Source organism: Notolepis coatsorum (assembly GCF_963971535.1).
Source record: "Notolepis coatsorum genome assembly, chromosome: 13".
Classification (NCBI taxonomy): domain Eukaryota; kingdom Metazoa; phylum Chordata; class Actinopteri; order Aulopiformes; family Paralepididae; genus Notolepis; species Notolepis coatsorum.
The window spans coordinates 95,231,435-95,303,523 of record NC_140177.1 but is presented as its reverse complement, the minus strand read 5'-3'; positions in this window follow the sequence as shown (position 1 = coordinate 95,303,523).

The following is a 72,089-nucleotide window of genomic DNA, read 5'->3' as shown; positions in this document are numbered from 1 at the left end:
GTTTTGTTATGAATTCCTTAGAAGAACATCTGAGATTAGAGTGTACTGTCTCCCAGGACAGGAGGGAGAGAGGTTCATCTTAATGAAACGTGAGTTTATTAGTGTTAAAGGTTATGCAGTTGTCATGACAAAACGTCGCATGACAACCAGAAGGCGGGGCCGTCGTTGCGACGACGAACATCTATGAGTCAAATGGTGTTTCCGGGTGGAAGCCAGACTAAAATCTGACTGAGACTAAGAGGGAAGAAACCAGAAGAGACTCTCTCCTCTCGACGAGAGAGAGGGGGGGGGGGGGGGGGGGGAGAATGGCACATCACCAGTAGCTTCGGCTACCACGAGGATGGTTTTAGGCTAACGAACAGGCCTGACCACTATTGGACTGAATAACAAAAGGACGATAGATGAACACACCGAAAGATCATTAGAAATAGACTCTTCAAGGACAATACAATCTGTTAACATCTGAGCTGAGGTTTCTGTTTAGAGGAATAAAACCACGCTTTTCCTTGTAAGGTATTTCACGGTGTCGGAGTGTCGAATTATTATGGTTTATGGATTGCACGAACGGGGGAGATAAGGATCTTATCTACCAGTATCGGAGACGTCAGGACCATTAAAAGTACACAACGCAGAGGAATTGGATGGAGGGCCAAACAGACGAAGACGTGATACTGGCCAGTTTGATCAGAATCTTACAGTTGGTGCCGTTGGGACCCGGATTTGCAAGAGATTAAAACAACGGGAACAGTTGGTTGTTGTTGGTTGTTGATGACAGCCGGATTTGCAAGAGATAAGAACAACGGATAAAGACTTTTTCAATAATGGGGCGACAGTGGACAACAGTCATCAATGTGTGGGAGAATCATGATCGAAGCAAGGCCGGCCAGCCCTGGGAGAGAGCGGCGAGTCGAGCGGTCAGGAGGCAAACCAGCGCTGTAGGGGAAACAGCGCTCCGATCAAAAATGTGAGTTCACTGTGCACACGGTTGTTTTGATTTTAAGCCAAATAAAAACGAACAGATAGTGAATCCGTAAACGTAAACATTTCTAGTTCGACAGAGAGAATGCCAGCTGTAATAATATGAGCAGAGAGCCATGGTGAAAATCGAGGGTGTTATCTACAGAGAATGAAAAGCAAATGAGGCAGGCTGCACAGTTTTGGTTTAAGGAGGGTAAATGCGAGATGAGGAAAGGGGGGGGGGGGGGGGGGCGCTTGAATCAGATCGAAAAATTGTTATGGCGGGACTGTTTTCATAACAGAAGGAAAGTCGAAAGGAGATTGTACCAGTGTGTATTATGTCCGATCAGGCAAGAGTATTAGTCTGAGAAAGCGTCCCCTGATAATGGATAGGAAAGAGAGGAAAACAGCAGTGTTTTTAGGCCTTGGAAGGAGGGGCAGCGTTCGTTTTGTTTGTGAGAGAGTAGCCATTATGAGCGAGTCAAAATGGCCGTGAGCACCACGAGGAGATAACAACAGATAAAGAACCAGGAAGTGACACGTCAACTAAAACACCATGGAGGAGGAGTAGGTCGTCACCTAGTGGCGGAGGGGGGGTAGTGCTGGGGAGTTTTCATTACCCATAGGGGAATATTTAGATAGAGGCCTGTACTACCATCTAGTGGCGGAGTGGGGGAGTGATTCAATAGTGAATCTAATGAGATTAAATAAGAATTGCACAGAAAGATGGTGCAGTTATTTGAATGGGTTAATAATTGAATAAAGAGGGAGTTTGAATTCCAGTGGGGCCTTCTCACACCTAATAAATAGGCAGAGTCTTGAGGGGACACGTCACCAGAAAGAACTGGCGCGCGCTGGGGGTCAACCGTGGGACAAACGTAGAGCGCCGAGTGGGTATCGTTTAGCTGCTGGTGTCACGCCGGAAGACAACAAAACAGGGAACAGCCCTGTAGGATTAGATATGGGTGTTGAGAAGGTGGGGGACTAATAGAGAACAAATAGGGGCTTGCAGAGGAAAAAAATATATAGAGAACGAGCTGCAGGCCCAAAGCCACGGTAGACTAATAGCAAAACAAGGGAAATCGATGTACAGACGACTGCTGGTGTTGTGTTTCTGCTTTCAAAGGGGGAATGACACCGACAGCGATGGAGATGACCAGGAGACAGACTGGAGGAGGAGGAAGCCGCAGGGGCCAGGCACCGCAGCCTGGTACACAGATGATCCACGACGAGAGGGAGGAGACGGCGGCGGTGGAGGAGCAGATGTGGAGAGGACAGCCAGAGACACTGAGCAGTAGCAGACCAGGGGGGAAATTTTTGCCTAGGGGACCGCGCCCTGGAAGGGGGACCAGCTCAGGAAAGGAGCCGTCACTGAAAGGGGCCCTTGCCCTAGAAGATGGGACCGGCCCGAGATGGGAGGTGTACTGTAAGAGAGGGAAGGGAGCGCTCTGATTTGGACGTGGGGTACCGAATAGGGGGGCCGAAGGGTTTAGGTGTGTCGTCTGAAAAGTTGCAATCTGTGTTTTTCTCTGTCTCTCTCTCTCTCTCTCCTCCATGACCGTTGTTTATCCTTTCTGGTTTGGGTGTGATGCGGGTAATGGAAAACAAAAGGAAAACAGCAGACGGCGGGGCCCTAATTGTTATGAGTCTATTTTTGTGTATAATTAATTGAAAAACCAAGTAGTCTTATGATTCTGAGGGGTGATAAGAATCAAGGGGGGATTGAGAGAAAACGGTGCTTTTTCAATGTATGTGATGTATAGATTGGGGAGAGATGACCACAGCTAAAATGGTAGATCGAAATGTGCATGGAAGCAGGAGACGGTGATAGAACGGTGGTGGAACCAGTGGTTTCACAGGCAGAGGCCGCGTCAGCGAGGGTTTTGTTATGAATTCCTTAGAAGAACATCTGAGATTAGAGTGTACTGTCTCCCAGGACAGGAGGGAGAGAGGTTCATCTTAATGAAACGTGAGTTTATTAGTGTTAAAGGTTATGCAGTTGTCATGACAACACGTCGCATGACAACCAGAAGGCGGGGCCTTCGTTGCGACGACGAACATCTATGAGTCAAATGGTGTTTCCGGGTGGAAGCCAGACTAAAATCTGACTGAGACTAAGAGGGAAGAAACCAGAAGAGACTCTCTCCTCTCGACGAGAGAGAGGGGGGGGGGGGGGGGGGGGAGAATGGCACATCACCAGTAGCTTCGGCTACCACGAGGATGGTTTTAGGCTAACGAACAGGCCTGACCACTATTGGACTGAATAACAAAAGGACGATAGATGAACACACCGAAAGATCATTAGAAATAGACTCTTCAAGGACAATACAATCTGTTAACATCTGAGCTGAGGTTTCTGTTTAGAGGAATAAAACCACGCTTTTCCTTGTAAGGTATTTCACGGTGTCGGAGTGTCGAATTATTATGGTTTATGGATTGCACGAACGGGGGAGATAAGGATCTTATCTACCAGTATCGGAGACGTCAGGACCATTAAAAGTACACAACGCAGAGGAATTGGATGGAGGGCCAAACAGACGAAGACGTGATACTGGCCAGTTTGATCAGAATCTTACACTATGCTTGAGTAAATTGTAATGAACCAAAGGATAATATAAATTATTATCACTTAAAAAAAATTACGGTGAGTAACACCATGCTAACATTAACCAAAAGTGTCAAACGGAGCTCATTCAGGACCTTCTTGAGATCAAGTGTACAGAAAATCTAAGCAAATGAACAAAGGGCAGATGATTTACAGGGATTTTTGTAGATACAGTACTGAATGTTGCCATCCGGACATATAGAATATAGAATATCAGGCCTATAAATTACCATATTATTATTATTATCTATGGATCAGCCCAAATCTCCTCTTTCCAATGGCAGAATTTAATCTGGATGACTGACTTGTCAAGAGCCAATCGCGCATTCGTTCAGTATTGACATTACTAAATGAGATGTCATGCTAATATGTCATGTTCTACAGTAGGACTTACTACAATAAGTAAGGGATAATGTATAGCTATACTTGGTCATTGTCGCAAAATAATTGACCGAGACTGCGTTCTAAACGCAGTTAAGGTAAATTATTTTGCGACAATAACCGAGTATAGCTATACAATATCCCGCTTATTACAGGGCTAACTTACTAACAATATACGTAATTCATTTTACACCATCGACAAGACGAGATCAAATGCAGACGCAGTTGTTCTGTTGCTCCTCTGTCATCGGCAGGTGTGTGGACTTGATTGCACCTGATGTAGTGCAGCTGTATGGTATGGTAAAGCTTAGCTTTCATGACTGCGATCAAAATGCTTGATTGTGATTGGTCAATAGTGCTCTGTTGCCCCTAGCAGTGGTTATTATTGAGTGTTGCCCCTAGCAGCGGTGAATTATCGAGAAATAATTGACCGCTGCTAGGGCCAATGGAGCGATATTGACCAATCACAATCAAGCATTTTGGCGAATGTTAAAACTCCATGTAATAATACCTAATAAAACAAGTCATTAGAATAATAGAAGCCTACTTTGCTGGAACGATTAATTCCGCACGTATACAGTATGTGCGCTGAGGCTGCCTCACTAAGCCGTTTCTCCACACATTTATTTAGTTTAGCAATAGGAATACATCAAACCAACAATATATAATATCATAGAGAAGAAGACAGTATATGGCATATTAATACAGTATATTCCACTAGACAGTAGCTATATCCGCAGCGATCGGTTTAGTTCTTATTTATTTAGTTTGCAGTGTGTGTGTCTAATGTCCATGATGCCTCATTGAGTCAGGACTATAAATGCAAAACATAATTATTAATGATACAAATATTGTTGTATTAATTATAGGGATGTTCGATATTGGCTTTTTTACCGATACCGATATACCGATATTGTCCAAATCTTAATTTCCGATACCGATATCAACCGATATATGCAGGGTTCCCCCCCCCCCCAAAAACGGAATAATTTCAGGTAATTAACATTACATATCAAATCAAATCAAATTTATTTGTAAGGCCCGACAACACACGTTAATGTCCCCATGGGCCGGACACATCTTCTTTAAACAGGTCAAGAAGAAACATAACAATAAGTCAAGAACAAAACAAGAACACCATAAGGTCCAACAAATTTAAAATAAATGCAAAATAAATGAATGAATGCAAACACTCCCAGACATACCAAGGAAAAACTAACTAAAACCTAAAAATGGGAAAAAAATGCACCACAGGCAGTGTGGAGGAGAGAAACCTTAGAAGGGCCATTCATTCATTCATTCATTCAATCTTTATTTATACTCTATAATACACTGAGTAATTAAACTCATTTACAGTGCCGTCGAGATGTTACATACACAAGTGTCACAGTGTGTTCATAAATATAAAGACATCAGACAATCAGAATAATTGAGAGCACATTTTAAAATACATTAAAAAAAATTAATAAAAAATCTTTTAAAAAGAATAAAATAGCTCAAAATTAAAACAGAGGTAATAATTTAAAAACAATTACATATTGTGGTGACCTGATTGGTCATTAAGGTTCTAAACCGACCCATAGACACTAGAGTGTCTAGTTTCAGTGTTTCCTGCAGGGTATTCCATGATGTAGGGGCAAAAAAGCCAAAAGCAGATCTACCAAGTTCAGTACAAACTCTAGGCACTCTAAGTGTAAGCCAAAAACTGGATCGTGTACGACAGGGTCCAGTGGTCCATTCCAATAAAGAACTAATATAATTTGGACAATCTCTAATTATGGCTTTATAGATAAAAAGATTGCAATGCAACTTACGTCTCTCTGCCAGAGAGGCCCACCCGACCTTATTATATCAAGGGGGGATCTCCCTTCTTAGATGTCGGTGATAGTAGTGTTGCAGACGGACAGTTGGTAAGCATGCACTCATGTGTGTAGTGAAACACAGATGAGTGCATGCAATAGCAACTGAACATTTTGAAAAATTAAAGATGGAGCTGATAGCGGATCTATTTGAGGCACAGGGGCGGCGCAAAGAGGGTTGCGTCCTCCCCGTCTTAACCGTTTCGGGGCCAATCACGGATAAATCCGTGTTTCGAATCCAACGGTTGAGGACCGGCAACGTTGTTTTGGCTTTTATTCCATTGTAATAACCTACTTGATGTCACCGAGCTGCACTGCAGATCTACCCTCCTCTTCGAATTCTGAAAAGTGCATTACCGTCCAGATCCTCTTAGGGGCGCTGTCTCGATAATGCAGTGTGCCCTGTGGCAGAACGGTGCACTTTTTTTTTTTTTATACTTTCAATGTAATTTCCAGTTAGCTGGATTCTGGATGTGCAGCCTAGTAGTTTGGAATACGTTTTGGGACGCGGATTTCAGTGTGCAGTAAAGGAATATATCATCAGCCAATGGACATATGGATTTACCAGGTGGCGATCGATAACTGGGAAATGCTTTGGGGGATCCAACCAGCCCACGGTAAGATCTTTTTCACGTAAATTACATGTTGATCAGGGCTTGTTATGATAGCCATCCACCCGATCAGCGAATGAGGCTAATGAGGCTAACGCGGTTATTGGTAATTCTCGAAGACACTCTGATGTCACGAGACCGCCGTCAACATTGGCAAAGCAGATTGTGTTTTTATCACTTCATTTCCTTTTTATAGCATTTTGAAAACCACTCTGTTTCGAAGAAAAAACAACACATTCCATGATAATCGCCTTTTACTGGAATATTCCAGAACGTTATCATTTGTCGGTCTATTTGTGTCACCTGGCAGCGCTAGTGACCACAACTCGGCCCGCCCCCTTCTCGGCTAGACGTTCTAGAGTTTTTTTTTTTTTTTTTATGTGTATTTTTCTTTTCTTCATATTATTATAAATTGAATGTATAAGTACTTGTTTACTATAAAAACGAACAGTTAGAATATCTAAAATAGTGTCAATCCTGTGTTTAAATTTAGGTTGTTCACGGACTTTATTTCAATGAAACGGGGGCGTAATTACTGTATTTGCATGTGAATCAAGCCCGCAGAGATTTACATTGGGGGAGTGTTTGAAGCGACGCACTGGCTGTTTACACTTTCAATGGGTTATCATCAGGTTGCACTCTGGATCAGAAAGAGATGAATGCATTGGATCTAATGAACGAGTACAGGAACTTTGTTAAACCAGTTGATTCAGTCTCTGCTCACCGGTGAAAACACCGCGCTATTCAACGGAATTAACTATGAGATCGGTCGAGATGCGTCTGCATGGGTAAGTTTAAGAATGTTTGTTTATGTTTACAGTAGCATGTTTACAATTCCGCATCTTTGATAAAACTACACCAAGTTTTTCTGCCGACCACAAGTCTAACCATGTCACGTTTATTGTGTTATTACGACGAGCTCATGCTACATTAACGTTAGCGTTAGCTAGCTAGCTAGCCACACAGCCATGTAAGTTAAAGTTGCTAACGTTATATTGATAGCTATTGTTTCAGATAGCAAGGTGGAGAGCTACATAACATGCACAGTGTGTATGTGTAACTAGGAGGGATATGAGGACAGTGTGTATGTGTAGCTAGGAGTGATATGATAACTGTGTGTATGTGTAGCTAGGAGTGATATGATAACTGTGTGTATGTGTAGCTAGGAGTGATATGATAACTGTGTGTATGTGTAGCTAGGAGTGATATGAGGACAGTGTGTATGTGTAGCTAGGAGTGATATGATAACTGTGTATGTGTAGCTAGGAGTGATATGATAACTGTGTGTATGTGTAGCTAGGAGTGATATGATAACTGTGTGTATGTGTAGCTAGGAGTGATATGATAACTGTGTGTATGTGTAGCTAGGAGGGATATGAGGTCTGTGTGTATGTGTAGCTAGGAGTGATATGATAACTGTGTGTATGTGTAGCTAGGAGTGATATGATAACTGTGTATGTGTAGCTAGGAGTGATATGATAACTGTGTGTATGTGTAGCTAGGAGTGATATGAGGACAGTGTGTATGTGTAGCTAGGAGGGATATGAGGTCTGTGTGTATGTGTAGCTAGGAGTGATATGATAACTGTGTGTATGTGTAGCTAGGAGTGATATGATAACTGTGTATGTGTAGCTAGGAGTGATATGATAACTGTGTGTATGTGTAGCTAGGAGGGATATGAGGACAGTGTATGTGTAGCTAGGAGGGATATGAGGTATGTGTAGCTAGGAGTGATATGATAACTGTGTGTATGTGTAGCTAGGAGTGATATGATAACTGTGTGTATGTGTAGCTAGGAGTGATATGATAACTGTGTGTATGTGTAGCTAGGAGTGATATGAGGACAGTGTGTATGTGTAGCTAGGAGGGATATGAGGTCTGTGTGTATGTGTAGCTAGGAGGGGTGCAGCTTGATGTGTGTATGTGTAACTACCCCCCACCCCACCTCATACAATGTACAGTTTCTTCATCAAATACTCTCTTCTTCTTTTTTAACTCTTAGCATATCAGGTAAGTGTGTGTGTAAGCAGCTTGCAGAGCTACATAACATTAGGCCCATGCCACTGAGTGAGGACTTTGTTGCTTTTTCTCGTTGTGACATAGATTTAACGATAGGTTATGTAGATAACCTAGTTATATTAGTATAGGCTAAGCGTCCCGCTCTGAGCCTTACGAGATACTCATATCTCCTGTGATACCTAATGTATCTCCCACGAACAAAAACACATGCACCCCACCTGTATGGGGCCCCGCCCCTTATGGTGGCCACCGCCCATATAACCATGACCCTGGTCATGAAACACCCTTCCTCGCCAAAACCCGTCCCAGGAAAAGATCCCTCAAGAGGGAACTCAGGGCGCGCAGAGCGGGACGCTTAGCCTATACTAATATAACTAGGTTATCTACATAACCTATCGTTATATATCGTATAGCATCGCGTCCCGCTCTGAGCCTTACGAGATAATGGGGAAGAGCGGGCGCGAGACCCGACAGATGTACCCCCTGAGGACCCGTAAGCCCACATCAAGGGGTGCGGGGAGCCCTGTCACCCCATCCTTCCTAACGAAGGGGGGGCGCAGTCAACTCCACCTGAATGCGAACAAGAGGGAGCCAGAACCCCTTGAACACACCGTACAGGCGGAACCACGTGTGACTCAACACACTGCGGCCCATACCCATACACTCCTGCTACCCGACCAAAGGACGGGAAGCAGGAAAGGCCACAGACCCCAGAACCGCCTGGGAGACAGAACCCCCGGTCATGTCCATGAGGAAAAACCTTACAAAGGAGCCCGGGGAGGACCATGAAGCTGCAGCACAGATGGCCTCCACCGAGGCCCCACCCAGGAGAGCGGCAGAGGCAGCCACCCCACGAGTGGAGTGCGCCCTGACGCCCCCAGGGGGATCCTGCCCAGCCAGCGTGTAGCAGAGGGTAACACCCTCGCACAACCAATGGGACAGGCGCTGCTCCGACAGTGCCTTACCAGCACGAGCCCCACCGTAACAGACAAAAAGCTGGTCGGTAACCCTGAAATCCTGAGTACGGCTGAGGTAAATCCCCAAGCACGGACTGGACATGACAGGTGACGGCCCGCATCTAACTCACCAGTGTGAGGAGGAGGACGAAACGCCTGAACCACAATATCCCGGGAGCGGAAGGAACTCCGGATATTCTCAGGCACGAAAGCAGGATTAGGTCGCAGAGTGACACCGCAATCGGTCCGAAAAGACAGGCACTCTGGATGTACCGAGAGAGCACAGAGCTCACCTACGCGTTTAGCGGAAGTGACAGCCAGAAGGAACGCGGTCCTGAAGGACAGCCGTCCCAACGGCGCCCGCTCGAGCGGCTCAAACGGGGCCAAGGACAACCGACCGAGGACCAATTGAAGATCCCAAGTCGGAGCCAAGGAGCGTTGCACCGGCTTAACGCGTCGAGCGCCAAGCAGGAAACGCTTCACAAGAGGGTGGCTGAACAAGACATCCCCTCAAACCCCTCATGATAGGAGGATATAGCTGCTGCATATACCCTCACCGTCGAAGCCGACAGTCTATCAAGGAGAGACTGGAGGTAACTAAGGACAGCAACCAGGGGGCAGGAGACTGAGTCCAGGCCCCCCGCCTTACACCACACTTGGAACATACGTCATCTGCCCGCGTAAGCGCGACAGTGGAGGGAGCATGTGCAGTCCAGATGGTAACACCATCAGGATCAAGAACCTGCGCCCCTCAACGTACCCGTCCCAACAACTGACCTAACAGATGTATGGGGAAGAATCCCTGGCGGCACGGCATCGGTCCCAGACCTGCCTGGCCATGTCCAGACGCAATCCTCACCCGTCAGGATGAGGGCCGCCCCGCGACAGTACACCTGCACCCACATTCTCCCTGCCGGGGATGTGGGGAGCCCTTAGGCCGCGCAGATGGAGGACGCCCATAGCCAGCCGCCCGCCGCCTGGTGCAGACAGGGGGAGCGTACTCCTCCCTGTCTGTCGATACACGACACTGACGTCGTATCGTCCGTCCTGATCAACACCATTTGTGGACCAGAAGGACCGCTTTCAACACCAACACATTGAACGTAGCGCAGACCGGGCAGCATGGTTTGCCAGCTGCCCCCTACTGCGTTGGCCCGACGCATCACCAGCGAGGGAGGCGTCGGTGAAAACGCGACGTGAGACAGCGCCGTAACCGTCCTAGGACGGAACCTCCCGAGCGTGTTGACAACACGCTCCGAGATGGATGCCCATAGCCCTCCAACCGTTGACTGGGAAGAGGAATACTCTACATCCAGTGTACAGCAACCCCAGGCTGGTAAAGACCTGCCTGGTACGAGACCTGACGATCCACCTTGACCGCGAAGGACCAGAACGTCATCAGGGCAGAACACTCCGTAACCCCGGATGACGCAGAGGCCCCAGTGCGGCCTCCACGCACTTGGTGAAGATGCGGGGAGCCAGAGAAAACCGAACGGCAGCCTCTGGTACTCATACGCTAACCCTGCAAAGGAAGCGTAGGTAAGCCCTAGGATGGAAGATCGGGGATGCGCATACGCATCCTACAGGTCTATGGAGGAGAACCAGACCCCCACCTGACAGTGTTCAACAGGTAGGAGACGATCCAAAAAATGCTGAACCTTCCCATGGGACAGGTCCAGCCTGGGTCTTACACCCCTCCCTCCCGACTTCTCGGGCAGAGAACACCGGGAGGAGAACGCCACGGCGATGGCTTGCTTCGTCCACAGAGATTGGATCTCGTCGACCAGAGCTGTCCCTGCTGGAGACCCCGACAACAGGGTCTGTACCAAACCTGAAAACGGGTGGGGTTGTGTAAACACAAGTCCCCGCCTCACCATTCTCCCCATCTACCTCGACATATGGTACTGCCGTAGTCATATGTGACGACACTCCCAACGCACCCGCCGTCACGTGGCGCAGGTCCGCCAGGAACTGTAGATAGTTGGCCCGGTCCCCCCCGCTGTGCGAAGACAACCCTGGAATCGTGCGAGGAGCGCGTTCCGTGTCGGAACACCTGACCCTGACACCACCCACGAGGCAATCGCACCCAAGGGGGAACCCCGACAGAAAAAGGGCCTGTCTGATACGGGGGGCTTCCGATCAAAAAAGCCCCCCCACTGAACACCCCTCCAGAACATGCTGAAGGAGTCGTTCTGCAGCCGGACATGCAAGGTGTAAGGCCCCCATGGGTTCCTACACACCGTAGCCCTGCAGTGATATCACTACCACCCCAAACCATGTGAGCTGCGACCACTTGCCAATATTCCAGGAGTGGGAGCACCAACATGATACCTGGCCTGGCGAAGGCGAGGCCGGGGAAGCCCGCACTGTGTGCCTCAAAAGGTTTCGAGCCCCCCTGCTGACAACACTTAAGTTGACAGACGTAACACCAGGCTCAACCAACACAGTTCAAGGTGTGGGAGCCGCTTGACAGCACAACATTCTCACGGACAGACCCAGGCTCAGCCATCAACTGGGTGTCAGCCCCTGTCTCCATGAGAAGCGAAGAATGGGGCCGCATACGCTTCAATGAAGGTTCGCGGCCCGCAGCCAAAGGAGAACGCTCAGAGCCCCGCTTCTGGGGATACCAGAGAGAGGATTGAACGGGGAGCGGGCTGCTCGCGGCAAAATGACGACGGAGTGGTTTACCAACACCGAAATCACCCAAAATGGCCGATCCCTCGGCCGCCAATACTGTCGGCCTCGCGATACCCTGTCGATTCTCCAACCAGGGCACCACTGGCGGGGGAAACATGGCCGCCTGTCGAGGGCCCCGTCATCGCCGCTGACGAGGCCGTGCTCTCTCTTCTTCTGGCTGCGCGGTGTGAGGCGGTGTAGGGCCTAGGACAATACCGCCCGCGCTCCAGCAGAAGACCAAAATCCCCTGCGGAGAGGGGAACCCTGAGCGGTTATAGCTTGCGGCTGGGTCAAAGCTAATAACGTCAACATCCTCGACGGAGTGGTTTACCAACACCGTGCGCGATGTGTCGACGTCGGCCGGCCCTCAAGGCCCCTCCACCAGACACCATTTCTGTAATAGAAAAAACACCAATTCGAACACAGTTCTAATCGTTGCCAATTCCATACCGTGGCGGTACAAGCCTTAACAGCCCACCAGCCACTCGCCAGGCCGACCCATGGCGTCGGCCGGGCGGGGCATTGTTTCAATATATCAAAAACAAAGGACTGACGTTAACATGGAGCACCAGTGGTGATTGCAAACAGCACCCTCCACTGTGGTGTGGACCATGAAAAGGTTAAATGAATAAAAGAGCTAAACCACAAAAACTGTAGAATGAGCAAACCCATACACACAAAGTTTAAGGGGAGACGGACCAGACCCGTCTTCATTCAAAATATTCACAACAGAACACCAGCCCTAGTTTAGCCCATTTACCAAAAAAGGTAAACAAAGCCCCCCCCCCGCACTACTCCCCCAGTATACCGATTGACCGTCAGTATGAATGGTTTGAGAGGAGAGAAAGCTGTAGCAAGACAGACCTTCTCATAGCAGAGTGACAAAATGAAACAATAGCCCCCTACACAGGGCCGCCCCAGGAGATGGGGGGCCTCGCGTCTAAAAACGCACAGGGCCTCACATTTCTCCCAAGCGGCCCTGCCCTTATACTACTGCAGCCTAACGCCAGGCAATGTGGAACCCAAGACAACAATTGCCTGTGCACAGACACGCAACATGTTTACCATGTCGGCTGGACCCATAGCCCCACTACCCGACGCCAACCCAGATGGGAACACCGTTCAACAAACCCCGCCGGAACACAAGGTAATACCTGGCTAGAACCTAGCCACGACCTACCCCGTTGTCAACCCATTTACCCGAAAAAGGTAAATAGAACTCAAAACCCCACAACAGCTACCGACTGACCTCCATTGATGAACCGGGCAAGAGGCGGGAGAGTGACAACATCTCACGGCGGAGACATTAAAACAGCATAGCAATTAGCAGTAGTGATAGCATGCGGCAGTAGCGATAGCATGTTAGCATAGCTTTAGATGTTTCAGCAGCACGCCCAAGACAGCTTGGAAACCGTTCCCTGCAGAGAACGTTCACCAAACCATCTTGCCCCTGGCGCCAACACACAACAAGGTTGTGTTAACAACACAAACCAGCATTACTAACACTAATACCCATGCCTGAAGACACAGGGCCTACCTGAGTACAAGCTGGCCCGACAGCCAGCCTTGTACAGCTGAACCTCGATGTGCAGTCATCAAACGAGGAACATCACAGGCCCGTCGTGTCGCCGAAAACATGCGTCGAAGATGCCAGGGGCCAGCAACCTCCGGTAAGCTTCCAACATTATTAATCTTCCTTAATCTTTTCATTCCGCTAGCTCGTATGGTGCACGCATCCAACACGCTGGGACGAAAATAGAGGAAGGGTGTTTCATGACCAGGGTCATGGTTATATGGGCGGTGGCCACCATAAGGGGCGGGGCCCCATACAGGTGGGGTGCATGTGTTTTTGTTCGTGGGAGATACATTAGGTATCACAGGAGATATGAGTATCTCGTAAGGCTCAGAGCGGGACGCGATGCTATACGATATATAACAATAATTCTGCTTGCAGCTTGATGTGTGTATGTGTAACTACCCCCCACCCCACCTCATACAATGTACAGTTTCTTCATCAAATACTCTCTTCTTCTTTTTTAACTCATATCAGGTAAGTGTGTGTGTAAGCAGCTTGCAGAGCTACATAACATTAGGCCCATGCCACTGAGTGAGGACTTTGTTGCTTTTTCTCGTTGTGACATAGATTTAACAATAATTCTGGTGTCAAAGCAGCATGGGGGGGGGGAGTACATAGCTTCACAGTCCTATACAGTCCAGATAGGGGGTCCTGGAGAGACAGGGGTCCTGAGGAGAGAGAACTCTGATTCAGCAGCACTTAATTATGTTAATGTTATTCAGGTGAGGGGCGTTGCTGGAGGGGGTTTTGTTGACGCCCAGTTGAAACGGTCTGAAGTGTGAAAAGTAGCCTTCCTTTGAGAAGCCTTTTCACCCCTTAAGTATTCTAGAACACAGCCAGTTTTAGAAGTTATAATTGAGCACATCGTGTTCAAAACATGCTCAGATTTCAACATATGACACATCATTTGAAAGCTTAGATTCTGTACTTTAGCAATCTGGAATAATCTGAAAAATTTAAATGTAGAGATCTGGCACAAAGCGCTGTGATGTGACACATTTATGAATCGTTTTCAAATAAACGCTAGATGGTCGATAGTATATGTGTGCGCACGCACGCTCGTGCCGTGCGCTGATAATCGCTGCTATTATTTCCTCATGGCTTTTACAGTGAAACAGCCATATCACATATAGTGGAAACGCTTATATCTCCATGAAAACGAGTCTGATTATCCTAACACTGATAACATAGATTCCTTACCTGACATCAGATGGTATCCAAATGGTATATTCCAATTCCTGATCACCATTCGAAAAAATCGATAAGTATATTGATCCAATGTGTGTACAGTATAACCCATGATCTCAGAGGCTCCAGAATGAACTCTGGTAACTCCGGCTGCATGGGTGAGAAGTAAAATGTGGACTGGAATCTTTTTTTTTCCCCATCCATTTTCATTGAGTCCATTCCAAAAGGGTGATTTACCATCTGGGAGACGATAGGGGGCGCTTTTTTCACATCTGATCGCCGGCGGCCCCTGGATCTCCAACCGTAGGCTCGCGTGATGCAATATGATTTCAGATCGCTAATAAATAAAAAACTCTCGAGAAAAGCCGTGACGTGGCATTCAACGGTCGGGTCGTAAACCCGAGAAAAGCTGTGAGTGGCGCTCAAAGTGTTAACAATTGTATGTATTGAGCTGTACTGTACCCATTCTGCAATCTGTTAATACACTTTTCAATCAATCAGGTATTTAGTACTGTTACATTTGTGACATATACGATATTCAAATATACAGTACTGTTACCCATAGATCCTGACAGAGTATATACATATGATGGGGAGGGGACTGTAGAATTTTTTTCATATTTAAGCCAAATAATATATATAATATATTTCTCCCTCCCTTGCTCTCTCTCTCCCTCTCTTTCTGAATATTACACAAACACAACACAAATATATACACACACACACAGTGGTTGCCTGCAGTAGGTCTGGTTTGATTATGAATCAGAGAGAGAGATAGATATAGAGATATGGCCTGATGTCGCCGTCGGAGCGTTTCTCAGCGTCTTGCAAGATATTGCTGACATGGCAGAACATACATGTATACAGTAGGCTGTGGCAGTACAGTATGACTCGCCGCCGATAACACAGTATGATAACACAGTATGATATGACACGGCAGAATATACAGTATGGCTCCCCACACACACACAGCGGCATCACTTATGAAAAGTTATTAGGTACTCAGACAGTCACCATTGTTGCAGCTGACGCTGCAAAGTAAAGTCAAGCAACTTCCACAATCACAAAGTTCTCCAAGACCTGTGGGTATTCGGGTATTCTCCTAAACTCTTCTCCAGCTGAGCGAATTTCAGGTCTCCTCAATGAATTAATCCGAGAGAGGAATCCGAATTTCAATCAATCAAACAATGCTGTTTGTTTAGACATTAACACTATGCCGTCCGTCGAAGTATATATACGTGTTTTGAAAAAGTGCGGTGTGGACCGGACACGTATAAACTCGTGGGAAGATTTTTTTTTTTTTTTTTTTTTGATTTCCCGGGCCTAGACAGTCACGCCCACCGGCCTGAATCACTATGGGACCTTAGAAATGTAATGCCGATCGAATTTCACTAGGTGGCAGTGTCCCCATATTTTGTAACAGAGATATAACACAGATTAGATATGGGCTCTGAGATTTTACCCGAATGGATCTCTGCTACAATTGGTCAATACAAAAGTCGATCAGGTACATAAGCCATCGCCCCTAAGTGATCGGTGCGTGTTTGGTGAGAGTGATTGCAGTTTATTGAGAGAGTTTATTGAGATAGTGTTCTGAGAGTTTGAGAGAGTTTGAGATAGTGTTTGGTGAGTTTGATTGAGTTTATTGAGAGAGTGCTTGTTACGACCCTGGCTCAAGGCCCGCAACCTATGTGCAAAACCGACACCAAAACCTGTGTATTAACTCAAAGTGCTACTATATTAAGGAATTACTAGTGTAAGCTAAAGGATAAGGACTGGAAGAACGTGACTATCTATTTGGTAACCCACACTCTTCTAAACACAGACCCTGCATGTGTGTTTCCCTGGCTAGTTTTAAAGCCTCCCAGCAGGTAACCAATCAGCACTAATTAACTAATTGGCAGCCCTCACCTACATGCTCCGTGACACAGGAGTGATCAGGCCTCTAGTACATAACAGTGCTTGAGAGAGTTTATTGATAGTGTTTGGTGAGTTTGATTGAGTTTATTGAGTGTTTGAGAGAGTTTATTGAGTGTTTGGTGAGTTTGATTGAGTTTATTGAGTGTTTGGTGAGTTTGATTGAGTTTATTGAGAGTTTATTGAGAGAGAGCATTATTGAGAGAGCACATTGTAGTAGTATTTGTAGTTTGTAGTAGTAGTAGTAGTAGTAGTAGTAGTAGTTAGGGGTGGGAATCACCAGTTTCATCATGATACGATACGATATCGATTCTTTGGACAACGATACGATATTTGCCGATATCACAAAGTCTCTCACGATACAATACGATACGATTAGATTCAGGTGCCTGCGATCGATATGAGATGATATCATATGCCCATTTAACACAATCAGTTATGAGACTCGCCACAGGATTTTCAAAATAAGAGTATCGATATGAATCGATCTTATTACATCGCATCGATCCGATTCGATCGTTGATAATTACATCGATGTATCGATCTGGATCGATGTATCGTCCCACCCCTAGTAGTAGTAGTAGTAGTGGTGGTGGTGGTAGTAGTAGCAGCAGCAGTAGTAGTAGTAGTGTTAGTAGTAGCAGTAGCAGTAGTAGTAGTAGTGGTAGTGGTAGTAGTAGTGGTATCAGTACTTTAGAAGTACTGTATTCGTGCTAATTAGTAGTACAGGTAAAGTAGTAGTAGTAGTAAGTTTCTTTAATAGTTGTCATACAGAAGTACAGAATACTTTCATACAAAATGCTTCTTACTGTTACGCTCCAGAGACTGTGCTAAACAAGATAGTATCAAATAACATAGTATAGCATGTAATTTAGAAGAAGAAAATGAGGTCACAGTGTTCGGTATGGACATATGTACAATGTTCTGAGTTACCATATAATATACAATACTATGCAGTGTACTAATGTACAGTACTATATAGTGCAAAGCAGAAATGGGATGAGGTACAATTTAGGTACAATTTACAGTAAGGTGTACGAGTTGTAGTGCAATCCTTCATCAATAAATATAAAGTGTGGGGAGTGGGTGCTACAGTGTGTTTGTTTAAAGTGGGTGTGTGCTATAAAGTGTGTGGAGTGGGTGCTACAGTGTGTTTGTTTAAAGTGAGTGTGTGCGTGTGGATGTGTGTGCTATGTGCGTTTGGTGGTTGTTGTTGTGTAGTGTTCATTGTTCGTTTAGCAGCCTGATGTCCTGGGGATAGAAGCTTCTTCTGAGTCTTTCTGTGCTCGCCTTGAGACTCCGGTATCGCTTGCCTGACCGCAGCAGTTCAAAGAGGCAGTTGTTCGGGTGACTGGAGTCTTTAATGATTCTCTTAGCCTTGCCCTTGCAACGCTTGTTGTAAATGTTCTGGAGGGTGGGGAGCCCCCCTCCAATTGTGCGTTCGGCTGAACGTGTCACTCTTTGTAGTCTGTTTCGGTCTTGTCAGTGCTATTCCCAAACCAGGAGGTGATGTTGCCAGTCAAGATGCTCTCTATTGTACATGAGTAGAAGTTCTTAAGGATCTTCTGACTGACTTGGAACTTCCTTAGGCGCCTGAGGAAGTAGAGGCGTTGTCGTGCCTTCTTCACAACACTGTCAATGTGTGTGGTCCATGTCAAGTCCTCGGATATGTAGGCTCCGAGGTACTTAAAGCTGTTGACTCTCTCAACCGGTGCCCCGTCGATGCTGAGGGGGCTGTAGTCCTTGACCCCCGACCTCCTGAAGTCCACAATCATCTCCTTTGTTTTGCTGACGTTCAGGGAGTAGTAGTAGTAGTGCATCTTCCTTTCTTCATTTGATCATGAAGAGAAGGAAGACTAGCAAGAAGCTAGATAGTAGGTTCCGCCAAACACAGTTGGGTTTCACTCCGGTGGCTGGACCACCACACACACACAAATATCAAAGGGCATGACCCCTATCCAACAGCTTTGAACTTGCAGCACATTGTGGCCTATATATGCATGGATTGTGTAGCATAGCATGTAGCACAATTCCATTGATAGCACACACTGTGTGTGTGTGTGTGCTATCAATGGAATTGGGACTATGCTAAATGAAATAGCATTGATTACAACACACACACACCACATCAAAGGCTTGAACCCTCTCAAACACCTTTGAACTATGGCAAGGCCTGCATATCACACACCACACACACACACACACGGCCATGCAACCTAAAGCTACACACATCAAAGGGCGTGCACCTACACACACACACACAAGGCCATGCAACCTAAAGCTACACACATCAAAGGGCGTGCACCTACACACACACACACACAAGGCCATGCAACCTAACGTGTAGCACATGGTCATCAACTATCGATTTGAACATGCACATAAAACAATATTCACATTGCAACATGACGTACCATTGCCCCCTCGTCGACCACCACCGCGTCCCACGTCTGACTCGTGCGATGAATCAGACCCATAAGTACACCTCCGACCCAAATCGAGATCATCGTCAGATGACTCCGGAGCTATAATATAATAAATGCATATCGGCGTTGGTTTGGCGAACTAACGTTACATATTCACAGTATACAATGAATCAATTAGCGTTAGGTAAATCATCAAATACACGTTTCACACACACACACAATCACATATAATAAATGCATATCGGCGTTGGTTTGGCGAACTAACGTTACATATTCACAGTATACAATGATTCAAATAAGCGTTAGGTAAATCATCAAATACACGTTTCACACACACACACATATATATAAGACCGTGTAATTACCTGGTGGTTCCCAATCGGCGCTCCCATCAGATTCATGGGTGGTCGAATCGCTGTCCGCTGACTCGGATGAAGAAGCTATGACCACAGCGGCCTTCCTCTTCCTCGAACTGCGTCAGGGAGAGCCGGTCCCGGTCCCGGGGCGAGACGCGTTGCTGTTGCCGCTGCTGCAACTGCGGGTCCAAACGCCAACTTCGTTTGAACAAACCGATCCGCTGTCGGTTTGTCGCCTCGCTTACCTACACTACGTCTCCTCATACTGAACTAATAATCTAAATGGAACTACTAACTGATCAAACTACTATTACTACTACTGAAATATACTACCTAGACTACACACTAATCCCTCACAATAGTACTACTACTTAGCACGACTAAGTACTTTCTAAAGCACAGCTGAAACCTTACAATTATTCTGATACTACCACTATACTGTATAACACTATAAATATAGACTATAGGCTGATCTCAATTCAAATATCTCTCTCTCAATCTCTCTCTCTCTATCGCTCTATCTATCTCTCTCTCTCTCCTCCAAAACCTCGTCGATTCTGGGATCGCGCAAACTTTTTATACCTGTGGTCACATTGGCCACTGCATCTGGCCAATCAAATGCCAGATTCATTGTGGGGTACAATATTCACCCTCATGTGATAGTGTTAGAAAATAGGGGGACACTGCCACCTAGTGTAATTTGAGAGGAAATGCAGTTTCCTGTTCAAATTTTCTGCCAAAAGCTCTGCGGTGAAGTTCAGACGGGGAAAATCGAAAAAAGATGTAAACAGATCAAAGACACTGTAAAGCGTCTTCTGCAACTTGAGCATGGCCGCGAATGACGCTTTAAAGCGTTTCCCGGCACCCAAAGTGTTAATGTGTGCACTGGTATCGGATAAGTATCGGTATCGGCCGATACCCAAATCTTAGGTATCGGAATCGGAAAGGAAAAAATGGTATCGGAACATCTCTAGAAGAAATACTAATGTCATCGACCACAATTAAAGGTAAAATCAGTGAATTGTATGACATCTTCTCCAAAGAATGTCACTCATCTTTTTTGCCTCTGTTGAGGATTTGGGAGACAGACCTAAGCATGAAATTTGATAAATACCTGGCTAAATATTTGTGATAGAATACACAAGTAACAAAATCAAAGAAGCACATTTTAAATGTATCCATAAATTGTATCTACTAACTCCAATAAAAATGCATACAATTTCTAGAGATAACTCATTAAACTGTCCTAGATGTAAAACTAACGAAGGAACATTTCTACACGTTTTGGCACTGTGAAAAACTAAAACGATTCTGGAATTGTATTTATTCATTTACAAAATCTGTATTGGAAACGGAATTTAACTTGTCTCCATGTGCCTACTTACTAAATGAATTACCTGAGATCCAGATGGATCCAAAAAAATATAGATTGCTGATTATCATAACATACTTTGCCAAGAAATGTATTCTCCTGTTTTGGAAAAATGACTCTTCGCCCACTTTTGAGATGTTTCAAGATCAGATATCCCAGCTTCTTCCACTGGAGAGATTGACCTTGGAGGAACGTGGCCGGGGGTGGATGTTCCGGGACCTTTGGTCTCAGCTGTTTTCTCGATTGAGCAGGGCTAGTGACGGTATGTGAATATATCCACATGCTGTCGCTGGCCGTATCGATTGGTGGTTTTGCTGTTTGGTTGGGGGAGGGGTGGGGGCCGGGGGTCTTGTGGTGTCTGTCCCCGGTTGTGTTTTTTGGAGGTGGGTTTCCCTAGTGGAAGAAGTTGTACAACAGACGTGTAAGAGGCCCGTCTGTTGTACAACAATGAGGTTTTGTTGGCCGTGGGTTGGGGAAGGGACCAGAGGGTGAGATAATTGCTGTGTGCTGTGGGACATGTATCTGCTGTACACCTGTTATTCAAATAAAAAGAAGTTGAAAAAAAAATTATAAAACATTTAAAATAAACATTTCCCTTTTTTAAATAGCTAAAAGTGATGTTGTAATTTTGCAATCGAGTGCCACACATGGTTAAATACCTGCCCGCTTTGAGACAAGGTTGCAGGCTTATTATGGTTCCACTGATTCAATTGGTCTGACATTTGACGGGAGCAGAGAATGAAATAAAAATGTTTACATTTGACAAAAACAAGTAAAAAGTCATGGGTATATAGTAATATGCCTTCTTCTACTGTGAACAATGTGTGAGGAACAGTAGGCTGCGACGGCTGCCGCAGTGCTAATCCAAGACAAAAGGACATGTGTGGCTTAGAATAACATTTCTTCCTTTACTTACTGCACATTCCCATTTTAAGACAGTGACAAATGCACATCCCAGGTAGGCTATACGTACTTGTATGTGTGGTCATGTGCATTCATACATGTATATTACTAGGATGTATGTAATCACTTTTTAATAGCAGTACCCTTCACAATCGACAGACGCAACTAATGGCTGTTGCCAGGCACTCTCTCTCTCTGTCTCTCTCTTTCTCTCTCTGTATATGTCTTTCTCTCTGTGTCTCCCTGTATCTGTCTCTCTCTGTATCTGTGTTTGTGTTGTCTCTCACCGTATATATCTGTCTCTCTCCATACCATATCTCCATATCTCAACATCTTTATTTCATACTCTATATGTTTGTCTTTATTTCTCCCTGTGTCTCTCTCTATGTATCTGTCTCTCTCTCTGTATCTGTATATCTGCCTCTCTCTATCTCTCTCTGTATCTGTCTCTCTGTATCTTTCTCTCTCTGTATATGTATGTCTCTCTTTATCTTTGTGTATCCTTGTATCTGTCTCTCTCTGTATCTGTGTTGTCTCTCACCGTATCTGTCTCTCCATATCATATCTCCATATTTCAACACCTTTATTTCATACTGCATATGTCTGTCTTTATTTCTCCCTGTGTCTCTCTCTATGTATCTGTCTCTGTATCTGTCTCTCTTCCTCTCTCTCTCTATCTCTCGCTATCTCTCTCTGTATCTTTATCTCCCTCTGTATCTGTCTCTCTTCCCCTCTCTCTCTCTCTCTCTCTCTCTCTCTCTCTCTCTCTCTCTCTCTCTGTGTTGCCTCTATGCTGCTCCTGGCTTGACTTCCCTTCCACTGACAGCTGTAACAGCTTGTGGTGTATAGCAGCTAGCTTCCCGCGCACCCCGAGGCCATGTAGTGAGCTACCTGATTACACATTCTGCACACCAACAATGCCCTCGCTCTCTGGGAGTGGTGTGGAGCTGAAACTAATATATTCGAGAAGCTCCTTGCAGGTGAAACGGATTGTGCTTCACATGTAAAAAGTTGCCGCTGCACACTCATCCTGTATTAGCATTTTGCCACGCTTCGTTATTCAGTCTTAACACAGCATCTCCGTAGCAGCTTCCCCACAACATAGGGCTGTTGTTCTAATTTAATTTAGCAGTGATTGCATCTTCCTTCCCTTACCAATCAGATAATCTCTGCTGTTGTCGAGCAATTTAACATTCTGCTTTGCCCACGTAGGGTTAACCCAACCCGTGGTCACTGAAGATATGCAGAGTGGTCCATTGCCCGCTCAACCATCCGGCCCCTCAGAGGAAAGTGATGCATGATTTGGGAGGGGGATTATGTGTTGTGCAGGTGTGGGTGGTGATATAGATATGCAGAGGGTATTTGTCATTGTGTAGTGCTATCAGGAATGTGGCAGAATCCCAACAAGACTATTATGCCCAATACAATTCCAATGGGAGCCATTGTTGTGCTTGGAATGAGTCAGTATTCTTCTTGAAACTCTGGCTGTGGTCATCTTATGTGCTGACATTACACTCATTGTGGGATAATTAAGTGATTATGCCTTCATGCGTGGACACTAGGGATGGGTACCGAATCCGGTAGTTTTAAGGGTAACAACCGAATCACGTCGGTACTACCGAGTACCGATTCACGTGAGATCCACCGGTGCCACATTTTGGTACTGTGGTACTCGACTTTTTTTTAATTATAAAGTCACATGACGTCAACGTTTTGTTTACCGTGAAACGAAACCTATGAAGTTTGCCTATGAATACACGCTTACCTAGGATTTGACTTGATTCAACAACAAAGCAGTCGGGGCAATGGCAAGCCGAAAACGGTCGCAAGTGTGGTTACACTTTACAAAGCTAGATGCAGACACCACTCGCTGCAATATTATATATTATATATATATTAACAAATTGTTCTAGATAAATAATAAGGATAATAAATAAATAAATATATATTATTTTTTAGCATTTTTACAGCTTTATTGGTCACGCAGGATCGACAGAGGAGAGGGCGAACGGGAGGAGAGGTGGGGGAGACATGCGACAAATAACGACGGGAGCTGGGATCGAACCCGGGTCGGCCGCGTAGGTGCGCGAGGCACTATGGTATGCGTCACGAGGGCGCCCCAAATAATTTGAAGTTTGGACACGTTTTTTACAACTGAAGTAGGTAGATTCTTTAGAGACTAAAGTATCGAGGAAAAAAAAGTACTGTTGGGTACAGGTATCGATTCACAGGTACCGGTATACCGGTATCGGTTCAAATGTGAACGGTACCCAACCCTAGTGGACATATGCTTATTTTGTGTATGGGCACTTTGTGTACATGTTTGTGTGTATGTGTGTGCACAACTGTGTGTGTGTGTACATGCATGGACACAACACAGCCTCCCTGCCTGTCTATACTGTATGCATTTGAATGCACATGTGTTAGGATTAGGAGAGGAGAACCCAATATGCAGACCGGGAGAGAGGAGGCAGAGACGGCAGGGTAACGTGGATATATATATATATAGCTTTACTTGGACGACGAAACGATACAAAACAGAACATACAATAGCTCAGCCGAGCTGGCTCTAATACAAAACAACACTGGAAGGACACGGGAAAACAAAGAGGAACGAAAACGGAATACATAAACTACTTACAACACTTAAGAACATGAAGCAAGACGATGTAATATTATACCTACACAATTCAGAGATATCGATTCCCCCTCTTTTAGAATTAATTACCTCTTTCGGTGAGCTATCCGGATACACAATTAACTGGACAAAGAGTGACTTTATGCCTCTTTCTGACACCTTCACTCCCGGTTTCCTGGAAAATCTCCCATTCAAATTGGCAAAAGATCGCCTCACCTATCTTGGTCTGATCATACCCAAATATCCTAAATTAATATTTAAATTGAACTTTGCCGACTATGTTTCAAGGCTAAAACAATGCATTGAAAATTGGAAAGTGCTACCCCTCTCCATGATAGGCCGCATAAACTCTGTCAAGATGGTTTCTCTCCCCAGATTCCTATACCTTTGTCAAAATCTTCCCATCTTTCTCACAAAGTCTTTTTTCAAGGAACTGGACTCTGTAATTCTGTTTTACATCTGGAATTATAAGAATCACAGAATCTCAAAAATGCACTTGCAAAAACCTAAATCTGAGGGAAGGCTGGCCTTGCCAGTATTTAGGCACTACTACTGGGCTGCCAATGTAAGGGCTCTGATGTACTGGCGGCAGGGGACAACAGGTGAATTGACTCCTGGGGCCCCCTTGTGGCTGAGAATGGAGCCTAATTCCCTTATTAACTCATCCTTGCCAGCTATGCTATTTGTCAAACCAGGGGTACCCGGGATCTTAAGAAGCTTGAAACTAAGTTTTGTCGTGGAAAACTCTGTCAGAATTTTAAATCAAATCAGGGGTGCTTTGAGCCTACCAGATGTTTCTATCCATGCACCAATCTGTTTTAATCACACTTTTTCGGCTCCATGGACAGACAGGGGCTACCTTGCCTGGAGTGGGAAGGGGCTAGCTTCCATTAAGGACTTATACATAGACGGTCACTTTGCATCCTTCGATCTACTAAAGAGGAAGTTTGAGTTGCCCGGCACCAACTGGCTCAGATTTTTACAAGTCAGAAATTATGTTAGATCCAAAGTTCAGGCTTTCGAAGAGCTCCCAATTGAACATTCTTTCTTTGATATATTGCTGAGCCCTCTCCACTCCAAGCACCTCATCTCTAGGTTTGTGTGTCTGTTTGACAACTGTAATATGGCCTCTACTGAGAAGATTAAAGAACAATGGCAGGAGGAACTCGGTATTGATCTATCTGATATTATATGGGATAGGAGTCTGTCTATAGTACAACTTGGCTCAGTCAATAGTAGACACCAGCTGATCCAATTTAAAGTTGTGCATCGTCTCCACTACTCCAAGCATAGATTGCACAAGATCTACCCCTCTGTTTCACCTCTGTGCGACAGGTGCCAGGTATCAGAGGGTACACTTTCTCATGCCTTCTGGTTTTGCCCTTCACTAACAGGATTCTGGGCCAAAATATTTGACTGGTTCTCTAAGGCCTACAAGATAACTATACAGCTGGGGGCAGAGCTCGCCATCTTCGGCTGCTCTGAGTCCTCTCTGAGCTTTCCTACAGCTGTACAACAATCTTTGACACTGGGGACAACGGTTGCTAAAAAACAAATACTGATGGAGTGGAAGTCCTCCTCAGCACCTTCTTTCCAACTGTGGATGGCGGACATGACCTCTGTCATACGGATGGAGAGACTAAGGTTCCTGAGAACCGATTCACTTAAAAGGTTTTCAAAAATCTGGGACCCGTTCTTAGCCTATCTCGATGAGGCTAGAGGCGGCAGCTGATTCGCCCGTCTGATCTCACAGTCCCCCTATGAGGGACCCCAAACACAATATTTCTCAGTCATGTATGTGTTGTAATAGCAAATGTAAAAAATTTGTTATTATTATTTTTTTTTCTTTAATGAATTTTTTTTACTTTCACTGTCTGAGTTTGTCTGTATGTCATGTTGGTATACTGTTTGTCATGTTTGTACAATGTTCTGAAAAATGTAAAATAAAATATATTAAAAAAAAAGAACATGAAGCAAGGAACGGGAGAGGCACGACGGGCAAGGGAGCACGGAGGTAAGTGAGGGTAACAAGGAGGGTACTGGAGACAATGACACCACGAGGAAGTGATGACAAACCCACACTTAAATACCAACACTAATTACAACGATCAACACCTGGCAGGGCCAAAACACAGAATCAATAACACCAAACTAGACACAAAAAGCAACATCACACACAACAACCAGACAGGGGGACGACATCAAACAGACAGGGATGGCCCAAGATAATAAATAATTTTAGATTAAGTCTATAATCTTGAACCAAACCAAGATGGCCGCCTGCACCATCAGGCTACTCTGGCCACTAGAGGGAGGTAGGGGGCCAGGTAGGAGACCACTGTCAGGAGGGAGGAAATGTCCAATGTCATTCTCATAACCGGCCCAGCAGGGGCTGGGCCTGGGGCCGTTACACACATGCATGTCCTATATTGTGTATGAGTGTAATTGCATCTATATATAGTCAGTACATATAGCATACATCGATACCGGTAATTATTCTACCTCTCTAGCTCTGTCCAGCTCTCTCCAGCAGCCAGAGAGAAGAACAAAGCCTAAGAATCTCAGTTATAATTAACCAGGTTGTTCTGTATTTCTACCGGGGAATCAGTGGGTTAGATGCTCATGTTTTCATTTCAGGGATCCCTCTCTCTCTCTCTCTCTCTCTCTCTCTCTCTCTCTCTCTCTCTCTCTCTCCCAGTGAACGTCCTCTTCTATCATTTGATAAAGCGTCTTCTGGCTTAATAATATATGATTTGATGAATGAGGAGAACCTCTCATCTCTGAAATTAGCAGCTCTTTTATGCAGCACCAACTACGTGTGAGCCTAAGATACTGCAAGTCTTTCTGGTTTGTGGATTCATGGATTTCACCTTAAAAGATGATTATGAGGCAAAATGATTGCAGATTTTGATTGTACATACTACCACTGTAGTGGTTCTCAACAGGGGGCTGACAGGGGGGCCCCTCAGGGAGCCGCCAGGGGGCCTTGAGACAAGGAAAGTATAAATTTTTTTTATCTACTTTTTCTCTCATTTTCTATTTTTCTCCCATCCCAATTTCGTATCGTCCAATTCTACCCTCCCCTGTCTCGAACGCTGGTAGGCCATGCCTCCCACAAGCCGGCTGCAATGTGGACTAAGCCTTACATCACGTGTCCCCTCCGGTACTCGAGGAAGCAGCAGTCGCATCTTTTCACCTGCACAGCGCAATCTCTCGACGGGGGAGGCGTGCCCTCCAAACGCAGACCCCCGACGCTTCCTGATTCTGCTGCGCAGGCGCACCAACCGACCTGTAGGAGTCGCTGTCCACAACGTCCGATCCCCACCCATCAGCTTCCCACCCCCTAATACTGCCAATTATATTAGTATGAACAAACAGCCAAGCTGATAGCAATGCGGAGAGCTGGGCTCGAACCCAGCGTCTCCTGCATTGGTGGTGAGCGCCTTGCCCACTGCACCACCTAGCCGCGCAGACGAGGAAAGTATTGAAAACAATAAGTGGTAATGGTGCATTTATATAGCGCTTTTATCCTGTAGTGCAGTGTTTCCCAAACTCTGGGTCGCACCCGTTATTATTGGGTCGCCAATTAGAAAAAAGTTAAAAAAGAAAGAAAAAAAAAACGTTTTATTTTAATTTTTTAGCTGTAGATGTGTTGATTCAGTTTGGCACCACATACTTATGTGAATCTGGGTTTTCTACTCTAGCCCTTGTACCTCCTTAGCAACTATTTCCTGTATTTAGCCTTTTTTGTGTTTGTGTGTACAACGGTGGCTGTGTTGATGATTATGTCATGAAATTGTGTCCGTTTGCTTATTTTCCATATATCCACAGAATTTGAAAAGATTGGATTTTGAAACCCTCTAACACAAAAGTTAACAATATTAGCTTTCAAACCGTCCATAGTGGTTTATTTCTTGCCATTATGGGGTTAGGGTTAGGGTTACCCAGACAGAAAGATTAGGAGAAGGTAAAATCTCATCCCTGTGCCCGTGCCCACCCCAACACTTGCTCCGTGTTGGGGAACAGTCCCCTAACCTAACCCTAACACAAACGGAAATCTTTTTTTTTTTATCCACTTTTTCTCCCATTTTTCTATATTTTCTCCCATCCCAATTTCGTATCATCCAATTCAACCCTCCCCTGTCACGAACGCTGTTTCTTGCCTCCCACAAGCCGGCTGCAATGTGGACTAAGTCATACATAGCACAAGTCCCCTCCGGTACTTGAGGTAACAGCAGTCGCATCTTTTCACCTGCGCAGCTCGATCTCTCAGTGTCGAGGAGTAACGCGTGGGAGGCTCACGCTGCCCCCGACACTTCCTGATTCTACTGCGCAGGCGCACCAACCGACTTGTAGGAGTCGCTTGTTCACAACGTTCGATCCCCACCCTTCAGTTTTCCCTCCCCGTAATACGGCCAATGTGTATTACTGCGGACGACCAGCTAAACTGAAAACAATGTGGAGAGCTGGATTCGAACACGCGAATCCTAGCGTCTCCACACTGGTGGCGAGTGCCTTGCCCACTACACCACCTAGCCGCCCACACAAACGGAAATCTTTGGAATCTTTGATAGATATGTTGAGTTAGGTTCATAGTGGTATTCATAAAAAAATAATTGGAACGAAATATTACAAATTCTGTTTTTTATGACCTTGAACGTGATGCAATATTTTCATGCACTAACATGACAACTCTGTCAGTTACCTAACAAGGCACAAGGGCTAGCATACCTGAAAAACATACAGAAACAGACTAAATGCTCAGCATGACCTCATAATAGCACTTTCAAAAACCAAGCCCAGAATAGATCTGCTGCAGCCACATACCTTTCATTAGATTTCATTGTGCCATAGATTAAATATTATACCCCTTCTAGCATGTCAGGTCAGTAGAATTGAATTTTTAAATAAGTCAGTACAAATTAATCAGAATGTTGCTCAATGTTGGGGTTTAAGGTTGAGGGACGGAGGGAGGGGGTAAGAAATGGAGAGTTGAAAAAGGGGTGAGAAATAGAAAGGAGAGTAGAACATGTTTGTTTTTAAAAGTGTTACAAAATTGTATGTACATAATTATGTTATGAGGTGGTGAGCAACTTAACATTACACTCTGATTATTGCTGTGATGTACTTTTATAATTAAATAAATACATTTCATATACATTTGAAATTCATGGTTTGTTGTGTTCTTTATCAGTAGTTTATAAATGTATTTTAATTCTTCTTTTTTTATTATCTTTTCCCCCCTTCTTTTTCCGTTTTTTCTCCCATCCCAATGTTAGTTGTCATGCCAATTCCCAATCCCCTTCCTGGTCGTTGCGCACTCTACCCCCTACCGTCGGTCCGGGAGGCCGGAGACTATCACATGCTTCCTCTGACACATGTGTACCCAGCCCACCGTTTTTTTTTTTTTTTTTTTAACTTTATTTTTTAGCGTTTATCGCTTTTTCTGGTCAAGCATGACCGACAGAAACAGGTTGAATTGGATGTAGAGTAGGGGAAGACACTCTGAGAAAATACGGCGGGTCCGGGAATCGAACTCGTGTACCCCAGATCCGTGACGAGCACGGTTGTCCCCGACGCAGAAATAGCGCCGAGGTAGGCGGTGAGCTACGGGAGCTCCCCCCCACCGCTTCTTTTCACCTGGCAGCGCGGACTCTCACTGGGAGAGTGTAACGGGTGGAAGGTCACACTACCTCTCCTAGATCCTACCCTTGCTGTGCAGGCGCCCGACCGAACTGTAGGAGTCGCTGTTTACAATGACCAGGACCCACCCTCGCCGGGTTTCCCACCCACTAACACTGCCAATTGTGTTAGTATGGACGGTCGTCCAACCCGGAAGTGGGTAGTCTTTTACCAACAAACTTGCAGTTCCGCGTTCGGGTTCTGCAATCTGATTGATTCTTTATGAAAATCTAATCCTTTCACATCTCGTTTTTGCATACAGGGACCTGCTGTGAGTACTAGAGCATTCATTCAACATCCCTGACCAGCAGCATGGCTCTTTTTTACACCAGATGCTTAGAAGAGCTACCAAGGATGAAAGTGACGGATGTCCACAGGATTGTAAAAGCGAGCAGTAAAGCATCGAACTCTTTGCTGGACAAGGGTTTTAATAGTGCGGTGGCTTAGCACCAGATTTGAGAAGGATGTGGACGCGCCGGACAAAAGCACCAAATTTTTCCCATGTGTTCCTGATCATCATAGCTTTCATTTTGGGATAGGGGCCACGTCATCATGATGGATTTCAAGATGGCCGCCATGTAAAATCAAGGTTCTGCCCATTAATAGATATCTTGGTCCATAGCGCGCTCAATATTTGAGCGAACACAAAGATATTGATATCCCTGTAAACTAGAGAAGCTAAGCTTTCCATTGGTATCATTGTCATTAAGCCCAACTGTTGGGAAGGGTGTTTTAACAGGAAATGATTCAAAATTATGTTCAATTTTCGCCTAGAAAAAACTGCCATGCTCATCTTCCAAAGCAGTGTTATCATTAGCATATGGCAGGCATTGACACTAAGGGTTGCCCACCTGCCCCTTGCAGGTAAATAAAACGTTCGGGAAGGTAGAGTTTGCTTTCCGGTTGCCCGACCAGGCAAGTGCTTGTTTGAGAGGGAACACAACCGTCTATAAACACAACACGAGATATGTCTAAACACCAAAGAATCTCATAAACGAGAGCAGGTACAAAAACAACAGAGGAACCACAGCAGAGCTGGTAGGGGAAGGCACAACTAATCTACAAAATAAACACTAATAAAACGAGACTGTAAAAACGAAAACAAAGATGATAATACAAACTGAAAAACTAGACTTACTGAAATAGGGAGACAAGGAACGAATGACAGCGCAAGGACAAGGGTAACAGCAAGGACAGGATACTCAGGAAACATTAAGACAGGGATCTCAAACAATGAACCGACAATGGAGGACAGGAAACACACAGCATATATAGACAGACTAATTAAGACATGGGACACAGGAGGGCTAATTACCAACGAGGCACACATGGGGAGAAACACAAGACCAAACACTCTGGGGAAATAAACAGGGAAACAAACAAAACTAACCACACAAGAAAGACTGAACACTAGACAGAGTAAACAACCACCAAACAAGGGACAAATAAAACAATTAACAATGGAACAAGACTAAAGATAACACAAGGTTAAAACACATGGGAGACAATACAAAAGCCAAGAACAAAAGTCTGTCCAAGGGTGGGGGCTGTTGAGGAGAGGAGAAAAGTCTGTGCAAGGGTCGGGCTGTTGAGGAGAGGAGATGGGTCCAGGGACAGGCGGACCCTCACAGTACCCCCTCCAGGGACGGCTCCCAGACGTCAAAAGGGACTGTCCGGGAACGGGCAGGACAGGGGGCCGGGAGCCAGGGAAGGGGAACACAGGGAGAGTCCGGGGGAAGAAGTCAGGACGGACAAGGCCGGGACGAGCGACACTGGGGCAGGGGGGCGGCGACAGAAACCCAGGAGGGGCACAGGAGAAACGGGGCAGAGGAACGGGGCCGGAGAGGGGGCTGAAGAGGGGAGAACGGGGCACGGGACCAGGAGGACCGGAGACGGGGACAGAGGCCAGGAGAGGGGGGCTAGAGATGGGAACAGGGACACGGTGAGGGGGGCTTGAAACGGGGACAGAGGGCCGATGAGGGGAACGAGGGGAGCTGCAAGCAGGGACAGAGGGCCGATGAGGGAGTCGAGGGCAAAGGGGCGAGGGTGACAGGCCCGGAGCAGGACCCCACCCACCAGGCGCCGGACTTGGGACCGGACGCAGAACCCCGGACGGGATTCCCTGCAGCCGAAGACCACGGCGTAAAACACAGCGTATACCACGGCGTAGACCACGGCGTCGGACTGGACCAGAAGAGGAGCCGGGACCAGACAAAGAGCCGGGACCAGTCGAGGAGCCGGGACCAGACGAGGAGCCGGGACCAGACGAGGAGCCGGGACCAGACGACGAGCCGGGACCAGACGACGAGCCGGGACCAGACGAGGAGCCGGGACCAGATGACGAGCCGGGACCAGACGAGGAGCCGGGACCAGATGAGGAGCCGGGACCAGACGAGGAGCCGGGACCAGATGAGGAGCCGGGACCAGACGTCAGGACCTCCCCGGGAGCTGGAGGAGGAACGGGGGCAGCAAGAGCCGCTCTAGCAGGTGCTAAACTGGCAGTATAGACCGGGTTAGCTAACTGGCTAGTGCTAGCAGCAGGGGCTCTAGCAGACGAGACTGATGTGCTAGTAGCAGGGGCTCTAGCAGACAGGACTAAGAGGCTAGCAGCAGGGGCTCTAGCAGACAAGACTAAGAGGCTAGCAGCAGGGGCTCTAGCGGACGAGACTGAGGTGCTAGCAGCAGGGGCTCTAGCAGACGAGACTGAGGTGTTACTCGGAGTAACACAGAAATAACCCATCCTGATAACTGAAGGAGCAGTTCTAGCAGGATAGTTAACGCTGGCTGGAGGGCCATACCAAGGAACCGAGACCAGAGAAACTGGGGCCATAGGGAACGAGCTAGCTGACGGGGCAGTCCTAGCTGTTGAGGCCTGGTTTGCTGCAGAGGCTAAGCTATCAGACGGGGCTGTACTAGCTGTTGAGGCCTGGTTAGCAGCAGGGGCTAAGCTATCAGACAGGGCTGTACTAGCTGTTGAGGCCTGGTTAGCTGCAGAGGCTAAGCTATCAGACAGGGCTGTACTAGCTGTTGAGGCCTGGTTAGCTGCAGAGGCTAAGCTATCAGATGGGGCTGTACTAGCTGTTGAGGCCTGGTTAGCTGCAGAGGCTAAGCTAGCAGACAGGGCTGAGGTGCTAGCAGTAGCTATGCTAATGACTGGGGCCATGCTGGCAGTAGGAGCTAACAGGGTAGCTGTCGAAGCTACAAGGGCTAGGCTAACCACAGGGGCAGGGTTAGCTATCGGGCTACTGCTAGCTTTCCTAGACCTTCTAGCTCTCCGTGACTTGGTAGCAGTAGGGGCTAACGGGGTAGCTGTCGAAGCTACAAGGGCTAGGCTAACCACAGGGGCAGGGTTAGCTATTGGGCTAGTGCTAGCTGCCTGAGCTATGCTAGCAGTAGAGGCCATGCTGGTGGTGGAGACCTTACCAGCAGTAGAGGCTTGGCTCGAGACTGGAACTGGGAATAGACACTTGATCCAGTGTCTGCCATACTCCTCCAGCTGTGGGGCCAGCTCAGGGTGCCACTCCCTGAGAGAGTAGAGCAGACGTAAAACCTCCTTCCTCTCCTCCAAGGAGGAGGAAGGTAAATTCCCCAGTCTGAACGCCTCCAAGGCGCTCAAAGCCTCCCTCGTTCTGTTTGCTGGGTCCAAACATGGTCAGTTCATTCTGTTAGGGATGGTGTTGTCTGAGGACACAATTGCGGAACAGAACAGGCAGAAGAGTGGAACGAGATGTGGAGCCAGGGGTGAAGTGTAAAAATGGTCTTTACTTCAAAAAGGGTAGCAACCAAAACAAAGAATCTCATAAACGAGAGCAGGTACAAAAACAACAGAGGAACCACAGCAGAGATCCAACACACCAGGGAATCAACCACCCTCTTGGTACCACATGCGGTGGTTGTTCCTATAACCCCTCAAGGAAAAACTCCAAAACACACCTGCGGGTATACACTGGCTATACCGCAGTACAAGTGTTTCAGTTTTCTAAACGGGGTTATCCCAGGCCTACGGTTCAATGAAACACAACTTCGGACCGGGCCCGGCGGACCGGGAAGCACACAGGGATGCCAGAGGAGGTCCATAAAACCACCCCAACAGCCCCCTCTCGCCATGTGTAAGAGAGGGGCGAAAATAATGGAGAACCAGCCCCTTCATGATAGCACAGGGTACAACATGTACCCAACAAAGGGTCTCCATAACGCCCAACCCTGTGACACCCGGGCCGACCCGGCATTTTTCCCCCTGAAAAAAGCACAAGTCCCTCAGGGTACCAGAACAGCAGATCTGCGTCCCCGGCGGACAACGGGTTAACCGACCTGGACCAGTGTGACCAGAACCAGTCCCGTGCCCTAATCACGCCGACATCCCCACTCCAAGAGGGGGTATGTACGCGTGTCGATCTAAAACATTAAAGAGGGCGCCACCCAGACGGTCCCATTCGTACCGCGCTCAGTGGCCCACCCCAAGGGCGTGAGACGGGAATCCTCAGAGAGACTTCCCACGTGAGCCATGAATTGAAAAGTCACGGTAAAATTGAGCCATGTGACCAACAGACTTAAGTTACACATATATTGAGCGTAGCAGAACACCAAGTTCCTACGCTCTGCCCCGACAACTTGACAATAACAGAACCATACATGGGTCTGAAAAAACTCACGGAAGCCGTCGTCCAATAGAAACGTGCCCAGTGACATATTCTATGACGGGGGGAATCCCATGACTCAACTGCCTGTGATAGGTGCGGAGTCAGGGAACCCCCCCCCCCCCCCCCCCGTGCCAAGTTGCCTGGCCGGACCGAATGAAAAAGAGGGTAAAAAAAAAAAGACCAATCAGAAGAGGGAAGAAGGGGTTTATCCGGTACCCCCTCGCAATCCCAACCCTCGAATACGACAACAACAAACAGCCATATGATACCTTAAGTAGCCAGTATGCTAATGAACAGCGCAAAGCTAACTCAATGCACGCTAGCCACAGACAAGTCTGTGAACAGGGTTTATAACAAGGCCAAAGTTTTATATGTGTGAACCCGACACCCGTGTTTATGTTGCAAGACACAGAAGATTTGATAGAGAGAGAGAGCGGCCTGAAAGACTGTGGTACCTTTACACACACGAGCATTACTGCAGACCAACACAACAGTGTTGCGGCTCAATATCACTGTTTAAGCAACAGAGCACACAACTAACCTCTACCTTTATGTGAAGACCTAATCTTCAGGTCGAGGCAGAAAAAACCTTTTTCAACCGAGTGTAAGCTGCAGGCCTTGCTTAAGCTCTATAACATGAAATGTAGCGACCAACAAGACTATAAGTCTAGCCCTCCTATCAAACCCACACTAGCGAAAGGTTCACACATCGTATCCCCATCATATGTAGTGAATAAACACACAGTTTGTAACAAATACAGTCCCTCCCAGGAGGGACCTTTTATTTAACAAAAATCATATGGTGGGCCGGGAAGGGAACATGGGGGACCAACAGAGGGAAAAAGTCACTAGCGACGCCTGCCACGAGCCGCTCGGGGTTTGCCACCCCGGGGAGCCCCGGAGGGACGGTAAAGGACTGGAGGCTGGTCTCGACGATCCCTACCGTCACCTCCGAGCGTGGATGGGCCGGCTGCAGTGGCCGAGGCGCCCTCTCTCCTCCTGGCCTTCTTCGCCAGCAGTGGCGGTGGTAACAGCGGCGGCGGAACCTCGACGACGAGCCTTCCGTCTGGGCAGCGAGGAGCCACGGGAGGACTGCGAGATGATTTAAAAAAAAATAAAAAAAATCAAAAGAAACTTTTTTTCTTTTCTTTTTTTTTCCAGGCCACTGAACTTAGAAGCAGGCCAGGACGCGTGAATATTAAAGGCAACCAACTTGTGTTCGGCTTTTCTCTGATTGGCCGCGCCCCCCCGCCCCCACGCGCAGTCGTCCCACGTCCCAAATGAAATCCAAGGAGCGCAAGCGAGCGGCAGCGCGGGCAACCAACTTGTGTACCATGGGCTGCTGTTCCAACGCACTTGTGTTGGGCTGCTGTTTCACTCGTGTATAAACAAAGCCCATACAGTTATGAAATGCGCTGAACTAGAAAGCGTAACGTTATTATGTTTCGCGTTTTTAACAACCAACTACCAGATTCACTCGTGTATAAACAAAGCCCATACAGTTATGAAATGCGCTGAACTAGAAAGCGTAACGTTATTATGTTTCGCGTTTTTAACAACCAACTACCAGATTCACTCGTGTATAAACAAAGCCCATACAGTTATGAAATGCGCTGAACTAGAAAGCGTAACGTTATTATGTTTCGCGTTTTTAACAACCAACTACCAGATTCACTCGTGTATAAACAAAGCCCATACAGTTATGAAATGCGCTGAACTAGAAAGCATAACGTTATTATGTTTCGCGTTCCATTGATTAACGCCATTACCTGCTGTGCTGTAGGAAGCAGAGGTACAGTAAGTTACAGTAGGTGTAGGTTACATGTTTAATCAAAGCCCATACAATTTTATATCTCCAGTGATAAAACCCAGTGCTCTATGTCTCTATGATACACAGCATGGATGGGCTTTCAGAGGGAGAGGCATGACTTCGCGACAGCCATATTAGACACTCACTGTACATCAGTGTGGAACTGTAACGTTATATGTTATTTCGCCCGTGGAGGCTGCTGAGCCTGAAGCGCCAGCGGGGCGACGCGGTGGTTTATCCCCGGCTTCCGTGCGCTGCCGCCGGCTTGATACAGCTTCAGCAGCAGCAGCGGCGGTGCTCTGTTGTAGGAAGCCCTTCAATGACAGCGGCGCGCTCTCATATTTTGCGAATGCATAAACTATATCTTAAATTATGGCTATGTGTCTAATATGGCTGTCGCTTATCAATGACTTCGCGACAGCCATATTAGACACATCGCCATAATTTAAGATATAGTTTATGCATTCGCAAATATGAGAGCTCTGTCATTGAAGTGGGTGGTGGCAGCATTACTAACAGTAGCGATTTTTATTGTTTTGTCATGACCAAACATAATCCCAACATAGATAGGAGGTGTACTGTATGTCAAATGTCGGTCATGTGGTGGAAGAGTTTAGTACAGTCACACAACAGAACACCGCTGTAGTACAGTCACTCACACAACAGAACACCGCTGGTTCGACCAGCGCTCCTGCCGCGTCTCTCTTGCCGCAAGGGCGTGTGCTAGTGGATTGATTGATTGGCCGTGTAGGTGCCTAAATGCCTAGTCTGGTAATTAAGAGTAATTTCAGTTAATAGCAGTTAATAGAAAAGCATTTTGGCCCTGTATTTTTTTTTTTTTTTAAACTTTATTTTTTAGCGTTTATCGCTTTCCTGGTCAAGCATGACCGACAGTTGCAGGGTGAAACGGGAGAGAGAGCAGGGGGAGACATTCGGCAAATGACGGCGGGTCCAGGAATCGAACTCGGAGTCAACCAGATCCGTGACGCAGCACGGAGTCCCGCACGAGCGCGGTAACATGGTGTGCTACTGGAGCACCCCTTGGCCCTGTATTTCATAGGATAAATAGATAGATATTATTATTACAGAAGTAATATCTAAGACAATCCATGTCTATCAGTAAGAATGTTTTCTTTGTTGTTAGTTTGTTTCTTACAGGATATTTGGCTGATAGGCCGAGGGACTTTTAGTTTGACAGGATAATGATGATGTCATTGATTACTGTCAGCTGCGGCAAGGTGACAGCTTTTGGTTTAGAAAGAAAACAACGCAGATTTTACCGGTGGTCAGGCCAAGTGATGAGAGAGTGGAGCCAGACAGTTTTTAGACCTCTCTCTCTATATTTCCCTGGATAAACTTTGTTAATCTCGCTCCTCTATATATAATTAGGAAACAAGAACGTGTGACCGAGTTGGACATTAAATAGTTGATACTACTTCGTGGTCGGTGCTTTTCTTGTGCGTGGATATGGAACGGGAGGATTCAAAGTCTGAGAGCGTCTGAAGCTTACGGCATCAACAAGTTTAGGATACTACATTTTGTCTAAAAACTAGCTCATCAAAAACGGAACTTGGATTTGGACAGGCCTGACTGGAAAAAGGAACTTTTCGCGGAACGAAAGAAAAAAGAAGTTGTCAACAAGTAAGATGTATCTTGTATGATTTGCCTGAAAGAAGACGTCAAACAGTAAGCTGTACTATGCTGTATCTTGTATAATTTGCCCGAAAGTGGCGTATCCCATTGGAGCTATAACTAACGTTACAGAATATGATCAATGGAAAAAAGCATAACACTAACAGCTTGCGGTCTGGATTGAAAGTAAAAGTAATTAAACGCGCGTCTGGCTTGCGCGCTCTCCCCAGGTGACTGACATTTTACTAATTGTGGAAAGCGACTGCCGACCGGTGATTCAATAACTGTATCAATATGGAAGGAATTGAAGTCGGTGGCAAAAGGATAGTAAAATTGACGGAGAAAGCCATGCAGGAGCAAGCTGCTAAGCGTGAAAAGGCACGCAAACACAAATTATCAACGCTAAATAACATGATGAAAGAAATAGTGACATTAAAGGAAGATGATGCAAACGTCGGCATTGTCAATAACAAAATGCGTGTTGATTTCAGTAATTTGCAACAAGAGCTAATACAAGTCAACACTGAACTGGGTCGTTTTATGTCAGAGGAAGAATATGAAGCTGATCAGAAGAATTTTGAGCCTAAAATTGAATCACTGAATTTATTCTTCTGGAAATGTGAGGAATGGATGAAAGAGGTCACAAAACTATCTGAACCGGCTGAAGATGGTAACAATCAGGAAAAACCTATGGATACCAAATCTAAGTCTGGAACAGTAATAAGTAGATGCTCATCAGGCTCTCGCTCAACAAATACAATCAGACTGACTGCACAGATGGAGCGAGCGGCTCTACAAGTAAAGGCCACCGCTTTAAATGAAAGGTTAGCTCTCGAGCAGGAAGAAGCAGACTGGTTAGCACAAAAACGATGCAAGGAGGCTCAACTACAAGCTGAGGAAGTGAGGTTTGAAGCAGAACAAAAAAGAAAGCTAGAAGTACATGCAATGAAGACGGCTCTCGCTGAGTCAGATGCGAAAATGGGAGTTCTGGAAAATTATGAATGTACTACATCAAATGGCATTGAAAAGACAGATGAAAGAGAAGAGAGGAACTTCCAACCGCTATATCAGCGTGCCTCACCACCTCCCCCCAGTACACCAGAGGACGTGCAGCTTCCAGCAGCACCACTAACGACCAGCATATTAAAAGCAACAAAAAGGGAATTCAATGAAGGATGGGAGCTTCATAGCCTAGGCAAGGCTATCTCCCAACAGGCGAATGTCACAGAATACCTCGTGAAGAATCACAAAGCTTCATTACTTCCTGAGCTCACCATTCCAACATTCACTGGGGACTCTCTAGAATACAAGACATTCATCAGATCTATGGAACATGGAGTTGAAGACCGCACCAGTGACAATCGTGACCGTCTACAGTTTCTGTTGCAGTACACAAGTGGACAACCACATGAGCTGGTCAAAAGCTGCATTCACATGGAGCCTACTGCAGGCTATACCAAAGCAAAACAAATGCTGAAACAGTTCTTCGGCGACGACTTCAAGATAGCGGAAGCCTACATCAAAGAGGCTCTGGAGTGGCAGACAATCAAGCCTGAAGACGGTGCAGCATTGCAGTCATTTGCATTGTACCTCACAGGCTGCTCCAACACAATGACGGATATAAGCTACATGGAGGACTTGGAAAACGCATCCAACATAAGAGCGCTGGCTAATAAGCTACCGTACAGACTCAGAGAATCTTGGAGAAGACACGCCTTCGACTTACAAGAAAGAACCAACAAAAGGGCAAGGTTCAAGGATTTCGTAGACTTCGTCAACAAGCAAGTTAGATACGCTCTACACCCGCTCTACGGAAAGATAAGATAAGATAAGATAAGATATTCCTTTATTAATCCCCTTGGGGAAATTCATGACACACACATACAGCTTAACGTCTCATAAATGATATTAACAACAACACAATCATTACATTTTTACAGTAACAATGGCACAGCATAAATTCAACAGACATGTACATTTGTTGAACATGTCAGCATTACAGGAGGCCTGAGACACTGTATGTGATAGCCGGCCGCCTACGTATGGATGTGGCGCCTGGTGAACTGGAGGGAGGGCGGAGTGGGTGGGGGGGGGAGGGCGGATAGGAATTTGGTTGTAGAGCAGTCAAGGGGGTGGTGGGCCCCCACCGTCGAGCATCAGAGGCAGCCTACGTATGGATGTGGCGCCAGATGAGTCACAACAGCAGGTGCGGATGGGGTGGGTTGGGGTGGGTGGTGGGGTGAGGGTAGGGGGGGCCTCATCAATCTTATCGCTTTCAGCTAGTACAGACCGTCCCCTCTTTCTCAGAATCACGCACTGCCGGCGAGTCAACTCCTCCGCGCTGACCCTGGCCTTGGTCCGTTCCACAGCAGAAAGGATAAGGAGGGTGTGGGAAGGGGGGAGGGGGGGGGGGGGTGATAACAGATGCAGCTCGAGGCAGATATGCCGCATATAGTTAAAAACAGGTCAATTTTGTCTAATCATCGTCACCATCGTCGTATCCCCTATTACGGTACGGTGGCATTTTTATTTTCACGTCCCTGATTTCTGACGTCATGTCCAGTATGGCCTGTGACCGCGAAAGTTCCTCCACATGGTTAGAAGCAAGTCTCTCAAGAATTGTCTTCAAGCATGACTGTTCGTCTACATGATAGTCCAACATGGTCTTGGAGCTCAATTGTTCATCACCGCGCAGGGTACTTAGATCAGCGATCTTCTTAAACAGTTCCATCAGGTTATCCTTGATCCCAGCCAGATCCCTGGCCTGGGAAATCAACTTCTTCCGAATTAGCTTCAGACAGTACCAGATCCAGCAGCTGACGGTGCCCAGTCCGAGCAGCATGACAATTAGAAGATATACGTCCTCAACGTCGTTTATCTCCAGTGGGAAAAAGCATATTGCGAGCCAGGTCCCGTAAGAATTTATGGTGTATCCCGCTTGATAGCTCCCAAGAGGGCATAATGGGTCATCCGCATTCTGCTTCCTTGTAGAGAATATGCGATCAATCGCTGTAAAAGCCCAGCTTATTAGATCCATATTACGGTCAAAAGTCGAGTTGAGTTGAGGATTCTGCTGTAAAAAAGAAGAAGAAAAAGGCCAAAACGTCTGAGCGTTCTCCAGCGAGTGCAGATCTAGGCGGTGAAAAACGAGCTGTAAGGGCTGGTACGGACGTCTCCAAGCGGATAAGAGAGAGGCCTTGAGGTGTTTTCTCTGGAGGAGGGAGAGGAGATAAAAATGCGACTGCTCCTGGGAAGAGTGGGTGGTGGAAAGATAAAGGAAACATAAAGGACAACACTACAGCCACAAAAGAACCAAGTCAACAGAGAACAAAAGAATACAAGACAAGGACACACAAGTCACAAAAGGTGTACGCTACAGCAGTTGACTCCCCCAAGGCTGAAATGACTAGAGGCATGAAGGAGAGCGACGAACGTGCAACACCAAAGACTCCAACCGCTGCAATGGACGCAAACAGCAAGCCCTGTGGCTATTGCAACGGAGAGCAGCATACCCTTACAGTTTGTAGAAAACTCAAGAGCAAACCACACAAAGAGAAGATAGACTTTCTAAAAGGCAAAGGTCTATGTTTTGCGTGTTTGAAACATGGTCACATGAGTAACAGCTGCACAGACAAAGTGCAGTGTCAAGAATGCTCTCGACAACACCCCACACTGCTTCACTACAACTTTAAAGATCGCTCTAAAGACTCTCAAGAGGAAGCGAAGTCAACGGAACAAGAAGTGACAAGTGCTCTTGTACAAATGATGGAGGCCTTCGGTGTCACTGGGGCCGGAAAGGAGGATTGCGCTCTCTCGATTATTCCAGTGCGCGTCAAGGCACAGAAGGGAACCAAGGAAGTAACGACGTACGCGTTTCTGGACCCGGGTAGCTCAGCTACTTTTGCCTCAGAGTCGCTGATCTCACAACTGAACATGGATGGACGCAAAGCAAGCATCTTGCTGCGAACAATGGGATCAGAATCTGTTGTGGACACAAATATTGTGAATGGACTGGAAATAAGCAGCCTGGATGGAAAACAATTCATCGAGCTTCCAGAGGTGTTTTCTCGGAAAACCATTCCCGTCTCCAAGGAGAACATTCCCCGGCAAGAGGATGTCAGCCGATGGCCTCACCTAAAGGAGGTGAAGCTTCCCACTATCCAAGCTCAGGTTGGATTGCTCATAGGAGCAAACGTCCCGAAGGCAATGGAGCCGCTCCAAGTGGTGAGCAGCGTGCACAAAGGACCATATGCCGTCAGAACGATCCTAGGCTGGACAGTTAATGGACCGCTCAAAGGCGGAAGTGACGCAAGCCAGAAGAGCAAGCGGACAGCAGTGACCGCAAATCGGATCTCAGTCGCCAGGCTAGACGAGCTTTGGCAGCAGCAGTTCAAAGTAGACTTTCCGGACGCCGGACAAGATGAAGACATCGAGATGTCAAAGGACGATCACCAGTTCATGAATATGGTGTCACGATCCTCAAAACTTGTGGATGGACATTACAGTGTTTGCCTGCCAGTCAAGAACAAAACACTGTGCTTGCCCAACAGCAGATCAGTTGCCGAACAACGTGCGCTGAACCTACGAAAAAGATTCTCGAAAGACGACAAGTTTTGCACAGAGTACGTGGCGTACATGGATAATATCCTCAAGAAGGGCTACGCCGTGAGACTCGACAACGCTGATCAGGAGTCAGCAAAAGGAAGAAAGTGGTATCTGCCTCACCACGGAGTCAGACATCCAGTTAAAAAGAATCTACGTGTCGTCTTCGACTGCGGAGCAAGCTTTCAAGGAACATCACTGAACCAGCAGCTTCTGCAGGGACCGGACCTGACAAGCTCCCTAATAGGGGTCCTGACAAGGTTCAGACAAGAGACCGTGGCGGTCATGGCCGACGTGGAGGCTATGTTCCACCAGGTCAGAGTCAGCGATGAAGACACCGACCTCTTCAGATTCCTCTGGTGGCCTGAAGGGAACTACGAAAAGAAACTCGTCGAACACAAGATGTTAGTCCACATCTTTGGTGCAACATCATCGCCAAGTGTTGCAACGTTTGCACTGCAGAAATGTGCAACGGATCACGAGGAAGAGTTTGGCCCTGAAGCAGCCAAAACAGTCAAAAAGAACTTTTATGTCGACGACTGTCTTAAGTCGACCGCCGACGAAGAGACAGCCATCACACTTTGTGCTGGCTTACGAAAGATGTTGGCAAAAGGTGGATTTCGCTTGACGAAATGGTCGAGCAATAGCCGAATGTTGCTCAACTCGATCCCCGAAGAAGAAAGAGCCGAAGGGTTTCAAGACCTGGACTTAGACGAAGACAACCTGCCGGTGGAGAGAGCATTGGGGATCCAGTGGTGCGCCGAATCAGACCAGTTCAGGTTCAAGATCAACCTCAAAGATCGCCCGCACACTAGGAGAGGCCTGCTTTCCCTCGTCAGCTCTATCTTCGACCCTTTGGGGTTTCTCGCTCCAGTGGTGCTGCCCGCCAAGATACTCCTACAGGATATCTGCAGGCAGAAGTATGGCTGGGACGAGGAGCTACCAGATAACGTCATCCAGACATGGGAAAAATGGATCTCAGGACTGCAAAGGCTTGAGAACTTCGGAGTGGACAGATGCGTCAAGACGAAGCAGTTTGGAGCTCCAGTCTCCGCACAGCTCCACCACTTCGCCGACGCAAGTCTAGAGGCTTATGGAACAACAAGCTACCTGCTACTGCGCAACGCGACTGGCATAGTTCAAACTGCCCTGATGATGGCAAAGGCGAGGGTCGCACCCTTAAAGTCTCCAACCATACCAAGGATGGAGTTGACCGCGGCCGTAGCTGCCGTCAAGATGGACAAGTTTCTCAAGAAAGAGCTCGAACTCGAGCTGCAAGATTCTATCTTTTGGACCGACAGCACAGCTGTGCTGAAGTACTTGAACAGCGAAAGCACAAGATTCAAGACATTTGTGGCTAATAGAGTCATAGCTATCCTGGAGCATTCTCAGACCTCACAGTGGAGGTATGTCAATACCACTGTGAACCCCGCAGATCTCGTCTCAAGAGGACAGACTGTCGACGCATTCCTGAAGGAACAAAGCTGGCTGTCGGGACCAAGTTTCCTGCACTGTTCACAAGACCAGTGGCCCAAGAACCCAGATCCTGGAATGCTGGACGTCGATGATCTGGAGATCAAAGGAGTAGCTCAAGTGCATGTCATTCAGGCGGAATAGCCGGAAGACGCAACGGGACAGTTGATGAACCATTTCTCATCCTGGACAAGGCTTAAACGCGCTGTTGCCTGGTTTCTGAAGCTGAAGGTCCTGCTTAAAGAGCTGAAAGAAGAGAGAAAGGCACCAGATGGAAAAAGCAAAGTGAGCCGGTTCAAAAAGGCTTTCCAAGGAACAGGCCTCACCTGCAAAGATCTAGCCGTGGCAGAAAAAGAAATTGTCAAGCACACCCAGAAACGAACCTTCAAAGAAGATTTGACAATGCTAGTGGAACAAGGAAGGGTGAAGAAAAGTAGCTCACTCTTCAAGTTGAATCCAATACTGGAGGATGGAATCATGAAAGTAGGAGGAAGGCTGAGCCGAGCGGCAATGCCTGACGAAGCCAAGCAGCAAGTAATCTTGCCCAAAGACTCGCACATCACAAGGCTTGTGCTGAGACATATTCACGACAACACAGCTCACGCAGGAAGAAATCACATGTTGGCTCAGCTGCGTCAAAGGTTCTGGATACCTGGAGCAAATGGAGCCATCAGACGTTTTTTGCATAAGTGCGTCACCTGCAAAAGGCTACATGGAACAACTGGACAGCAACTCATGGCAGACCTACCTACCTGCAGGGTCCTGCCAGACGACCCCCCCTTTACAAGAGTCGGCGTTGATTACTTCGGCCCATTCCTAGTGAAAAGAGGAAGAGGGGAGGCAAAAAGATACGGAGTCATCTTTACGTGTCTCGCTATACGAGCCGTGCATCTAGAGGTAGCATCTTCACTCGACACAGATGCATGCCTGAACGCAATCAGGAGATTCCTTGCGAGAAGAGGACAAGTAAGAGAGATGTACTCGGATAATGGAACCAACCTCAGGTCAGCTGACACTGAGTTAAAGAAAGCGTTGAAGACGTGGAATACCAACGAGATAGAGAAAACCTTGCAGCAGAAAGGTATCCAATGGCACTTCAACCCGCCAGCAGGCTCTCATCACGGAGGGAGCTGGGAAAGGATGATCCGTTCCGTGCGGAAAGTTCTAAATACAACAGTGAAGGAACAAACCTTGGATAAGGAGGGGCTTCACACTCTGTTGTGTGAAGCCGAAGCCATCATAAACGGCAGACCCATCACAAAGGCATCGACGGATCTCAACGACCTGGAGGCTTTAACGCCCAACCACTTGTTGCTACTCAAGGTCAAGCCCCAACTACCACCCGGAGTATTCAATAAAGACGATCAGTACGCTAGACGCAGATGGCGACAAGTTCAGTACATCACAGATGTTTTCTGGAAACGCTGGTGCAAGGAGTACCTCACCCAGCTCCAAGAACGACAAAGGTGGTCCACACCTAGAAGAAACTTCAGTAAAGGTGACGTGGTGCTGATCGTGGATGATACTTCGCCCAGAAATTCATGGCCACTTGGGAGGATCGTGGAGACCTTTCCTGACAAGAGAGGTTTTGTTCGCCAAGTGACAGTCAAGACCAAGACCAACGAGCTTCGTCGCCCAATAACCAAGCTCGTCCTTCTTCACGAGTCTGAGGACCTTTGATGAACTTTATTCCGAAGGCAAAGCCTCACCTCGGGTGGGGAGAAAAGGTTGATGAACCGAAGTCAAGTCTCTGTCATGGGCAGAGCGAAGATCAAGAGCTTCACTTCTTCAGTCTAGTTTAATTTTGAGACTTTAGATTGTGATGTTTAAGTTAAATGACATTTAGACACCTTAAGTTTATATTTTTGGGTAATTGTTTCAAGGCTGTTGATAACAATTAGGGGCCGGTAATGTAGGTGCCTAAATGCCTAGTCTGGTAATTAAGAGTAATTTCAGTTAATAGCAGTTAATAGAAAAGCATTTTGGCCCTGTATTTCATAGGATAAATAGATAGATATTATTATTACAGAAGTAATATCTAAGACAATCCATGTCTATCAGTAAGAATGTTTTCTTTGTTGTTAGTTTGTTTCTTACAGGATATTTGGCTGATAGGCCGAGGGACTTTTAGTTTGACAGGATAACGGTGATGTCATTGATTACTGTCAGCTGCGGCAAGGTGACAGCTTTTGGTTTAGAAAGAAAACAACGCAGATTTTACCGGTGGTCAGGCCAAGTGATGAGAGAGTGGAGCCAGACAGTTTTTAGACCTCTCTCTCTATATTTCCCTGGATAAACTTTGTTAATCTCGCTGCTCTATATATAATTAGGAAACAAGAACGTGTAACCGAGTTGGACATTAAATAGTTGATACTACTTCGTGGTCGGTGCTTTTCTTGTGCGTGGATATGGAACGGGAGGATTCAAAGTCTGAGAGCGTCTGAAGCTTACGGCATCAACAAGTTTCGGATACTACAGGCCGTGTGGCCAATCAGAGAAACGCTGAACGAAAAGCTGAACACAAGTTGGTTGCCTTTAATATCCACGCATCCTGGACAGTGTTTCTAGTTGTATTCTAAAATTCTATTCTATTGTATTCTAAAATGTGACTATATGGTTTTATATTAACTTAATAAATAAACAAAAGCGAAAAATCTACTTATTTCAACAAACATTTCAAACTACATAACAGATTATGCACATAAAACGCTGAAAACAACCGAAGCAATAATAGTATTTTAATGAGGCTATTATTATTATTATCATTATTATTTTTCAACAAGTTAGCCCTCTCATAAATAGCACATATAAATGAATAACTAACTTGAACTAACTTAATAGGATTGAAGTGATATTCGGTCGCCTGGCAAAAAAAGAAAAAAAAAGCCTGACGATGTGCATTGGGCCGCGGCTCTCTGACGCCTTATTTTCTGGGTCCCGGCCTGAAAAGTTTGGGAACCCCTGTTCTACCAAACCCACCACCCTCGTGACTCGCACGTAGGCGGGGGTGAGGCCTGTGATGTGGGAGACCACCTGTCCCTGACGGACATAGGCCTCCATCGAGGGGAAAAATGGGCAGACAACGCCCGTCTCTCTCACAGGACGACGTTGCCATAGATGACCTATGAGATCATCAGGGACAGGAACAGGCAGTGGCTGCGGCAGCGGCATGCCGTTTGCGACTGCCGCCGCCGCCATGAGCTCGGGGAACAAAGCACACAGTTCCCCCTGCACACTTTCCCCCACCGAGCTTGCGTCCCTCACATGCGGCAGACTACTCGTCGCAGAGCCACATTCCGATGTGGCTGATAGCAGGGCATTCCGCCGGTGAGTCGGAGGTTCTAACCCAACATCAGCGTATGAGGGACCCCAAGGAGACCTATCACCCCCCGCCAGTGTAACCTGGACGTGAGGCGGACATGTCTCCACCGGGGCATCAAACAAGAACCTGTCTGCCTCTACCATGTAGTCCTCAGTTTCCATCGGCCACGGAGAAGCAGACGCATCCTCATCCGGCTCCAGCAACTCCCCAAAACCAGGCCGTTCGCCGTTTGGACCGTCAACCCCGCTCCAAGACGTACGGCAGAGGAGGAAATAAAGAACCGCTGGTGAAGGGTAACGTTGTTATGACTTAGCTTTTTTCTTTGTAAAAAGTATGAGAAAGAAAAAAGCAAGAAAAAATGTAAACACGTAACTCAACTTTCTTCAGCTTAATACCCTTGTCAAGTGATTGGTATACAGGCACTTTCTTGTGGTGAAAGTGAGGAAGGAGGCGAGTGTGGGGCCACACACCTGCTTATAAAGGTAGCGGATAGGGGTGTGGCCAGACGAATGTTGGTATGTAAAGGTACATTGTGAGTTTTTATTCAGTGCATATGCACGAAGTGAGATTAGTGCAGATGACGCTGAGCGGAAGCTAGTATGATATAGAACAGGAGAAAAGTTGCTGAAAACAATGTATTTGGATGGGACAGGAAGAACCATTCACAACCCGGAAGTCCTACCGGAAGTGCCTACTTCACGTTGTGCAAGTGGAGAATAGGCATCGCTTCAGGTTAGCAGAAGACTACATTGGAAATCCAGAAAAAACAAGACAACTTCTGCCACAGGGAACACTGCATTATAGAGATAGCGCCCCTAAGAGGATCTGGCCGGTAATGCACTTTTTCAAATTCAAAGAGTAGGGTACTTCTGCAGTGCCGCTCGGTGACATTGAGTAGGTTATTAAAATGGAATAAAAGCCAAAACAACCGTGCCACGGTCCTCAACCGTTGGATTCGAAACACGGATTTATCCGTGGTCGGGCGCCATTGTGGTAACCTGGTAGTGCTGCCTGTTAACGAGGCGTTAACGATACTGCGCCCTTGCAGTAGAGGTTTGATTTTTAAGAGCTGGATCTGTAAATATAAAATATATAGGAAAAGTCATGGGGGGATGGGTGTCATAAGAATATTCAGTGACATGTTATTTCAACTTCAAAATGGGTCACCCTGACCCAGCTCATGCCCCTAATATTAATGTTGTTCTCCGATTTTGGCTGCATTGCATGTTTGTGATTGATTGATTCATTCTTCATTGAGCAATACATCAGTTAAATCAATATACCGTCAAACATTTAGGGTATTAAGTACAGTGAACGTCATACAACAATGGCAGTTTGGAGTGAAACCGTTCAGCACAGTTATTTGGGTTATATAATATGTATGCTTTGCCCACTGCTGACATTCATTTATAGTCCCTCAGTGCTACCTTAGCAACGGCTTGACAACCATCTGTCTTGACTGATGCCAGTGACAAGCTAACTTCAAGCTGACAAGCCTTTCTGTCAAAAACTAAATGTGAATAATTTATGATCTGACACTATGTTTGACAGAACAGCTTGCTAGGCAGACATGTCATTGTCCCCAAATCAATAACCTTTTTCACATCAAATGGCCAGTCATAGCCTAGTAGTAGTCATAGTTAAATAGAGGAAATTATTTAAATCCAGGAATAGCCTCTCCACATACCAATCTGCGTTGCTAGCTCTTATGGAAAAAGAATAATCGCCCAAAAGAATAATACTGTGTGCGTAATTGCAGAATAACATTGGAGTGTAACACAGCAGTGCAAATCGATTCATGGTGTTTGATGTAAGTGCACTGATGCCAGAGCGCATTCGGCTGAATAGTGAGATGTTGTAAACTGTGCTGCCGAAATACTATACCAGAGGTAGTCTAATATAATATTAACACTCTTTTTAGACAGACTGACTAATAGACTATGTTACATATAGTGCAAGGATTTCTCTCTCCATGTACATCCCGTCCTCGCAACGCTCGCAAAAAATTATTGTATTTGAGGCGACAAGTCGACTGACAGCGATACAGCTACCACGCATATTTGGTTTGAAAATGGTTATTGATTTGGGCACCATGAGCGGTCTGGCTTGCAAGGCAGCTATGGGTTACAGGTTGGGTAGCGGATGAATTTAGAACAGTTATTAATATTGAGCTGAACTACGTCTGCATTAAACGGTTTTAACTGCCGGCCAAGAACACACACACACACACACAAAGGGAGAGCCTCTGTCATGACAGTATCACATCTGCTTTGGCTTGTAACGTATCTTGCCAACCCTCTTCAATAAAGTGGATTGTTTTGCACCAGCTACCATGCGTCTCTGTGCTGGAGGGCCCCTTTTGAAAGCCACTTAGGTGGCCCTGTGGCAGGGTCTACCGCCACACTGCCCCTTTCAATACCAGCCCTCCGGCAGCCTCCATAATACATCGGTTTAAGAGAATGCAGTGTTCTATACAGCATGTGTGTATATATAGCCTGCTCCTTTCTCTCCAGCCCCGCGCAGTGCCCTCTGCTTGAGGCCCTGGCAGCGCTGGTGGCATTTATTTGTTTAAGATCAAGATTCTCTCTCTCTATGTGTGGGTGTCTCTGGAGGATCCCAGGCAATTACTGTGACAGTGTGCTCACTCAGCAGAAAAAAACTACTGCAGAGGTTTGACACCAATACACAAAAAACAACAACTCGTAGAACATGTCTTGCAGTTTCAGCAATAGCAAGAAAATGGGTTTTGGGCATATTATTAGCCATGATTAGGAAGGAGAGAGACACCAGAGTTGTAAAAGCTTCACTTCAGTGAGACCTCTCCTCCAACAACAAGAAAAGAGCATTTGTTATTGATTAGGGAGGGGGGGGGTAGAAAAGGGTTTGACATAGTGTTTGCAAAGCTAGGAGAGAGTAAAACACAGTTGAAGGTGATTTTGAGGCCTGTTCTCTGTCATATGTGCATGTAACGCGTGGAAGGACATGGAACCCTGGGGTACAACCACTGTAGGTTAGTGTCAGAGAGTGTATGTGTGTGTGCATGCATGCATGAGGTAGAGGGGGATTAAGCGTCTGTGTGCAGGCCCGGACTGGCCATCGGGAGCACCGGGAGTTTTCCCGGTGGCCTGGCCTGCACAGATTTAAAAAAAAAATTATAAAAAAAAAAAAGAAAAAAAAAAATTATTATAATTATTATTATTTTTTGCCAGGCCATTGTTTCTAGTTGTGGCGGCGGCGCGGCGCGATAGTTAGATAACCTAGATGGGTGGGGAACAACCAGGATTTCACTGTCTGCGTCAGAGTTGGAGAACTATCTGACTCTCTCTCTCACGCGGATCACACACACACAATGGAGCCGTGCTGCCGCTTGTGATTGGTGGAGGCGGGACCAGGCGATACAACTGATTGACAGCGGAGGCGGCGAATGGAATGGCAGACGGCACTCAGATGCAGAATAACAGCCAGGCAATGAGCCAGGTAGTGAGGGACTCGGGAGAGATACAGTAGAGCGAAAGTCAATTAACGTTGATGTCAAGATGGACAGTGGAAGAAAGAGAAAGGGTGGAGGAGAGAGGGATAAAACAAAGAAAAAGATAGGCCCTTACAGGAGAGAGTGGTTAACTGTATTATAATAGTAAATAGAAAAATATGTTGTGCTCTTGCTTTTTTCTTTTTGAAGGTGGAGAGAGTAGCATTGCTAGTGCCACAACAGTTTTATTTGAGGTCCATAACAGTACATTGTACTAAGCAATTGTTGGCTCATTAGTTTGTGATTCACATGCACTAAAATTCACCAGAATGCAGGAAATTAAGTCTATATCTCCCGGTATGAATTATTTCCCCAGTCCGGCCCTGTCTGTGTGTGTGTGTGTCACATGATAATGGGCTAAGGTAACACTGCCAGCTGTCACATACTGTAGCTGGGAAATCTCACTGTTTCACGCTTAAACCCAGGTGGAAAAAAAAGTTTACTAAAATATACTTAACTCATAACCGGCAACGTCCATCATGTGGGACGTTTTTAGGACGATTTGCCCACCGTAACTTTGGTGACCCCTAGTGGCTCGGGTGTGCATCTTTTGTAATATAATATATAAATCGAATTTAAGGCTTATTTGTTGCCTGTTCTCGAGTTACATGCCGGTATTTGAGGCTTGTGCAAAGTACACAGTATTGCGCAAAATACCACTCCCGACTCTTGGGCATCTAGTTCCGTCAATCTAGATCCAATCTCGAAAATGATTGTGGAGGGTTGTAGCCAATGAGTGTGGCTTTCCAATGATACCCCACCTGTGGATGTATGAATCAGGGATCTGGTGAAAAACGAATGAGCGAAAACAGGAAGAGAAAAACAGCCGAATGAATTGAAGTCTATGAGAAAACTCAGTTTTTCTTTTGTACACAGTTTACCAAAATCACTCATTTCTGAATGGATCTTTATGAAATTTGGACATGTACTACATAAGGCTTCAGGCTATGGGTCCGTATGGATTTGTAAGCCATACCACCTTCTGGCGAAATACTACCTCTGGACTACTAACTACTACAGAAAAACTTGAGTAACAAGTTTTTCTACAACTCAAGTTCAGGCCTATGTTACTCTATTACGTTAGCACTAAAATAGAATTTTCTTTCTCGAATCAGACACTTCAGAATGTCATCTTTCAAAAGAGACCAGGCTCATGCATGTGCTATAAGTATAAAGTATGTTGTTTTGGTTTGCAGTCCTCAAAAATGAAAACTAAAAAGGCCACTTTTGGGGGCGCAGGTTAAGAGGTTAAGTGTACTAATTATACTAACTTGCCTGTCCACTCATGATTATTGTACTTAAAGTGCACACCAGAATTACCGCACCCCTTCAGCCTCCACAGCGGTCTCTCACATCATTAGAAATGCATATAAATCAATGATAATATGAATAGCTAATAAACAACTAATAGGCATATCTATATGCTGTTTTTCTTGAATAAAAATTACTTGATTAAATCAATTTCAGTACTTCATTGATTTCTGAGAAAATTATTTCACATACTGTAGTTCAACATTGCATAAGAACGCATATGCCATACTGTATAAACTCTGAACTATGTTGCCTATACTTAAGGCGTTGTTACCTTTTATGTTATCAGTACTAAATCAGTACTAAATACCATTATGTCCCTATGCCATAAATGTCATGTATGTTGTGTATGTCATAAATGTCTATATGAATTGAAAATGGGGGACCCTGATGGAAACAAGACAAATGTCTTTCTCAGGTCTGCATCCCCTTAACAATTGTGTGTATTGAGCCGTACTGTATTGTACCCATTCTGCAATCTGTTAAATAAAGTTTTCATTCATTCATTCACACCTATATAGGGGCAACAGTAGAGTGGTTGTCTGGCAATCTGAAGTGTTATAGAGAGATACAGGGAAGAGAGCGGTAGCATATGGTAGGCTGTGAAAACAAAGCTGTGAAAATCAAAGCACTTCCCATATATAGATACATGTGAAAATTCCTATATATAGATATAGTGGTCTCTGTGATAGAGGTAAATGCTCTGAACTCACAACATTCTTACTTTGTGAAAACATGAATGAGACATATTTCACCACAGTATTTATTTAAACATAATATAAATGACAAATATGCAAACATGTTACGATTATGCTTCTTCGGCATGGTGAACCCAGGTGGCAGAGTAAATAATGATGATAGATGAGACAGAAGTCGACGTGGTGATGATAACAGTTTACTTTACAAGACAGGAACAATACACGACTGACAAACATAGGTAACATTTAACAATGAACCCGCAAGGGACTGCTGGCCCACAACACCTACAGATACAGCACTCAAAACTCAAACCTCTCATGCCTCTCTACCACTCTCTACCACTCCTCTATTGTTCTTGACCGGGCCAGATTTCACACCTCCACTTCCTCCCACAGGCTGGGCAGATTTTCATCTTACATTTTTATTCGTCCCAAATGTCCCAGCCCCATCAGATTTCTTAGCTTTTTTCACTGTTTACTTATCATGCATTGCAACACTAATATATGGTCAGTACCCCAAGTCAGACTGCCCATATAAAAATTATTTTGGGGGTCTGAGGGCAGTAGCCCCCGACCCCCTCCCTGGGGAAGCACTTAAGTTAACTACCCTCCCTTTGTTCCCCCAGCCAACACCCCCGGAAAATTAACACCTGAGTAGACTTAAGTGGCACACAAGCAGCAACAAGCAGCAGACAGGCAGCAGAATTGGTTTGATTTTTGAGCGCTGCGTCTGTAATATACAGACACTGATAGACACAGAGGGTAATTACAAACAGGACACAGGTGTGGTAGACAGAAACAATAGAACACAGAGCACACTGGGAAAACAATAACAATTAAACAACCAGACTAAAACATATTTACAAAACACAGACAGGGGAACACAAGTCTAACAAAGTGGAGACAACAACGACAACACAGACAATAAACATAACTGGCAGTAAATAATAATAAGCTGGTGTGTGAGCTGATGCCAGATCTGCATCAGCCCACCGGTTGGCAATGTTATGTTATGAGGGTTATTGATGGGGGGTTGTGAATGTCTGGGTCCTGGACCAACCGAACCGGGCGGAGGGTTGCCGGCTGGTCCCATAGGACCGGGGGAAATGTTACACAAACATTGTAAATACTTCACCTCTAAAAACAACACTGCTTAGCTTACTCAAATGTGTTGTAACTAAGAGTTTAGCTGGAAATAAATTCTATTGTTCATACATGGATTACCAGATGTATCAACTACTAATTCCACATGAGCATTACCTCATTGATAACAAGAGGACAGTGGCCTAATGGGCAATAGGGAATATGAAACATAACACTGATCTGACAGCACACTGCTGTAATTAAGAGATTTAGTGAGAACATATTGTAACGTCCTCACTATTAAATGACTCACCGAGGTTGTTGTTGTTTCTCACTTCGTGTTTTATTCAACTTAGTGGATATAGGTCTCAGTACAAAAGACTGGGTGCATCACCTCTGCTTGTAATGTGTAGACCAGTGGTTCTCAAACTGTGGTACGCGTACCACTAGTGGTACTTGGTGGTACAGCTGGTGGTACTTGAAAAAATATATATTAAAAAATTACTATTTTTTTTTGTGTGCAGTCAGGCCACTGAACTTAGAATCAGGCCAGGTCAGTGTTTCTAGTTGCAGATACAGATGAAGCCTTTAGTTTTCATGGACACTTTGCCGCGACGGGCGCATGGTGATGTCACGTCATTGGAATTCATTAGGAAACCAGGCTGCTGTTCTGTTTTATGCCGCCAGGAGGCGCAAAGTCTGTTGACTTCCTCATTCATCACTGTGCCTTTGTGTTGATAACAGACGAGCCACTGTCAACGTTGGGACGGCGCAAGACTGAGAGAGACTTTATTGTGAATTTAAAATACTCTGGTAAAGTGGGGAGGGAGATTGTTCATTCAAGTAAGCTATAATACAGTATTATATGGCCACCAGACAGTGAAATTGCATTTATCCGTCGCGCAAAAAGCTGTTTTCTTTTACTTTGAAAAATGGTCACTTCCGCCTCAGTACTGAGCTACAGTTGAATGAAAATACGTTGGTAAGCTAGCGAACATTGCATTCCTTATTCATTTCAGTAACGTTATGTTTTCAAAGAATTAAGGACATGTCAACAACAGGGTGGATCTGGAATGCAACTATGTCTGGATTATGCATTGAAACTCGAAAGACAGTAAATAAACTAACTAATAAAACGTTCAAACTTCCAACTTGTGTATTGTTTTCATAAAAGTCGACTAAGATTGTACTCTTGTATTTTGCACTGTATGTCACAGGTGAGCTTGCTAGCCATTTGATTGTTAACGTGATACTCTGCAGTGCAGGTGAATAAAGTAGAAGCACTTCTTATAGTGTACAATGGGGGAAATAAGCTACACCATCAGGCCTGTTTAACTGTGTAGAGGGGCATTTCTTGTACTGAAATAGCACACTGGATCCATCTGAACAGCTGTTTCAGCTGGAGCATTTTATAAACAAACGACATTATGACAATATCAACATGTCGCAAGTTAACAGAAGCCTGTGAAACTTAACATTCAGACAAAGTCACAGAAGATTACAGACTGTATTAAGCCCAAACTGAGTAAAAGATCATCGAAGCCTAAACAAATGTGTCGCCCTTGTAGTGGATAGACTATATATCAACAACCAACTGTTTAGGGACTCCAGTATCACTCCCTGGTTATTCTGAAACCCATTGAGACTATTGCTTTATGGTCGGTAGGCCTACTGACACTTCCTGTATTAAGCTAGGCTTGCATAAGGGTTTTTGTTATAGCTCGTATCAATGTGTGTAGCCTGAGAAATAAGTGCTATGAAATTGAATGTATGGTCAAAGCTAACTGGATTAATATCCTTGCCATCTCTGAAACGCACCTTGATGATTCCTTCTCTGATTCTGCTGTAACTATAGAAGGTTTTAATATTTTTTAGAAAAGATAGAAACAGGTTTTGCATTTGGCATTTCATCTACATGTATTGATCATATTTATACAAACGTGCCAGGCCAATGCTCAAAGGCAGTCTCTGTTCCTGTAGGTTTCAGTGACCACAACATCATAGCAGTCTCCAGAATGACGAAGGTCCCAAAAGCCAAAGCAAAAATTATTGTCTCACGGTCATATAAGAGTTTTAACATAGAAGGTTTTATTAATGAAATGTCGGGTTGTCGTGGAATATATTATCATGTTCTTATAGATCTGTGTTGAGACATCATGTTATACAGCGTGACTTTCAGTGTGGCCAGCTTGACTGGTTAATGTGTGTATGTCTCTTTAAGAACACTCCGACATCCCCTAGCCATAACTTCTTTGTTGTTGTTCCCAGTGACTGAGAACCATTTTTGTTTACCTTCATCATCATATCTGATATTATGTTATGACTGACAACTGTGTATTTAACATATGTCTGAAACAGCGCTCTGGGTCAGTCTATGGCCAGACGCTAGTGGGTTAACATATTGTCTCTGACTATAGACTGTCCTTTCATAGGTGGCCACGGTGAAATAAACGTTCTTCTTATTATTAATAATGACTCAGAATGATTTGTAAACGGCTCATCGTTTAGTCCTTTAATATTTCCCATTACAGATGGCGACGAGTGAAATTATGGGATCTTTTTTTTATCTAGTTTATTAGATTTTAAAGCGATGGGTGTCGAGGTGGCCGCGGGACGGACTCTGCAGACAGGGTGAATCTTGGGTTTCCAGGGAAGCGCTGCCCTGTCTCAAACTCCTCCGCGCACTGGGGGGGGGGAGAGGACAGTCTGCGGCATCCGTTTGGCTGTCACCTCCGGCTTGAACCTTGGGAACGCGTGGGGAACATTCGGTGAGCTGTTGGCATTCTGTTTAAAGCGGTTTTGTTTTGCATCTATAAAGTAGTTAGGTTACGATTAGATTAGGGTGTCTAGATTGACCAGACAGCGAATGACACAGAGTGGTGATTGCCGACGAGCACTCCAGGGGAGAAATAATATCCCTTGCCTCAATCCTCCGGGAAAAACAAGGAGAAGGGGGACGCCTGTCTACCGACTGTCTTGTCAACTCTGGCAGGTAAACCCATGGGGATGCGTGTGGGAGTTTGAAGTTATTTTGGGGTTCTGGGTCTAGATGGTGTCTAACACTAGAACATAGTATTGTTAGAGTGGTTGAGTCTCTGGGTCCAGGTGGGGACGAACACTAAAACATGATGTTGTTTTTCTTTTTGTGTTACCCTCTTGTTTTCCTCTGAACACTTGGAATTAAAAGGTACGTTCTGATTAGGCGAGAATTACATTTGTATCCGATATTATAGGCGTGAGCAAAGGGTACTGTGGGTATGGTGGGAATTACTTTAGTTCATGCAATAAGTCCCGATTAGGCGTGGGTTATCTTTTAGGCACTGATTCTGTTTTTTTGGGTTGTTTTTCTTTCACAAGGAGGCGGGAAGTGAGGCTGTGCGTGGGGAATACCAAGAGAGAGGAGACAGGTGCTGTGTTGTATGATTCGTTTCTACCACCTATCTGGTCAAACTGCAGTTTTTCTGAAAAGAAATAGTATAGGGGCGTTGTTAGTACGCTGTTCACAGAGCTTTTTTTCCCCAAGTGATTAGAGGAAACAATTTTTTGTTTACCACATATTTTATTTTAGTTTTTTGTCTGTTAAGAAAAAAGAAGCGTGTTAAAGAATGGAGGATGTGGACAATTTAGAGGAGCAGGGAGCAGCCTGTATGTGGAAGGGGGGTGTGAGGGAAGAATCTGACACTTTGTTTTCTTTCTCTTCCCCCACGGCGGTGTGCCCGGGGATTGCAGTGGACTCCGGGCTCGGTGCCTTTCCGTGTGCGTCACCAGCTGTCCCGCCACGCCAACGGCCTCGCCGACGACCATCAACTCCGGAGCGAGGGGATAGGCCTCATATACCACCACCACCCGCAACGGTCTGGCCTGTGTCAACGGCCATACACGGGGCTGGATCAATAACAGCAGATGAAATGGCCAGGCAATTAGGGAAGCTGAGTCTGCATGCTCAAGAGCTGATGGAGCGGTCACAATTGTCGCTGATAAAAACGGTCGGACAATCACAGTTAGCCCTGGTGAGAACTGTCTCACAGCTTGCAAAGGACTACTCAGTTGGGCAGAGCATCCCGAGGAGCATCCCGAGAAAGAGGCAGCGCAAACCTGCTGGTGTTTGTTTTGTATGCGGCCAGGACGGTCATTGGCATAAGGACTGTGCCTATAGGGAAGAATTTGAGGGGGAAAAGGCGCAATGGCGGGCAGAGTTGCAAGGCGGGACGGAGCCCTCAGAGCATTGACTGGACGCACTGCGGGGAGGCATCGACCAGGAGGACATGATGTAGCAGGCAGAGTATATCACACACACATGTTTACATGCAGGCACATTATGACAGGGGATAAACAATTCTGGTTGAAATATTCTCATTATTCTGGTTGAACAATTCTCATTAGATATTTCCATTGAAAAAACCCTATCAGATTTATTTAAAACAGGCTTGATCCATGCATGTTCCTAGTCGAGACCGGCTAAGTGGCATTATTTTGACATTGGCATGGGTGAATTTACATCATTTTAGTATCTTGTTCTTGAACTAAGAAGCTGGACTGTCTTTGCTCATCATCACATTGTACCAGCCACCAAAATACTCATCAATATTTCTGTAGGAGTTCTTATGGACATGTCTGTGTTCAATACATAGAACTATCCTACATGTCTGTGACCTATCCTACATGTCTGTGATCAATACATAGAACTATCCTATACTTAAGTGTCGAATGTGTTATCATTATACAGCACAAATACAGTACAGTGGGAATACATGTGGCGAACAGAGTGTAGATGGCAATGATTTTGACGGGCGCGATTAATTGCTATTTGTTTTAATGAGGCGGAACCAGTACCTACCCCTCGTCATCTCCGTGTGGGGGGCCGCTGGCCTTACTACAGAGCACAGCACGGCCTATAGCAACGGCACATAGCTTAACTACATTTCTCAAGTGTTGCTCCTTTTAACCAAGTAGCGTTATGTGTAGTGTAACGTTAGCTGTTTTTTAGACCCAAGTAGTTACTCGCTACTGCCGGAGAAACTGGACTGCTAAATAAAGATTAAAGATCTAACGTTCGTTGATGCTCATTCAGTGCTAACAACATTAGCTAAATAGCTAACAAACTAAATACAACGTATAGCATAGCTACAACACAGAATAACGTTAATACAATTACATGCATCATTGTTTACAATAAACGGGAGGGGCTAGTCAAAGGACTGGACACGGGGACAAGTTAAACATGAATTAATTTATTATAACAGGTAGTTTCGAGTCGTGCCTACGCACCACAGGGCTACTATTCTAGTATATACGGGTTTGACGCTTCCTCCTCATTGTTGATAGCCTGTAGTAGCTGCATCTAAACGTTAGTAGCTAACGTTAAAACTAACCTAAAGTTAGTTGTTCACCAACAATCTCAATATTTGTTTTATTATTAGCTCAAAAACACGGAACCGGACGAAAAACAAGTTGTCCGCGCAATCCGCATAGGTTCTGCTAGGATAATCACACAACAATACTTCCGGTCCGGTCGGTGGGCTTCAAAATAAAAGTCTAAAACACCGGAAAAGACGGAGCGGTGGGCTTCAAAATAAAAGTCTAAAACACCGGAAAAGACGTTTATTTTGTACAGCGTTTTCCTCCACGAGTACTCGAGTACATCATGTGATCAATCGATCTGGATTATTTTTGCCCATCCCTAGTTTATCCTGTGCTGAAGTCTCCATTCCAATAGAGATAGTATATATTTTGGTCTTTATTTGATTATTGTTTCACTGCCAAAAACACGTATGAGTAAGAGTCAAAAATTTAAACATGCACCCTCTAATATCTGAGCAGTCTCAGTACTATGACGAAGTCTAACAGAAGGGGAAACCTGGGTGTAGGTTGGTGATATTAGGGTAGAGTCGAATGTGTTATCATTGTACAGCACAAATACAGTACAATCCCCCAAAACAGTACTTAAGTATGGTAACGTACCCCTGGTTCTCAGAAGCTAATTTCAGTTGGTATCCTTAGAGATGTGAAAGATGAATCATACGTGGAGATCTGAATAAGAACGACCCCAAGGCTATTGAGCTTACCAACCTACTGAGCAGCGTTGAGCTAATACAACATGTAAATGAACCCACTCACCAACATGGTGACATCCTAGGTTTAATGATGGACATTGATAAAGTATCAGTAATCGAATTACCTATATCTCACCATCACTGTGTATTCTTCAATGCTAACTTAAACTGAACAGGGAAGCCAGCTGTAATGTGTTTTGAAGACACAGAGGTCACAGTGTAGGAGTGGTGTTTTACACTACAGGAATGAAAACAAGAAGCCACATAGAGACAAGAATGACAGGAGGATCACGAGTACGAGTGGCAAGAAAGAACTGTTTTTCTATGATTATCACAGCGTATATACACTGCACTCCATTTGCAACAAAATATGAAGGACAGCAGTATTCTTCACTAACAAATTACAGGACAATTTGCTTGCGTTATATCAACTGAGCTTTACAAAACTGTCATGGAAGGTGACTACTCTATTTCCTGTATTGGCCCTTTGATAATAATCCTGATAATAATTAGCTGTCACCTAAGTGGCGAGCTAGTCTTCCTGGGATCCACATAGAAAGACAACAGAAGACACTTTACTATTCAATTTACTTATGTTCAGTGGGCAGTTATTCCAATGATTGATGGCACAATAAACAACTGTCCTCTTTAAAGTATTTGATTTTGGACGTGGTAACATAATCTGTCCATCATCAGCTGACCTAGTAAAATAAGAATGAACCTGATTGCATCTGACAATTTGTGAGCCTATCTTATCAGACACAGGAATGAAAACAAGAAGCCGCTATATATATATGTATATATATATGTATATATATATATATATATATGGGGGGAGGTGACCGTTTGAGCGGTGAAATATTCTCTATTACTCTCCTCTGTCACGGACAGATGCACAGTGGCTATAGTAGGGAAACATAAATAAAATAAAATAGCAAAAGATATGTATGTATTACTGTGGTAAATTAGACATTAACACATCAAGAAATTCAATGTACACAGGAAAATTCAAATTGAGTAAAATTGTACTCCCAAAAAGACAGCATTGGCTCCGAATCTAAATAGAGTCAAAATGACTCTTGTCACAGAGTTAAATCTTCAGAGTTATTTCTACTCCATTTAGTGTTAACATTTAACTCTACAAAATACCAATTTGCTCCATTTAGCATAAAGTAAAAACAACTCTAACATCATTTCACTCAACACAGAGTTGTATTTTACTCCATAGCGTTGTGATCCCATCAATAGAGTTGTATTTGACTCTGTATAAGAGTAGTAATTGCCTCAATATAGAGTTATAATTCCCTCAATATGGAGTGTTATTTTAATCTATAGTTATTTTTCACTCAATATAGAGATATTTTAAGTTATATTTCACTCAATATAGAGTGGTATTTTAATCAATATAGAGTTATATTTCACTCAATAGTTATATTTCACTCAATATAGAGATATTTTAAGTTATATTTCACTCAATATAGAGATATTTAAAGTTATATTTCACTCAATATAGTGGTATTTTAATCAATATCGAGTTGTAATTCCCTCAATATTGAGTTGTAGTTCACTCAATATAGAATAGATTTCACTCAATATAGAATATCATATTTCACTCAATATAGAGTGGTATTTTAATCAATATAGAGTTATATTTCACTCAATAGTTATATTTCACTCAATATAGAGATATTTTAAGTTATATTTCACTCAATATAGAGATATTTAAAGTTATATTTCACTCAATATAGTGGTATTTTAATCAATATCGAGTTGTAATTCCCTCAATATTGAGTTGTAGTTCACTCAATATAGAATAGATTTCACTCAATATAGAATATCATATTTCACTCAATATAGTGGTATTTTAATCAATATCGAGTTGTAATTCCCTCAATATTGAGTTGTAGTTCACTCAATATAGAATAGATTTCACTCAATATAGAATATCATATTTCACTCAATATAGAGTGGTATTTTAATCAATATAGAGTTATATTTCACTCAATAGTTATATTTCACTCAATATAGAGATATGTTAAGTTATATTTCACTCAATATAGAGATATTTAAAGTTATATTTCACTCAATATAGTGGTATTTTAATCAATATCGAGTTGTAATTCCCTCAATATTGAGTTGTAGTTCACTCAATATAGAATAGATTTCACTCAATATAGAATATCATATTTCACTCAATATAGAGTGGTATTTTAATCAATATAGAGTTGTAATTCCCTCAATATGGAGTTGTAGTTCACTCAATATAGAATAGATTTCACTCAATATAGAATATCATATTTCACTCAATATAGAATTAAATCATAATTTACTCTGGAATAATACATTTAAAATAAACGGGGTCAAAGCAGAAATCAGTATTTAACAATGCACTTTTATTTGCAACAGGCATATCCTTTGGGATGCAAACAGTTTTACAACAGCGTGTGAACAAGAATCATGACTTCAAGGGGCGATCGATAGAAAAAAAGGTCATTAATAAAATAAGATTTATCAATAAGCTTGTGCAATCTTTGTCTTCAGTTGCCAAGAAATTTGAAATTCCTAGTACCTTGGACTTAAAGGTCTATGATGACTTAAACCACTGAAGTCGACAAGGAGGCGTTTCAATTAAAGAAACCAGACATGGGTGTGTTGGAGATTTGTTCACCCCAAGTTGCTTATTAACATGGAGCCTATCCTCATCCAAAATGTCACACAGGTACTGTATATGTTTGTACTTTGAAATGATCTTTGTTTCTATACGCCCAATGTAATGTAACATAGTAAAAAAAACGTGTCTGAGGAAGAACTTGCTTGGTGTGGATCCTTCCTAATCTAATGTGATCTTTTTACATTACACTTGTCACAAACATTCCTCTCTTGCTAATCACACTTGGTATATGTCTACGTGATTGTTAGATTCAGTAAGCCCCTCTGCAAACAACTCCATTATATACAAAAATCACCATGACTTCAAGGCTTCATGGGGAGAGTAATCGATAGAAAAAAGGTCATAAATAAAAGACAATTACATTTTGGCCTCTGTAAAGTGACAGCAGCATCTGCACCCTTTTAAAAAGGGATAGCTCACCCAAAAAAATAAATCGATCAATTACACACCCCATGAATCCTTGAATTCATGGAGATTTGTTTGTTTGTCGCATTCCTGAGCCAATAATTCAAGCCAGTCATCAAATTATTGGCTCAGGAATGCAACAAAAAGAAATCACCATGACTTCAATTAAGGCTTCATGGGGAGAGGAATCGATCAATTACATTTTGGCCTCTGTAAAGTGACAGCAGCATCTGTACACCCTTTTAAAAAGGGATAGCTCACCCAAAAAAAGAAATCTATCAATTACACACCCCATGAATCCTTGAATTCATGGAGATTTGTTTGTTTGTCGCATTCCTGAGCCAATAATTCAAGCCAGTCATCAAATTATTGGCTCAGGAATGCAACAAAAATAAATCACCATGACTTCAATTAAGGCTTCATGGGGAGAGTAATCGATCAATTACATTTTGGCCTCTATAAAGTGACAGCAGCATCTGTTCACCCCAAAGAAATAAAAGAAAACTAATAGTGTTCATCCCCAGTGCAATAGTTCAAGAGCTTAGTGATTTTCTCTTTTCCTTTTTTAAATCACAGGAAACAGTATGGAACAATAAATGAGCTTGAATCGTCATCACTGTATGACATCTGTATATCGAATGCTTTGTAAAACAAAAGCTCTTTGACATCAACTACATGAGGTCCATCTGTAGTACACACAACTTTAAATGCATAAAAATTGTCATCCAGAGACACGGTTTGTAGTGCAAATGTAAACAACAGTAACCTCTCATCTTTAAGAACAACACGGTGGATTTTGTGAAAAACTGGAACCTCACTAAGAACTTTAAGACAAACAACTAAACCTGAACGATACATATTTCCATGGTGTTTGGCCCATTTAACATTTAACACCTTGGTGTCACTTGGTACCTGAAGAGTCTCCGCTATCTCACAGCCTCTGTCCATCACATTTAATGCTACCATTTTACTTGGACCAAGCACCAGTCTGTTGGGATCAAATGTCTGCCAATTGTATGCTACTTGACTTTGGTGTTTCTTTGCCAACGTTTTAGTTATATTTTTGAAGCTTTTTAGTTGTTTTTTAAAGAAATTATGCTTCGCTTCATAGCGCATGCACCAGACATGCAAAAGTGGTCCAATTTTACGAATACATGTAGGATAGTGCACCATAAAATGATGCTTTGGTAGTAGCCTCCTGTTGGGAAACAAATGCTTGAATAACCCGTAGGGGTGCACCGATATATCGGTCGGGTATCGGTATCGGCCGATAAGTGCCTTGTTGACTGCTATCGGCCTATCGGCCGATAAGCTCAAATGTGCCGATAGCAGTCGGCGATAAATAAGCATCAATTTGTGTAGCGTCAAAAGGCAAAAAAAAAAAAGTTCACTCGCGACCTACCTGCGCCCGCCGTCCCCCCCACACACACACACACACAAGCTACTGCATCACAGTTACTACTTATGATTAACAAGGCATTCGTTTTGTGGCATTAACGTGATATAGTTAGTGTTACACGGACAATAACATCAGCATATTATTATTACCCATAGCAGCAAGGCATTACTCGGAGTCCGTTCATAGCTCAGTTCCATTCCGTTGCTCATTCCGTACCCAACTACCCACTACTAGTTAGTTAGCACCATCCAGGCATCAACGTGATCTCCCGGTACGGTAGCTAGTTAGTTAGCACCATCCAGGCATCAACGTGAGCTCCCGGTACGGTAGCTAGTTAGTTAGCACGAATCCAGGCATCAACGTGAGCTCCCGGTACGGTAGCTAGTTAGTTAGCACCATCCAGGCATCAACGTGATCTCCCGGTACGGTAGCTAGTTAGTTAGCACCATCCAGGCATCAACGTGAGCTCCCGGTACGGTAGCTAGTTAGTTAGCACCATCCAGGCATCAACGTGATCTCCCGGTACGGTAGCTAGTTAGTTAGCACCATCCAGGCATCAACGTGAGCTCCCGGTACGGTAGCTAGTTAGTTAGCACCATCCAGGCATCAACGTGAGCTCCCGGTACGGTAGCTAGTTAGTTAGCACCATCCAGGCATCAACGTGATCTCCCGGTACGGTAGCTAGTTAGTTAGCACCATCCAGGCATCAACGTGAGCTCCCGGTACGGTAGCTAGTTAGTTAGCACCATCCAGGCATCAACGTGAGCTCCCGGTACGGTAGCTAGTTAGTTAATAACGTTATATAGTTAGTGTTACACGTTCAATATAACATCAGCATATTATTTACCCGAACACAGCAAGTAAGCAAGGCATTATTCCGTTCATAGCTCCGTTGCTCATTCCGTACCAAACTACCCATTCTGCAATCTGTTAATAAAGTTTTCAACCAGACAAATGTATAGAAAGGCTTTGTTTTATTATAACATTTGTTGCAGTAAAATCATTATGTCTCATTTGGTCATGCTGTAGAGCGCTGGTCGGCGGGCCGGGCAGCTAAGGTATTAGCTACGTTAAGTTTGTTGTGATGTGCTCTCGAGTGAGTGTGAGTCGCAAGCAGATCAATGGCGGCATGCCCGAAAGTAGAAAACGCTTGCCGATTGGTGGTAAGAACAGCAGGAGGTGGGTGCTAGCGGTGTGGCGTAATTGGCCGAATCGACTGTCAATCAAAATGGTTCCATTGCATTGGTTGAAAGCTCTGGTTGAAAGAATAGTATCCCGCTGCAGGCCGCCAGAATGGTTCCATTGCATTGGTTGAAAGCTCTGGTTGAGAAAATAGTATCCCTCTGCAGGCCGCCAGACGATACTGGGAGAGAGATAGTGATACCATAAACATATTTATTGATGTTTCCTTTTTTTAAGTAAGTAAAGAGGCCTACAAATACGCAAGAACGTTTAACTCCCATCACATAGGGAAGACCAATAGTCGTCTCTATTTTTTGGCAGTGTTCTGCATGAAGTGCTCGAGTTCGCATAACTATCTTGGGTGAATCTTCTTTGAATTCTGTCTGAAAGTCCTCTTTCTCAGCAAGACAAAAGCGGCAACAATATCTGGCACTGAATGATTCTACGAAACCAAACAAACCGTGAATACCAAGGTTGTCACCTGTAACTTGGACAATAGTTCCATACACTGGCTGATCATACAATGGGACCTTAATTCCATCCTTCTCCAGTATTTTAATATCTTCCACAAGTGGAGCAAGTATTTTAGAAAAGTCATGTGTTTTAATGTCTTGGGCATGGAATAAAGCGACGAAATGAATATTAAGCAGAATTGAGTTGTACTTTGGAGAAAAAATACGCAAGGTGAAATAGATTGCTCCTAATTTATGTATTCCCTTTTTACTCCCCAACGGATTCGCGCATTCAAAATCATCATAGAAAAGCTGCACCTGAATTGCATGCTTCTGTTTTGAAAATAGAGGATGACTCTTGAAAAACTCTCCATCACACAAGTCATTAAGAAGATCTTCTCTTAAACTGGAATCACTCTGCATCATCTCTTCTATATTAGGGTGTTTGTAAATAAAGTCTAATGTTTTCAAAATTGGGATATAAACACATTTATCAGTAACAACAGCCTGATCATAAGTTCCAGTAGTCCGATTGCGCAGGGTATCAAATCTTGTACCAAGGACATATTCAACTGGGTCTACCCTTCCCCACTTTTCTGTAAAATATTGCCTTCTCTTAGTTTCAGATACAAAAAGGATTTTCAATTTCTTCAAAACACTGATCAATTTTACACTCAACCTCACTTTTGATAGGTTCCTGTAAAGATAGACACTGCTTCACATATTGTTTTGCTTGATTATGGATATCATCAACAATCACTTCCATTGAAGTTACCAAAGAGTTGATTATTGTTTCACCTACACCTGCCACTTTAAGTTCAGCTACTGTTGCAGCACAGCTGTCTACAAGACTATTATTAAGAAGGACTGGAAGGACTGGGTCAGAAGGGGCACTACCTGATGGAAAGTCATCAACATAACTTTCAGCTAAATGTTCAGCTGTAGAGCGGCCTTCACCAGGATCATCACATGGTTGATGACGTGCTTTAAGATGCTTTCGAAACCCAGAAAAAGTGCAAAAGACATGTAAACAACCAGGCTGACCACATTTAAGACGAAGTGTCCTTCCTGAACAAAGTCCGTGGATGGATCATCCTCAAGTGCCTCATCAGTGAATTGGCATTTGCCTGAGAGTTTTTGCAAATTAAACACAACATCTTATCAAAAAACACTGGAGCATCAGAGGCCTAAAGATAAAATATCTTCTCAGTATCAAAAATCTGTGCAGCATCAGAGGCCTCAAGATCAAATATCTTCTCAGTATCAAAAGTCTGTGCAGCATCAGAGGCCTCAAGATCAAATATCTTCTCAGTATCAAAAGTCTGTGCAGCATCAGAGGCCCCAAGATAAAATATCCTCTCAGTATAAAAAAGAAATCAGTGCAGCATCCGAGCCCTCATCTCTTTAACCCTGGGGTTGACATTAGTGGTAGCAGCATCGATCTTGTAAACGGCGGTTTGCAAGAAGTTGTACATATTGGCCAGATCCCGGTTGTATGAGGTACCAAAGACAAAATGAGCTTTGAAAAGCTCATCAAAAGAGGCAAGAGAGTCTGGTGACTTACAAGGGATTGCATGTTTGTCAATCACAATGAAGTACTTGTGAATCACACTCCTCTGGGTCCCCACAGCAAGCAGATAGGGTTGAAGGCTCTCCGTGATGCTGTCCAGATGCCCCTGGACACTGGTCCCAGTCTGTGACAAGAGAACTTCATTAGTCTTGCTATTAAAATTAGTCACGGTTTGCAAACAGTGGTCTTTGCATGATTTCAATCATGCAGGTCAATATTAGGGACAGAACTAGGGATGCACGATAATTATCAGGCCGATATCAGCAATTATGACGTCATCCCGATAAAAGTATTGATAGCTCTGATAATAAAAAAATATATATATTTTTTTTTACTTTTTTCTTTTCATGTCAACGTTCACACGCACAATATATGCTTATTTAGGATTTGACTTGATTCAACAACAAAGCAGTCGGGGCAATGGCAAGCCAAAAACGATCGAAAATGTGGTTATTTGAAGTTTGGATTTTTTTCTTCTCACAACTGAGGTAGGTAGATTACATTTTTAGAGACTAAAGTACCGAAAAAGGTACCGTTGGGTACCGGTATCGATTCACAGGTACCGGTACCGTATCGGTTCAAATGTGAACAGCAGCCCTACTGACAAAGCACAATACCTGTTGGTTTTTAGTTGTTCAGGGAAACACATTGTTAATGACATTGACGGATTGTGAATTTTGTGATCGACTCAAATTATATTTGGAAAAATAAATATAGTCACTTTATTTGAAGAGTCAAAACTGTTCTCTTGGCTTTGTTTTGTTCATATAGTAACGCTCATGTCATGATAAATCTGGTTAGGTCAAAACTACAGGAATATACATAAAAAAATAAATAATTATAATACAATAAATATATATATCGGTTATCGGTATCGACCTTGAGGAGCAGAAAGTTATCGGTATCGATATCGGGGTCAACAAATCAATATTGTGCACCCCTAGACAGAACAGTGATCCTTCTTATACTTTAATTTAACTGTAACTAGGGATGCTCGATATTGGCTTTTTTACCGATATAGTCCAACTCTTAATTTCCAATACCGATATCAACCGATACCGATATATGCAGGGTTTCCCCCTCAAAAAACTGAATAATTTCAGGTAATTAACATTACATATGTCTTGTTGTGGAATTAACATAACAGTATGCATACTTTTGACAATAAATAAAATCAGAATTTGTTCTTACTTGCCTGGGTAAATAAAGGTTGGTTATTATATAAAATAAAACATTTTTTTACCGATACCGCTATTTTCCTATATCACATTTTAATGCCAATATCGGCCGATAATATAGGCAACTGTAACCTTACCTTTATGAACTTCACAAGGTAGTCAATGGCTTGTCTGGCTGAGAGCTTTCCCGGTCTCTTGTTGCGGCCCTGAGGTGATGGTGGCATGAGGTGGACAAGCAGCAAGAGGGAGGACATCTCACTGTCCCATCCTGAAAATACAAAAAATTAAATAAAAAATATCAGAAAAACATTTGACTAAAAGCTGTGTTTCCATTTGTTTAAAAAACAATTCACCCTTCCATTATTATATTCCTTTAATTCAAGCATACCATTGTTCAGTTCTATTGTGTCTGTTGTGGATTCAGCATTCTGAAGCAGGTCTTGAAGGTCGCCGGTCTGGGTGAGGCCACGGCTTTGTTCAAGGACTTTCTGCCTGCAGAAAGTAGGCCACTTCTCCAGGAACTTTGCAGAGATGTCATCACCAAACATCAGACTGAAATCCTGCTCAATCTGCAGACAAGATGGAATAAAACATGGTTGAAATTTTTTTGTCATACATTGTTAAATAGTAGGGCTGACCCCTATTAATCGATTAGTCGACTAATCGGTCGAAAGGGGCCGTAGTCGACTGGCCAACCTCTTAGTCGAATATAATATTATAAAAAAAAAATAAAAAATCAAAAGAAAAGAGGCATAGAAGCGTGGCTAACGCTAATGGCAGGCATACCAGAGGCTAACTGCCTACGAAAACAGGCACAGAGGCACTGAAAGAGGATTTCACCCATCTAATGAACACACTATACTAGACAAATATCAAGATGTATCCATCAGTGGACCAATTGCATGCTTTTGCAGAGGACAAGAAGCCTTCAGTCGACTCCTTCAGACATTAAGCACCCCCCACAGCCCAAATGGAATGATGAAAAAAAAAATTTTTTTTTTGACAATCCTAGTCGACCATCCAAATCCTTAGTCAGGGACAGGTTCACCCTATGACCAGGGATGTGATCTAAATTGTTTAAAAAGGTCATTTTTAATTTCAGTTAGACTTTAATGCAAGCCACATACCATTCCTGTGATGTCTAGGAATCGTGGAAAGGTGGTGAATATTTCAGAGGACTTAATTGGGTCATGCACCATTTCTTGGCGATGGGTGAAGGTCTGTTTCATCTTCTCCTTGATGATTGCTTCATCAGTTGTATGCTTCATCAGTGCACTGGCCTCACGACACTGGGTGTCTGTGGTTAGCTGGTTTTCCTCACAGAAGGGGGCTCTGTCGCCAGAATTTGGACCACCTGTAACAGTGTAGAAACCACACATACTGCTGCAATACTTTCCAGTGATATGCATTTACTATAATGATCCATCTTCACAGTTGCTAGATAAACAGTGGACTGGGACAATCAAAATTACATACCGATCAGTGGCTGAACATTACGGCTCTTCTTTTGTCCCTCTGATGCTACTTTTTGAAGTGATTTCACCCTCCATGCCAGAAACCCACTCCCATCTACTGGATTGTAATACTGCTCCTAAAACACAAGAAGTAAAAAGAAAAAAAAAAGTGTTATTTGGTTTAAATGGGCATGTGTAAATGTGTTTATTTCTCTCCTTAAAACTTAACACATGCCCTTCTCTGAAGAATTGCTAAAATCAAGGTCAACAGGTAGGACATCTGTGGTTCTGAAATTGTTGAGGTTAGGAGAAATGGTCAGCATACAGAAATGTTAACAAATATTTAGTTGAAACCGTACTCCGCACAGCCCTATTTTAAGCAATTCCAGAGAAGTGAGGAGTAAAGGGGTTGGTGTTTTATGTACCATGCATGTTATTGGATAATGTTGTGCATAATGTTGTGTTAATTCCACGACAAGAGATATGTAGCCTAATGTTAATTACCTGAAATTATTCCTTTTGGGGGGGGGGGGGGGGGAGAAACCCTGCATATATCGGTATCGGTTGATATCGGTATTGGATTTTTTTTTTTTATATATATTTTTTGTATTATTGCAAAAAACAAAAATTATTAAAAGTCAGTACTCAACACATAATGCATAATGAAACTTTCAGTCAAGGTGGTTAAAATTACATGCAAGTACAGAAACAAGATAAAACAAAAATAGTCCATAATAACATTTTAACCGTATACAGTGTATATCCAGCGAAATTACAATTATATAAATGTTAGTATAGAATATACCCCTAATACCTATTTTCTAAAACCCTACACACATATGCTCCAGCTCGAACCCCCCCCTCCCGGACCCCCCCTTGGATAGTACCTCCATTATCCCTCACTCCTAACCAGACACATTATAAGCTAGCTTTTATTCTCTCCACCACTTCTACCCACATTGACATTTTGGATTCATTGAGACCCAGAATTCTTGCTGTAGATATTTCTTGATATATCACATCGAGATATGTAAGAAACCAAACTCTCCGGCACATTTTTTCCGGTTGAAACCAGCGTGATGCGATCAGCTTTTTAGCTACTGTGATACCCGATAAAACCAATCTCTTTAGCTGTGGATTCACTGCAAACTCAAAAACATCATTCAATAGTAATACCGAGGGGTGTACAGGTATATTCCAAGATACGAGTTTTGATAATTGTTGGGACACATCTTTCCAGAATGCCTTAACTGGTGGGCAGTCCCAATACATGTGCATAAATGTTCCTTCGTCCCCATTTGTACATTGGGAGCATTTGGAGTCTTGTTTAAGCCCCATTCTGCACAGTCTTATAGGAGTCAAGTATGTCCTGTGAATATAGTTCAGATTGATTTGTTGATGATCCGGGTTCCTTGATGTAAGTCGGACATTTGCCCAGGCTCCTTGCCAATCAAAGTCATTTTCCAGGTCTGGTATATCCCTCCTCCAGACAGTGTCTAGTTG